The 72,089-nt window shown below is 38.0% G+C and overlaps 2 protein-coding genes and 1 pseudogene across 4 annotated transcripts; 1 reads left to right on the top strand and 2 right to left on the bottom strand.

Annotated features, from left to right (window-relative positions):
* Positions 1 to 11,557: 11,557 nt before the first annotated feature.
* Positions 11,558 to 13,694, bottom strand: LOC148877058 (3-ketoacyl-CoA synthase 4 pseudogene; annotated as a pseudogene). The gene has a single exon (XR_016110896.1). The product of XR_016110896.1 is annotated as a 3-ketoacyl-CoA synthase 4 pseudogene (transcript).
* A 17,806-nt stretch (positions 13,695 to 31,500) lies between these two features.
* On the top strand, positions 31,501 to 36,993 carry TTN5 (ADP-ribosylation factor family protein). Of its 2 annotated transcripts, none has more exons than XM_088981127.1 (5): positions 31,501 to 32,727; positions 32,880 to 32,990; positions 33,284 to 33,446; positions 34,935 to 35,015; positions 36,583 to 36,993. In XM_088981127.1, the coding sequence occupies exons 1-5, from the start codon at positions 32,663 to 32,665 to the stop codon at positions 36,718 to 36,720; spliced, it is 558 nt and encodes a 185-aa protein (XP_088837253.1). In that variant the 5' UTR covers positions 31,501 to 32,662; the 3' UTR covers positions 36,721 to 36,993. The 2 variants fall into 2 exon arrangements, with proteins under 2 accessions (XP_088837253.1, XP_088837263.1); XM_088981137.1 differs by having other exon boundaries at positions 32,277 to 32,727; positions 32,880 to 32,981.
* Positions 36,994 to 38,862: 1,869 nt separating this feature from the next.
* LOC148877056 (uncharacterized) lies at positions 38,863 to 71,089 on the bottom strand. The gene is made up of 9 exons (XM_088981117.1): positions 70,857 to 71,089; positions 69,632 to 69,703; positions 69,481 to 69,555; positions 56,929 to 57,012; positions 55,570 to 55,639; positions 55,399 to 55,490; positions 39,819 to 39,860; positions 39,630 to 39,710; positions 38,863 to 39,347 (listed from the first exon to the last, which is right to left on the bottom strand). Exons 1-9 carry the CDS (start codon positions 70,881 to 70,883, stop codon positions 39,276 to 39,278), a joined length of 615 nt encoding a protein of 204 aa, XP_088837243.1. The 5' UTR covers positions 70,884 to 71,089; the 3' UTR covers positions 38,863 to 39,275.
* Positions 71,090 to 72,089: the final 1,000 nt, after the last annotated feature.

Raw genomic sequence — 72,089 nt, 5'->3', positions numbered from 1 at the left:
ATACTCCGCCTGGAGGTCTTGAAGTTCCTAGGAGTCTTTAAAATCCCAAACCGCTTTCTCTCGCTCAGCCTCCACCATCTGATCAAAGTTTCGAGTTCGATTCAGAAGAGTGGACTCCAAGTCCCGCATCTACTGCTTGAGGAGCTCCCTCTTTGCTGCCATCCTCGACGATTCCTCCCTATAACGTGCAATCTCTTCAGTAAGCTGGGCGATTTGAGTCTCCTGGTCGTGGACAAGCAGCTCCTGAGACTCGCTTCCCTTGCGGGTGTGATGGAGCTCACCCCGGATCAAGTCGAGCTCACCTTGGAGCTTCTAGTTGGCAGTCCGCTGGTCGAGGACGTCGATGCGATGGATGCGCGTTTGGAGAGCCATGGCATGGATGGCGGAATTTACCTATCGACGAAAAAGAATATCAGAAGACAACGGGAAAGGGAAAAAACAAGAGAGAAAAAGGGAAAAAAGGTCACTTACCACCATGCAATGGGTAGAGGCAAACTCGGAGAGATCCCCAGGCTCCATGTTTCCCCACTAAGCGATCTCGTCATTAGTTCTGACTCCTCCGGCGAGCTACCAGATAATCATTTACCCCTTCCTAGTTTCCCACTGGGAACTGGGGGTAAGGATGGGGCTGAAGGGGGTTACAGGGGGCCTCCCCCGGCTGAGGGAGCTCGTTTCCCCTAGGGCTAATTCCACTAGCCCCCTCAGGAGGGGGCATCGAAGCCTCGGGCGGAGGAGAAGGTAGGACCGGCTCGGAAAACCTGAACTCAATGCTTCTCGAAGGAGGTGTCTGGTCGGGGTGCGTCCTCTTCGCATGGCGCCTCTGACTGCTCGAGAGAAGGCAACATGAATCGACACTAGACATGATGGCTGCCAAAAGACTACAAGATATTAGTCCGACAAGAAACAAAATACATGTGTACACAATATTATCACAAGGCACTACACGACCTAAAAGGCCAACCTACCCGGGCTTAAGCCTGCCTGCACGAGCTTCTCCTCGGTCAAGTAGTCTGAGCAAAGGAAGCCTACCGACACCCAGGACAACATCATTTTCCGAGTCTCAGGGTCCAGCTCGGCCTCGGGGTCCTGGATGGTGCCCCTCCAAGCAGTGGGAAAGGGCCATCCCTCGGGATTATGGACCACAAAGTAATCTCGCTTCCAGGCAGGAATCTTATTCAGCAAATCGTACAAGAGCTTATAGTCGCAACGGGGAGAGAGGTAATAAAAGTGTCTCTCTGGAGGAACCCCAGGAGCAGTGTTCTTTATACAAAGGATAGAGACAAAAATATCAAGGTCCAAAGGAAGGCAGTACTCGTAACATAGGGATATAGTCCCAACCATGTTTCGAATGGCATTTGGATGAAGCTGGTCAATGGTGACGTTGAAGTGATTTAACACCTTCACTATCAAGGGGTGCAGGGGGAGACGCAAGCCAACCTCGAGTTGTTCCTGAAAGATTACTATGCCATTGGAACCATACTCCCAAGGGAAGTTGCCAGTAGGGAGGCTATAAACCAGGCCCCCAGGGAGGCGAAAGTAGCGGATCAGAGGCCTGAGTCTCTCCACTGTCATTAAGGAAGGGTCAAAGGTATCAAGCTCCCTCCCCCTAGAAGTATATGCCATGTCGCTAGAGGCCTCCCAAGCCTCCGGGATCTGCTCCCAGGCTCCCCCCGAGCTCGAGGGAGCATCATCATCCTGGTTATCGCCCTTGTGATAGGTATGGTATGGGTACCCATACATGGCTGACAGCGATTGGGACTCACCAGAGTAGACGGAACAGAGCAGACTGAGGAACTCGGGTAGACTAGGCGAAGTGCGCAACCTCAGAATCCAAAGACAGCAAGATGGCATGGGAGAAAATAGGGCCCGAGGGGGCCCCCTATTTATAGTCTCCATCCTTTCAAATTAACGGCCTGGATCAAAGCAGATCCAACGGTCTGTGGGCGCCCTGACCGCATGCCTTCTGAAAACCGAAGGCGGTTGGCGGCACATCTTCCATAATTAAGGTAGTCGCAGCCGCACGACGTTCGGAGTTAAAGGCCACCTCAATACGTTTTCGGAATCCGAAAGGCAGGGAAGTCAAAAGATCTCTTGATTCCCGCAAATGCATTTAATGAGGATAGTCAATCAAGTTTGAATTTCAGTCAAATCAGTCCATTGCACTTCATAAACTCCCCGTGCTAAGGCGGTACTCTTAGCTCGAGGAGTGGGGGGCAATTGATGAAGGATGATTTGACCCAACCTATGAAACGGTGACACGTAGACACTGACTCAGCGTAAGCGACAGCTCAGCATTGTGGCCCAGTACAACCAAGTAACGAGCCCATAAAGCAGCTCGCTACATCGTAGCGTGCAAAAGGAGGAGCTTGCCACAACACGAGCTCTGGGTTCCCCGAGCTATCTCTAAATGGATATTCTGAGGCAACTTTAGTTTGCGAGCTAAGAAAACTTGCTTGACCGAGCTCCCAAGCAGACAAGTCATCCCGAGGACCAATTCTACTAAGGGTACTCCTGAAGTATTCCGAGCTTGCTGCAAAGTATCTCGCGAATGGGCTGCACGACCATTCCTCAGGAAGCTTCTATCCGGCAGGCCATACCAATCAAACTGCGCCATGTCCCTTAATGACGGCGTAGTCCTTGTCCTTTTGACAGTCTGCACCCATGTCTCTCAGCAGGCAGAGGCGTGCCTGTCACTTTGGAGACGTGTCACTTACCCGGGCAAGGAGTATGTCACAACGGCCATCTGTGCAGCCCTGGCCGGTAACGGCTGTGGCAGGGGCCCAGTGACGGTTATGCCCGATCTCAGGGCAGAAGAGAAGCTTCGGCTTGAGACCTCTAATCTCTTGAATATAGTAATAAAGCGTGACCTATACTCTTAGCCTTCATTCTCCCTTTGCTTCCTGTACACAATACTAACTTAAGCATCGGGGTATTCCCACCGGGTAAAATCCCCGGGAATCCTTCCTTTCATCTTCTCAGGTGTCGTCTGTTGCCAACAAGGAGACAGTCAACAGCCAGCTAGGAATGCCTGGATCGTGCCGCATCACAAACTATAAATATATTTTAATAAATATGTGAAATTATAAGCAAGAGGTATTTAAGTAATTGACCCTTTATGTAATTTGCACTTTGGTCACCCGATAGGAAATTGGGAATGCACCTTCTAGTTGCCAATTCCCATGTACATGCAAAATAATATAAGATACATGATTTTGCACCCTACATATTTGTATTTATATTCCTTCCAAACTGAGCCTTGGGAACATTTGGTTCAAGCTATACAACTGATTGTTTGCCAAAGACTACCACACTTTGGGTACCATGCAAAATTACAAACAGCTAAGCATACGTATTACTAGCTAGCTGAACACAATGGCTATGAAAAGGATGTGGAACCAAGGGCAATATTGCATGCTAGCTATAAATGCTAAGTGAGAGAGTGAGGACTCCGGATCTTCTGGTCATAAGAACTCTGTTCACGCCTATCCACAATATACTACCCCCGTGAATTGAGAACATCTCGCTCTGCATAATATTATACAGATCTAGGATGAGATGTTCTCTATGTGTGACTGCGATAAACGTAAACAAAGTTCTCGTGGATAGGAGATCCAGACTCGAGAGTGAGTAATTATTGACCATATGCGTTTAATAATTGGCATGAGGGATTATCATTGATTCCACAGCCCGTTGCACAGCCATCACATTTAGCGAATCCGATATCGTTATGAACTAGTTATTAACTAGCAAGAGGAAACAATGCTGCATGAATTGCGAAACAGTTAATCAAGCCTACTGGAAGTTTGCAACATAAACTTAGACCTTAATTCTTACAACTAATCACTGACCTTAATTCATTACAAACCATGCTCCATCTCAAGTTTTCTTTATCGCTTTTTTTTCCATGTCTTGTCTTGTGAAAAAATAAGAAAGAATCCTGCAAAGAAGTGTAAGTGCACCTTTAATTGCTTTTTTGGAAACTTGATGCCCCATCTGTGGCCATGCACCGTTATTATGACCACCACCTTCACCTTTAATCATCATTGTTTGGATCCATCAGCCCATAAGTGGAGCTTTTCTTGCTACAAATTTTCATTATTTTTGGTTTACTAGTAATGCTACCTTGGTTAAAAGTGACCAGATGGTGTCCATCTTTACTAGGTGTGCTCTACATGGGAAAGCAATAGGCCCCCAAATGCATTAGCAAAACATATTTGTTGTGCATGAAAGTGGAGGTAGAGGATATAAAGGTAAATGAACTTGGAAGGCTTATCGGCTGAGGCGTGTCTGTAACACTGTCCTTAAGTAGAATTTTACCTCCTATGGATAATGTCCGGTGCAGTACAGGAAACCTGGCGTTCTGCTCTAAGATTCAACAGCTTTCAAGGCACTCAGTAACCGTGCACTCGGAATACTGAATAATACCAATCTCTAAACTCAGAAAATGAGTGTAGTATGTAGAGAATGAATGAATGCTAAGAGTAAAATGTGCAGGGTATAAATAGATTTTCTAATGCAAGAGAAAAAAGTGATGATTGTTCTGAGATCCATTAAAGGTTGTAACAAAGAGATGCTAAGTTAAGACTGACGGTTTTGATTAGAAAGAAGAAAATTAACAGTCATTTGTTTGAATATGAAATTAAAATAAGTTTAAAATGAAAGTACAACCGTTCGAATTAAAAGAAAACCAGTCAAAAAAAGTAGGTGAATAACCCACACCCACACCCACGCCCCAACCCGGCTCGGCGTGCACATGAAATAGAAGCCTGAAGCCATGAGACTATATGTATAGTACCCCATTTGGGTCCACATAAGGAAAATGCCATCTTCTAGTAATAATCTTTACACTTGTAATTTTCCAATGTGGGATTCAAGCAAACTAGGGGATTGAAAAGTTAGGCCCAAAAATGGAGGGAAAATTTTATTTGGTAAAGATCAAAGCTTATGTGAGCATGTAACTTGCGTGGGTGTGTGCAAATAAAGACAAAAAAGTTAAAATGACGATACTAACCCTACTAAACTTTTAAATTACACTTAAAACATATTATAACAATCTACAAACAGAGCACAACAAGAGATTAAAGCCATTTTCTCCATCCATTAATTCGATTGAATCAGGGGTGGAACCAAGAATAAAGTTGGGGGGGCGGGGTCTTGCCCCCCAAACGTTTTATTAAAACCAGTATTACTTGTATATAATTAGTGGTTGGAGGCAGTGGGGGACACTAATAAAGTGGGTCTTTGCCCCCCTCCAAACAAAGATGTCCCATTAAAATGTTAAGGACTGTTCTCTAACTCTCTAATTCCCCTTCACTTAACTCCAAGATTAAAAGAAATAAAAACTGTTTACGTTTCTTTCATAAAATTGCCTTAATAAACTCAAACCCTTATCTCCTATTTCTCTCCAAACCCTACCTCTTTTGCTCTCTATCTTATTGTCTTGTTTTTTGACAAGAAGTTAGGTAATTGGAATTAAAGTAAGGTGGGGTTTGATAAATCTAAAATCTGAAGTCTAAAAAGCTAAAAAGATATTAATGGCGTCTGAAATCTGCATCTAAAATTCATTAATTTTATTATTTTACCCCTAGAACATACTATTTGGTAATTTTCATTTCAATTTTTACTATTTCATAAAATATAATTTATTAAATTCAAAATAATATTGAAAAATATGAACAAATTATAAAAATTAAAAATTATTAATATAGGAATAAAATTGAATATATATATATATAATTTTATAAATAAAAAATAAATTATTAAAAGTTAAAATAATAACGGAAATAGTAATAAAGTCCATGAAGCAATGAAAAAATATTTAATAATTATCAAATTATTAAATTAAACCTATTAAACTATTTAATAATTAAAAAGTCTAATAATTAATAATTAATACAAATAAAAATTATAAAAATAATTTATTAAAATAAGAATAAAATTGGAAATGCATATAAATTTATAAATTAAAAATAAATTATTAATAATTAAAATAATAATAAATTATTAAGAATAAAATCGAAACGCCGCTACTGAGAGTTGAAACGACGGTGGTGGAAAGACAAGCGGGGAGAGAGAGAGAGAGAGAGAGAGAGAGAGAGAGAGAGAGAGAGGGAGAGGAAAATCGAATGCCACTGCAACTCTTTGCATTTCAGATCTGAATTTTCAAACTCAACCCAAACATAGGTGACGTCTAAAAGCAACATTTTCAGACTTCAAAGGTCTGAAAAGTGTTATCAAATGCCACATAAGTCAATTAGATTAAGAATTAAGTAGTACTTGTAGGATTTCAGATTTTCCACAAAGCCCATTACCAAAAGATATGGCAATCCTTACATGTAGAGCACAAAACCTTATATTTTGTATTTTTTTGTATGTATTTATACTCTACATGTTTGTATTTGTATTTGTACTCCTTTCAAACTGAGACTTTGTAACAATATTTTTGTTGCTTATGTTGCAAATCTCTATAATATAGTTGACTTAAAATAACTTTTTCATTATCATAAAGATAAAAAATTATATAACTCGCCCTCCTAAAGAAAGTTCCTAACTCTGCCACTGGATTGAATGTTTAGTTTTACACAAATAACCAGCAGGTTTAAGGTCAATTTTAAGCTCTATTTGATTTGATAGAAAATAAGAGAGAAACAAAAAGTTGAGGAAAATTTTTAACAAATTTGTGAAATTCCTTTATAAACTTTCCTTCTAATTTATCGTCTTTGTTAGTTAAATAAATTCTTTAGCCTGGCCTAAGACATTGAGGGTCCGTTTGGTTCGAATGAATAGGAGTCTGGAATCGGAATCCGGAATGATTCACTCCCATTCTGGATGTTTGGTTAAATGGAATGGAACTCATTTCCATTCTAGGCGGAATGGGATTCCCCCCACATGGGGGGAATGCCCATTCCCGACCCCACTCCAAGGAATGCCATTCCCATTCCGGGTCGTGTTTCATGTTTGCTACCAAAATGTCACACACCCGCAATCATTGAACGTTAAAGACATTTGTAGTTGCAAAGAGCTGGTGGTATTGAAACCTGTACAGCCAACGGTTCCTCTCCCCATTTGGAGTTAATACTTATCACATGGTACTTTCTATGAGACAAGATAGACCCTACTTAATAGACACCTCTTAATAGAATTTTTTTATGCGTTTTTATGTATTTTTTTGCAAATGGTGTTTTCTGCAAAATTTCTACTTTTTTTTTTTTTTGCAATTTCTGCAAATTTTGAGTATTTTCATGCTTTTTTCTGATTTTTCTACAAAATTATTGTAATTTTTGTATTTCCTGTAAAATTTCTGTAATTTTTGTATATTTTGGTATTTTCATGCATTTTCTGTTTTTTTTTATTAGGGGAAAAATTGAAAATCATGACTGATTCCGATTCCAACCTCTTAATGAACCAAACAGCGAAATAAGCCATTCCAATTCCTATTCCAAGAGTTTTCAATTCCGATTCTGATTCCAATTTCAATTTCGATCGCGACCCAAACAGCCCTGAATAATTTTTATATGTGGACGAGCTAAAAGAGTCCGCCTATTCAGTGAGTCACCTTCCTACCTATATCTTCACCATATGGTAAAGGGCCATTTTATAAACTTGAAAGCAGATAATATACCGTCTTACAGATAAGATGTACATATTTGAAGATTATACAGCGCATTAAATTAGAATATATAATAACCAAGATAGGGAAATCTCTAGCGAATAAAATTATAGCATAAAAAAATAAAAGAAAAAAGAAAAACAGAGCCAACCTAAGCAACTTGGGCTTCGTCCAAACAATAGAGGGCTGATTCAAGAGTGAAATAGATGAAGTGACAACTTGATCGTTCCCCTAAAATTGATGCTTCATACTCTTGGTCTTAGGGAGTAGTAATTCATATATTTCATAAGGTTACTTGCAGACAAGAAAGTAGGACCTTGATCTCTTGGTCTCTCCTCCCCGAGGACCACAACCTGCCTCAATCTGACAATTAACCTTAGCTTGAGCAAATCTTTTAGGCCTGAAACTGGGCTCAAATCTAATCTTTAAACCCAGTCGATTATTGAAGTTTCATGGGTATCAATGATGTGGGAACATAGGACCAGCGTTCGAGGCTTAGACAGACCATTATTGGACAGGTCTGAGTAAATACGTTGGCAGAATAGGATGATCTTTAACCATCTGAGCTGAACAGTACAAGAGAGCCCTTTTGCACACCGTCCAATGAAACAACAGCAAAATGCCATGGTTCTATCTACTGTTTGTTCTGATTCGGTACCCTAGCTAATTTACCAGATGGGAATATGGGATCCATTCAATGGTTCTTCCTGGTCTTTAATATATGACGGCCCACATTGCAAGATATCAGGGGCCTGTAACAATGTAGGACCCTATCTCTCTAGTGTCCCAAACCCAAGATTTACCATTCTAGGCCTGTCAACAATATCAGCTTGGTTGACTGTGGTTTCGAGCCTCAGCTTGATATTCAAGCTTGTTAGCCAGGCTGCTAGGGCAGGGTGGGATAAGTAAGGTGCCGTTTGGTAAGTTTTTTTAAAAGATTTAATAGTTAAAAGACGGTCTGAATTTTTACATAATGATCTCGGCAGCCTAAAGAATTTTTGGTTGGAGGTGTGTCTTTCTATATGAAGATTGAAATAAGTTTGAATTAAGCTTTCTAAAATAAGTCTAAATCAAGTTTTTCATGTCTTTTTAGGACACGGTCTTTCAGCAGAAAGATCTTCCTCCAACCAAATAGAGAAAGACTAAAACATGAGCTGCCAGACTTCTAAAAAATCAACCGCTAACACAGAAAGACACGCTAAATGGGGCCATGCAGTAAATCCATCTTGCCATCTCCCCTTTGTGAAGCATTAATGATGAACACAGAAACAAGGAAGCTTAACACATGGAAAGAGAATTGGGTTAAGTGAACTGCAAAATTATTCTACCACTCATGTAGGGGTGTCAACTGGATTGGATTTGGTCCAATCAGATCCAATCTAATGTGAGTCCATTACAAATGGATCAGGTCCAATCCAATCCATTGAATGTTTTGGACCAGGCTAATTCAATGTCTGGACCGTCCAGTCTGTTAAAATTTGTTTTAATTTAGATTAGTTCTAACCCAAACCTGGTCCATTGACACATATATTCATATCTTCTATGAATGTACTAGATATTAGATCAACCCAACCCAATCCAATATAAATTCATTATGGATGGACCAGGTTCAATCCAATACAATAATAAATACGTTGAACCCTTAAGTTTGGACTGGTCCAATTCAATATGTCTTATTGGTCCACCCAATCTATCAAAATTGATTTTGATTTGGACAGGTCCAAATCAAAACCCAGTCCATTGACACCCCTACAGTACTCAAGAGAGCAAAAGAGTTGTCCAAACAAAACCATGATTCCGGAGTTGATTATCACCCCTGGCTAGGGCTGTTCACGGGTCGGGTTGGGTCGGTTTATTGGCGTATTTTCAACCGATCCGACCTGGTCGGTTTACCTAGAAATAAAATTGAAACCGACACAGTACTAAGTAAAACTGACTTGGTCAGTTTGAACCGGTTTGGGTCGGCTTGTGTCGGTTTTGTGAATGATTCTCTCGGTGTGAATGGTAAAGGATTCAAGTCTAAAAAAGCAAAGGTTTGATGCTTGGAAATTAAAAATGATTTAATGGATTACAACTGATATTTTATATATAATATGTATTTTTCTGAAGTAAAGACGAAATATATATATAATATCTGAAATATTATATATATATATATATATATATATATATATATATATATATATATATATATATATATATATATATATATATAATATCTAAATTGGTTCGAATTGATTCGGTTTCGATTTTTACACATGAAAATTGAACCAAAACGAATAATTAATTTATATTTTTTTGTAATTCGAAACCAACCGATACTAAAGAAAAACCAACCAACTCGAATTAGATCGGACCAAATTGATCGGTTTGATCGATTTAGATATTGTTATGAACAGCCCTACCTCCAGCCCATTATATTCCACAAAATGCATGGGATGTCCATATGACCTCAAACCTATCTACTCCAGTCTCCAGCAAAGCATATAACACCATGCAGAAAGCAAAGTGAATATGAATAGTACAGACCATATATGTATCTTTCTTGGAGCTAGATTGATGGGTGGGAAATACTTAAAAAGACAGGGACGTATTGGCCTGGCCTGACCATGTTAAATGCATGAGAGGCCTGGACCAGAAGTCAACAACCCTCAACCCATGTCCTGCACTTATTGGCCTGGCTTGACCATGTTTAGATAACCCATTTGCAGCCCTAATACAGAGCGACACGCGCTATGCCTACAGACCTGGAAGTGTCATTTCGATATGGTCAAGCAAGAGGGTTAGAGGAAGGTGTGGACCACCTCTTTGGAAAATGCATTTCATTAACCATATTTGGATGGTTATATTAATCAAACTGTCCCTGGACCATCTGATGGAGAAGTCTCAATTAAAGATTATTACAATCAAGGGCGGAGGAGAAATTTACATGGAGCACTGTATTATTAGTGGGGGATTTCTGGACCATAGAGGGGTGATATGGCTCCCCTGGGTTCCCCTGGTTCCGCCCTTGGACCATTTTCACAGCTCAGTTTGTTTGCAATGAAAATCTCAATTTAGGAGTATAAATACAAATATATATTGTATAAAAAACATAAAAAATTAATAATACAAAATGTAAGGTTTTGCGTTCTACATATTTATATTTATACTCTTTTCAAACTGAATTTTTGATTCAATACAAATATGTAGAGTGCAAATATATATGAAAAAATACAAAATACGCAAGGTTTTGCGTATTCTTACCAAATTGAGCCTTAATTGTTACCAAAAGACAATATTAATTAATGATATGTTTGCATTGACAATATAGGGTAGCTTTTAAAAAAGATCCTTGATGTTGCTTCAATTCGAATAAATGTGTCTAGTACGTAGTCTTTGGTGGATGGGTAAGCAATAGGAAGTTTCTCCATGGATATAATAACAAGAGGCGCGCGGCAGCAGAGCTGTTTAATTTTGAGCTTGTCCGTTTGGTCATTGGAGGATGGGTAACCAAACGGGCCCTTAGTTATTGGTAAAAATGGTAATCAAAGTTTTGGCTTTCATGCATACGTTAATAATTTTGTCTGTATCTAATTGAAACTTATTTATCAATTCGTTACATCTCAATATTAATTTACTGGGAAAAAAACACAAAAATGTTGGAAAATAAGTCTTTATTTATTTTTTTTACCTTGGTGGTCATCGTTCGGTTTTCCATAAATGCACATCATAAGCATTAATATGAACATACACCGTCGATCGAAGCCTGGTGCCTAGAAGGCTAATGAATCCTTAATTTGGCCGATACCAACACCGATTTGCGATTTCATAGTCAAGACTTGACCCCTTTACTTGCAAATTTATTTGTTCTAATTCAACCTATTTTGCTAGAGAGAGAGAGAGAGATGAACCTGCATATCTTCTATATAGAATGCCAATTTCCATAGATCATATCGAGTTAAATAATTGTTCAAATGGAACTCAACATTAATATTGATTATTACAACCAAAAAAATCATATATATGTAACACACTAGATCTGTTCGTAAAGGATTAATAAAATACACATCTTCTCTAAATTAAGTTCCTGATGAAGCAAGGACAAATAAATTGCAGTAGAGAAAGTTCTTTGAAAAAAAAAAAAAAGCAACAGTGACCACCATGCATGATCTGATGCATGTATGCAACACTATAATCTATAAACAATAAAGAGCAGTGAAAAAGAAAACCTGATAAATGATGATATAACATAGACTTAATTGACCCCAGATACATGAATGATTTAATCAAAGAGATGAAGACGTACGGTTGATGCCTCTGATATTTATTTTTCCGCTTCAGAATCAATGAAGAGCTAAGATACAATTTTGACGGGATACCTGTCGATGCAATGCAACCAGGGACTGTTGGGTGATGGCTTCGCATTCCGAAGCGCTTCCCACACTGCACTGTTACACTTAAAGCCACTTCCGAATGCGATCTGCCAGAGGCGGTGGCCTTTGCGCATCCTCCCTTTAGCCTCCGTGTAGGCCAGCTCGTACCAGATGGAGCTGGACGACGTGTTGCCGAACCGGTGCAGTGTCATCCTGGAAGCCTCGACGTGAGTCGGCTCCAGCTGCAGATTCCTCTCCAGCTCGTCGATCACGGCCCTTCCCCCGGCGTGTATGCAGAAGTGATTGAACGCCAACTTGAAGTCTGGGATGTAGGACTTCCTCTTGGGATCGATTAGCTTCTTGGCCAACAAATTGAAGAAGAAGAGAAGCTGTTCGCTGATTGGGAGGACGAGAGGTCCTAATGTGGTGATGTTGGTCTTAAGTGCCATTCCTGCGATGGACATGAGATCCTTCGACAACGAGACCCCGGTTTTACCTTGGTCGTCCTGCTCCTGGTATACACAACGGAACGCCTTGTCATCGACTCCGCAGTGGGTCCTCACGACATGGAGGAGCTTGTATTTGGCCCGGCGCCTGTCTGAGGACTTGTTCGACAGCAGAACCGCCGATCCACCCACGCGGAACAGGCAATTAGGTATCAGCATTGATTTCTTGTTCCCGAAGTACCAGTTCTGGGTGATGTTCTCAGTGCTGACGACGACGGCATAAGTGTTGCGGTGAACCTGGAGCATGTCCTTGGCCAAGTCGATGGCGATCACTCCCGCACTGCATCCCATTCCGCCCAAATTAAAGCTCCTAATGTTACCTCTTAGCTTGTACTTGTTGATAATCATGGCGGACAGCGAAGGGGTCGGATTGAACAAGCTACAATTCACGACTAGTATACCAATGTCCTTAGCCTTCACGGAGGTATTGGAGAAGAGATTTTCTAGAGCGCCAAACATGACCTGCTCGGCTTCCTCCCTAGCGTTAGCCATCGTCGGCCGTGGAGGAGTGTAGCGCATCGCGTCAGGGAGGTGCGTCTCCTCGCCGAGTCCGGAGCGCTCGAGGATCTTGCGTTGGAACTCGAGCGAAGACTCATCGAAGTCCCCAGTGAGCCTGGAGTGTTCCATGAAAATCTTGTAGTTAACCCTCAGGTGTGAGGGAGGGAGGTAGCAGGAAAAGTCCACCAGATACACGGGGCGTGGCCGCGTCATGAAATAGACGGTAGCACCCAATACAAGCAGTGCAGAGAAAATGGCGACACTCACCAAATTCTTCTCAAGCTGATGTGATAGCTCAAGGATATCCTCCGAGCTCAACTGCGACGCCTGGACCAGGGTCACAGCCATCACCGGAATAAGAGAGAAAGTGATCAGATATTTCAGCAAGTAATGATACCCCAGCTTCACATATTTAACGTTCACGCTTTGTAAGAAATCAGGCAATCTCCGACTCTGCCGGGCCTGAATGCGGCTTCCTTCACCGGCACCATCATTTTTGGCGGCTTGAGCTCCCACTCCTTCCATGGCAAATTGGTGACTGAGCCTAGTGGTTCTAATAAACTCTAAAGCCAGATAATAGATCTCTCTCTCTGTAAACTGCAAAGGACGAGGGATGGAAGGAATTGAAGGGTATTATATATAAAGATATTGGCGCCTTAATCGATTAGAACAAAAAATATAAAATAAAACGAGAGGTCAGAGGTCACAGAGAGAGAGAGTGAAGAAATAAAAGAAGATTGGTGGGAGGTAGATACAACAAGTCAACAACTAGACATAACAGGACTAAACTTATTTGACAAGACTAGTCAAGTAATGGATGAAAGATAGAAGAAAGTAATCTGTTATCTCAAATTCTCAGTTGTGAATAAGAGAAAAATTAAGATGGAAGAAATCTTATCTAACGTGGCGGTGACCGTCTCGGGGCGGTTCAATTAAAACACTAATTGAGCGGTGAAATCATTAAAATAAATACATTTTTATGTAGGTAGCAAACCAAGCTTCAAAACAGCTCACCCAAAGATTATTAAAAAACCAGTCTGAGACAGAGATTTTTACCGAGTGAATAAAAGAAAAGGTACACAACACACACATAGACTTGGAAGCTTCTTTGAGGGTTTCCGTGCGTATTCTGAGCTCCTCAGCTTATAATTCAGTCCAAACTTCCAACCATCGAATTAATTGCGGACAAATGAATAATTAATGCAAACACACAATAGATCATTAATTCGGTGATGATCTAGGTCAACACGATTGTTGTAAACTTGGGGGGCGGCAATTCCATTCATTCAAGAAATAATGTCATTTCAGTGTGATTCGGATTGGCAACAGTCAGATGTATCCAACCCTTATCTCTTGTATTACTAGTCTATCCATTTTATCTGTTTGGCGCATTGACTAAATTAGCCCATTGCATTTAGTTGTTGTTGCTGTAAATTCATAACTTCATTTGGCAATCACAAGAATGCAAGAAAATATCATAATTAGATATGGAGATTATATCTCCTAACTCCTATCAAATTAGTTCTCAGTAAGTTCATTCATTCATTTATACATGCATCAAGTTTTTGGGCTGTTTGGTAACTAAAACACTCTTAACTGCTCAGGATGAATGTAGCTAGGTTTTACGTTCCTATGATTGTGGGCATATTTTCATTTTTTTTCAACAATGGGGACGAGCAGTTTGATCTTCTTTTCCCACCATTTCATTTATCTGCTTAAGTTACAATTAACAATGCTTCAAAAAATCAGGTATTGCATGAAAATATCGAATAAGATTGTATAGAATCAATGGGTAGAGCCAGTTAGGGGCGGAGCGAGGATTCTTTTATGAGAGGGGGCTAAAATCTAAAGTAGATTGGGGAGGGGGCCGGGAGAGAATAAATATGAATGGGCCATTGGGAGACCAAATCATTTACCATTGGGGTGGGGAGGGAGAGTGTAATAGATGTGTGGGGATTTCTGAGCCAGAGGGGGGCCATCGCCATGGCTCCTCTGGGTCGCCCCTGTGTTACGGTCTGACACAAGCTTAGTCTTGTCTACGCTTGGCAGGCTTACGTTAAGGGACATCACCGTCATTTTTGCCTGTAAGATTTTTGGAAGAATTGATGTTATCTTCAGGAAGACCACCAAAAGCTTAATGTACACTTTGAGAAGGGGTGGTTGACCTCCTTGGGTGCCTAACCTTGGCACTCCTAGACTAACTTCCCTTGCGGGGTGGCCCTGGTTAATGGCTAGCATGGCTACCAGGGTTCCTCATAGGCACATGCTCATGGGGACAGTGTTAGACAGTGTATACCCTTAGCTCCAATAAAGTACATATTTCATTCATGTTATTATGGTATGTTTCTATGTAATATCCTTAAATTGGACACTTATGAAACTCGTGTTAGTTTAGAATGTTCATAGCCAATGGATCGATCTGGGGAGATCTATCCTGATAAGGCTGACACTGATGTGCCACCAAGTTGGTTGGGATAGCCTGTCTCAGCTGCCAAGGTGAGACCCGTGGTACATGCAGTGTAGGTTTACTTGAAACCCTGAACCGAACTAGAATTTCAGTATTGCCCTAGACCTTGGTGATTAGTGGGCAAAACTGGAACGTTACACCTGACCCCTAGACTCGATTATGATACTGCACTAGATGTTGGATTGGATTGTCTTTGATATGCCAATCAGTGAGATCCTTAGAGGGGGTCAAAACCTAGGTATGTTGGGACAGTTCGAGAACTCATCTGAGTGGGTGATCATAGTGACAGGATCAGCCCCTTTGTCAGACAAAGGTAATGATCAGAGATGCACTCTCTCTAATGGAAACTAAAGCTATCGGCAGCCGATTTCAATCGTTGAAATTTGTTTTTGCAAAATATATTTTTATAAAGATATACATATATATATTACAGTTTCAAAATGTTTGCAAAAGATTTTAATTCCCGGGATCCATATGAGTAGAGAGTGCAACACTGTTCCTTGCAGCCGAGGGAAATGTCCTCTCTTGTCGGACAATGTTTGATCATTATAGGCTGAGAGGTTAAGTGTAAGACCATTGAGGGTAATACTTGATGGGCTAATCTTGCATCTGCCCACAGTCCCTAGGTTTTTATAAGGTGGCTTGGCCCAGGGATCACTTAGTGTAAGTGTTGGGCCCATTAAGAGCCCATGGTGATGGGCTCAGGGATTCACTGCCCATAATAGTGAATTCGTCCAGGCCTTGTACAGAGGATAGGATGAACCCATGTGGTTGATGTGTAGATCAATGTTTGGGTCCCACACCATACAAGGAAACCCAACTGGGCAGCAATTTGGAAGGTTAGTGAGTACATAGACTTAATGAGCCTAAAGCCCAATTCGAACTGGTTTAATTTGATTAGTTAAAGAAGGGGGCGGATTTGAGATTTGGATCAGCAGATAGGATAGGGAGTTATCCCTATCCACTCAGAGAGTCCAGATCCAAATACAGATTTAGATTTGGAAACTCCTAATAAGACTAGGAGGGGCTAATCTAGTCTATAGATAAGATAAGGGCTTATCCTTATCTCTTAAAGAGAAGTCCTGATCCAAATACAGATTTGGATTAGGAAACTCCTAATGAGATTAGGAGCTCTCTTTAAGGCTATAAAATTAGGAAGAGGGTGAACATCCATTCATCTCATCACAACAGATCTCAGATCGCAGAAAGAGAGAAGATAACTACAGTAAGACTGTGCCATCTTTTGCTCTTGTGCCCTCCTCCTACTGTCGCCATTGCCAGTTCGATCTCCACTGTAGGAGCGATCAAGAAGAGTTCTTGATATCAGTTTTTTGAGAAAAATTGATCTGGAGTTGTGCTCACACACCCTCCATCGAATTTTTGCTAAAGGATTCGGTTCTTGTGAAGAACCTGCTGATTCTGCTCAACCCTACACTCTGTCATCTTCAGTGAGTGCAGTCTTTGGAGTTTTCCTTGGGCATGAATACCTTCGTTGGAAATTACTACTACTCTGTATCGGGTATATCCCTCTTCTACCTTTTGGTTTCAGATCTGGTTCGGTTTAGATTCAAGATTGATCATTGAAAATGCAGATTTTCTAAAACAGGGAATGTGATTCCCACATGGGAGAGATAAATTTTTGAAATTTCGCCCAACCTACTTGTAGGGTTTGGCCATCCATATGATGGATCTCTCATCCCTTCAGACAGCGCATGGACCAGCACTGCACTGCCGACACTCAAGGGAGGCTTAGCATGCGGGCCTGGCTCAAGCATGACCCTTCACCTCGCCAGCCCCTTGCCTAAGCTGAATGAGCTATCCTGTTGCCCCTAGCGCACGGGTGTGTTCCGACCCAAGCGGTTGCCTCCTAACATGGCACACAGGTGCTCATCATCATTGGCATAGAGGAGACCCATCACACTCATCCACCTCTTCGGCGCACAGTCGCCTCACATTATGGCCGTCCCCCTTTAGCACGTAAGTGGCGCATCCCATGGACCGGCCAGAGCCAGCTGAGTGCCCCAGCCATGTGACTTGAGGTCATGATCCAGTGCTACTGACCTTGGTGGAACCATCTCATCAAGCAACTCCTAGCCTCTAAGCACACAAAGGCTTGTCTTGACCTGCCTTGGCCTGGATGCCGCATGGATTTCTTCCGCTGTAGAACTACCCCCATGACACCTGGCCCTAGATAAAGCATGACGTGCCACGAGGTGTGCAGCACTGTTTGCCTCTCTTGGTGTGAATGTCACTAAACAAGACTCAAGTGAAGGAATTTTCTGCAAACAAAAACTCTGCTACATATTCTGCAAGCATGGACGACGTCTTCAGGCACTCCTTGTTTTGCTCTTCATATTATTATTAACTTACTAAAAATTGATAATGTTCATGTAATAAAAAATATATATATATATAGTTGATGTTTTTAGGCACCGAGGTGCCGAGCCGAGTTGACTAACGATTTTGGTCTTTGGACCAACTCAGTGCCGCCCAAGCAAATGAAGCAATGCCAATGGCAACGTGGGAATCGGGATCTACGGTGCATGGTCCTTGGTAAAAATTGTCCTCAACTGGTGAATGAACAAACTACTAGCAATATTGATAATAATAAAAAAAAGTGGATAAGTCTTGAAAGAATTTATTTAGTTTCAATGTCAAATATATTAATGTTAAGTCCGAGTTGGTGCTTTTATTATTATTCATTAAAAATTATTGTTCATATGTAACAAAAGAAATGATATTTTTACTGAGTGCAAGACCGAGTTGGCCTATGATTTTGACTGAGCTCCTTGACTTGTTTGTTACTTTGGAAACTCGGCAAAGTTTTGAGACCAACTCATCAGTTGCGATCAAAAACTGGTTCAGTTGATAACTTCTTTCAGCAGTATACAGTTGGGGAATGAACTATGAATCCCTATCGTGTAGGCGCCATATATATATATTCATAAACTACAACCATGCATCAAAACATCTTCCAGTAAAATTAAAACAATAGGAATGTTGATTAGTCTTGACGTGCGGCTGTAGTCCTGACTTCACGACCCCCTAAAAAAAACTCAGTAGTGTCAAAATAATGCATATCGCAATGTGGGATCTGCTACTGTAAATAATTTTCTCATCAACCAGTGAAGTAGTGAACAATTTAGCAATTAATAAAAGAACAAGCTGTGGGGTAAAAGAGAATACATAAATTCGAGAAAAAAGAGAATACTAAGATGACGCAACACAGTGGTAACACAAAATATTAAATTTCAATGTAGAGAAGACGACGTTGAATCCATTGCCAGTATGGCTCGTAGATTTTGGTTCAACTCCCTGGTTTCCTAACAAAAGAAACTACAATCTATTATTTTTATTTATTTATTTTTGATAAGCAAACGGTTCAATTTTATTTTTTAAAGTAGATAGAAACTCAACTCAACCCTCGGCCCTGTATATTTTGGACCACAGACTAAAAATGAATACTGCAGGGTTAATTGCAGATGCTTCTGGTGTACCCACCTAAACGTATTCATTATTTTTTAGGTATATTTGTGTTTTTCTTCTCCATCTTCTCTTCTAAGAGATGGTGGTTGCAGTTGTTTAACTGTTGCATTCGATCCGAAAGCAGCAAAGCTTGGCATAGGGCTATGAGATGCACACTGTTAGGATACTGGGGCCTACTACTAAATTAGTCTCACCTAAGAAATCATCCCATTAATTAACCCTGTCAATGGTTAGCTTAACAAGTGCATCTCTCTTTCTCTCTCTGCAATTCTTTCAAACACTAGATGACTTGCATAAGTTGTTAAGGCATTTCTTTCAGGAATGAACAATTCTCCTGAAAATTGGGGGATGGATATCTGGGGCCTGATTTTTACCACCAACTACTCTGATTTTCCACGTGGCTATCCTGAATTTGCCCATAATGACTATTAGTAGGTGGCACTCTTGTTAAATTTCCTTTATATATATATATATTAAACTAATTATAAAAATGAAAAAGAAGGGAGTTCATCTGGCACAAGCCGCGAGTCTAAAGCAATGGCCTGAAATTCTCGCCAGTTAGGGTCAAATTGATTTCTTTATTTTCAGAGTTTACAACTTTTTTTAGTAGGGCTACACCTGATCTTAAGATCTGAATGATGCCCTAAAATCTAAACCCAATCAAATCAGACTAATAAGTTGACTACAAGGCTTGGAATTGAAGTTTAGAGTTCACTCATTTTGGATCCTAAGATCTGGAACGAAATTTCAAAATATTTTGACCAATTTTTCATATTTTATTAATATTTTTGTATTTAATTACGTTAATTATTTTTATCAATGTTTTCAAATTCAGACCAGATTGTACAGTCGGACTGAAATAACTGGTCACTTGACCTGTTCTGTTTTACCCCAAGATTTCTTTTGGCCAAAAACCATTGATTTGATCAGTTAACTGTTGATCCAGGCAGTCAAACTATTCGACCCAGGAATGGTTTTTGGCCATTTTTGTGTTTTTTGAATTCTTTTTTTTTTTTTTTTTTTTGTTGGAACAGGTTGTCCATTTGGACCAAATGGTTGGACCGTTCAACCCGAGAACCACTAAACCAGACCCTATAACGGTTCCCTATCTCATCTGATTTTAAAAACCTTGACTTTTCTAGATGAAATATATCAAAAAAATCCTGAAATTTCACGAATGTTCCAAAATGTCTTCCAAAATAAATCCATCAGAGTTCTTTGAGATTTCATTTCAGTAACCATAATTGACACGGAACTTTTTTAAGTTTCATGGAAATTTACATTCATGTTTCACGTTTTTAAAACCAAATCGGACAACGAACCATTCAGGGTCCCGTCTCCGGGTCAAACAGTCTAACCATTTGAGCTGAACGAATGGCCCGTTCTGATAAAAGAAATAAAAAAATTTAAAAATTAAAAAAAATAAAAAATGGCCAAAAACTGTTGGATAGTTCAAATGGTTTGACCGCCCAGGTCAGCCATTTGCTAACCAAATCCCAATTTTTCCGGTCCGACCATCCAGTCTGATCCGGTTTTGAAAACCATGTGTTTCACTATGTAGATATGATGATCGATAAAAGAATTGTATAAAATTCTGAAATTAAATTCCAAAATGCACATAACCTACAGCATTGTTTCTTACGCATGAACTAAAGGCCTTGTTTGTTTGCAGTGCAATTCTATTTGCACTGGTGCTAAAGTCCAAATTTTGGTTTAATTTGGTTGTAGGTCTTACTGCAAAAAAGCATAGGTGTGGAAAATTGGAAATAAGTTGAGTCCAAATTTTGGTTTAATTTAGTTATAGGTCTTAGTGTCTTACTTTGTTTTGTTTATTTGCAGTGTAGATGAAGTAAAATAAAATCTTAATCAAAATAAAATGAAACCCCTAAAGCAAAAATGAATCTTATTTTGCAATTTTTTCATTTGCACTCCCATACATTTGTTAAAATAAATGAGATTGCAGTGCAAACGAACATATGTTTTCATAAAAAGATAATGCATCGTAAATGGATTTCCTACTTTTTAGAATGTAGGTTGAATAAATATTTCTGAGTAAGGGTTGAGTGGTTTCTCCTACAAAAATTTGTGTCATTCCAAATGTTTAAAATGGAGAGAATTTTGTGGGCCTTATTTGTAATTTTTAGCACAAAGTAAATTTAATAAACATTTATTCTGGCATTCACAGTACTATTTCTTATATCTGGTCAAGAATTAATAAAGGATTTCTTCAATGTTGTTTGTATCAAATGTGGATTCAACCCTATTCAATGCAATAATCATCATTAAAAAAGTTTCTAGCTAGAATACTTCGGATCAAAAGCATATGAATAATAGTACCAACTGATCGGTGGCTCAATTGGTACGTTAGCTGATTTGTTCCAGTGGAGATGTGGATTTAAGTCCCTAAACGAGAGTTATATATTAGTGTAGCTGTTGTGCTATACTCAAGAAGAAAAAAGAATTAATCATGATAAAACACTTCATTTTGATAATTGTATATAAGTATGTTAATTCTCGACATACTTTACTTGTTAATTAAACTGCAACAAAGTAGTAGCTCCCAGCTTACAAATTTTCTTTTAATTTTTTTTGTAAAATTGAAGAATAATACTGGATGTCCATTTTTCTTTTACCTTTTTTAATTATTTTTCTTGATAAGACAGTGCTGAGCTACTGGTTTCCGAAATATTTATAAAAATTCCTTAGTTTGATAATAACATAAACCACATGTGGTCTGTTTACAGAATCCCTTTTAAGTTGTGTTTGGTTTGGTTTGAAAGAAAAGGTATGGAAAGGTAGGGAAACCTGGAATGTGCAGTTTATATGCACAACATTAGAGCGGATGTACCTTTTCTTTACCTGTCTACAATTCTAGCTACGTGCCCATTCTTTGATTCCAAGTATGTGGTGATCATTTGGTCTCTATTTCTAAGGACCTGTTTGTTTGCTCTGAAGTTTGACATCTAAAAGTATAATAATTATGTTAAGAGGTATATTGGTATTGGTGAAATTTCTCTTATCCTAACTTTGAATGTAGAGAATATTGTTATGAATTCTGAATTCTGAAAATTATCAAATATCCGTTTTGACCCCATATATGAAAGTTTTTGTTTGTCTTTTTGGGGACATCATTGAAAAACAAAAAGTTGTATGATTGCTCTTTAAGAGATAAGAGGAAACAAACAACCAATTTTCTTTTAAAGTTAAAATATTCCTCTTAAGAAATAAGAGTTAAGAGGAAATGAACAAGCCCTAAGGCTTAGTTTGGAAGGAGTACAAATGCAAATATATAGTGTAAAACCTTATATTTTGTATTATTTTTTATGTATTTGCACTGTGCATATTTGTATTTGTACCCTTTCCAAACTGAGCCCAAGTGGCAGTGATTTTTTCTTTTAAGATTGCATTTGGCATTCCTTATTTTAAGAAATTATTTGATTCTAAACAAAAATTGTTAAAAAACGGGTAACCAATCAATTGGAGGAAGGGGGTTTATTGGTCAAATTAAAGCTCTTCCATTATACAAGTTGGAGGGGCAAAGCATTGTTTTCAAAACCGGACTGGAAAAACCAGGAACCGGTCACCTGATCGGTTCTGTTTTCCTCCAAAATCGTTTTTCCCCTAAAACCATTGATTTTGGTTAGCAAACCATTGAACCAGCCGGGTAACTGTTCGAACAGTTTTGACTGTTTTTCAATTTTTTAATTTTTTTTTAATTTTAATTTTTTTTTTGTTAAAATGGATCGATTATTTGGATCAAACGGTCGAACCATTCAAACTGGTAACCGGACCCCTGACCGGTTCGATCACCGATTCATTTTTAAAAACCATGGGCTAAAGTGTCAGAGAAAAACCCAAAAGGGCATACATTGATTGAAGCAGGTAGAAATGATTTAGGGGCCCATGGTTTAGCATATTGAATAAAAAGGAATGATGGAATAGGATTCAATATTTCAGATTTTTTCTTGTATTGCACGGATCCCTGCTAATATATATATATATATATAATTGGGACAAGACTTAGATGATGGTGATTAATTTAATAAAGATACCAAATTGAAGTGGAAATGGGGCAAATTGGTTAAAATACCATACAAATGGGGCAAGTTGGATTAAGTATGACAAGCAGACAAGGATAAGAGGATTCATATATGAATATCCGATACTCTCAATAATATCAATAAAAAGAACCATCTCCAACCCCTCCCAACAAAGAAGAGAAAGGAGTGTAGGAGCTTTAATTTGCGGGGAACCTCTTGACCTGACATACATTCATGCGTCACTTCTAAAAAAAAATAAATAAATAAAAAAGTTTATAAGCACAAGGGTAGAAGCATGCCTGTAAGTGGCCAAGGATAAGATGTAGTTGGGCATGTCGCCCATCCATCAAAAGAGAACCTTAAAAATTTTATCACATTGAAATTATTTCTATCGTGGGAAGGAGATGGGAATTCCTTTCATCGGCTTATTAGCTGGCCTCCCTTATTCATTTAAATCAATTAATTCGTGGTATTGGTAGCTGCTGTTGGAGCGGTGCTGCCGCTAAGGCCTTAGGTGAGCGAACTGTTCCATCACGACTCCCCCACGGCACTGCCCTGCCCCGCCCTTGAGATTGGAAGGAAACAACCACATTAACTAACAACACATTCAGATCATGATAAACTGACAAGTACATCCCCTCCTCACATTCATTTATGATTGGAGTTAACTAATCACCCCATCGCATTAACTTCACGTCCCATCACCACAAACCAAAGGCCACGTGTGGTAGTGCACATCGTAGACTATTTTCTAGAAGGGCTGTATTCTACAGAGTTCCGATCTGTTATTTATACTTTTTAGAGCGCGTCTCACACCAATCTCACAGTACGTTTTAGTTATATATTAATAATGTTTTTTCATGAATAAAAATTTATAAATAAAGAGATGTTCCAGATGCACATTGAAACATATTGTGACGTTCGTATGAAATGAGCTATGTGAAGAACAGATTCAAACTTGTATTCTACGCATCTTGTAAGGCAGACTTCTTGTGGGAGCAGTGACCCCCTCCCCTCACTCCTTGTAATAGCAGGTTGTGATAGGTGTTACATTTGATCCATAGGGGTGAAAAGGCATTGAGCTTTTCATGGGCTAATTGAGCTGGACTTATAAAAAGTTTGATTTAGATAATTTAAATTAAGCTTCAAGTCAAGTTCGAACCTTATACATAAGTTTGCTTGCTAATCAAGCTTAATAAATAAATAAATATATATATATATATATATATATATATATATATAAAATAAAATAAACAACTTTTATTATATGTTTTATAATATTTTATTTTTTATATGTATAATAATAATTATTTTTAATATGTTTAGTTTTTTTTTGTAGGAAGTTTGACTCATAGTTGAACTCAAGTTGATCTGAGCTCAAATTTTCAAACTTTTGAGACAAGTCGAATTCAAACTTAAATCTAACATTATTTTGATGAGCCAAGTAACCGTCCAAGCTAAGCTCGAATCCACCCCTATCCATGGTATTTTTTTTATTTTTTCAACTGAATGGGTCAACAGTAATTGAGTTGACAACCTAAACTGCACATCTTGACCCCAAGTGATGTGTGGGTTGAATGGTCCGACTCATCAATGCAGGGTTGAAAATATTAATTGATCAGATTAGAGATTACCTTCTAATCTTCACGAATTAATGTGATAATTCTACACTTACATAAATCTTCAAAGTGAAGACAAGACCCACCACTATGGTATGATTTGCAATTATTAACAAAAAAAAGCACATCCACAGTGTATTTTTGCCTTGGTTCAAGGTATCGACACATTCAATATGCAAAAAATGGTTCAAGGACTCAACAAGGTATTATTGGACATTTTAAAAGAGCATTAAACATAGATTAAAAAATAATTAGATTATAAGAATTGAGTCAGGACATCTCTAATAAGGGTATTACCCTTTTAAAGTTGCCAGATATCTTAACCATGTGCTTTTAGCATTCGGTGCCTGAAACATACAATACAATATGCCTGGTATTTTGAACGTTGACTTTTCTTTTTATCACCACCTCTCATCTTAAATTGACTTGTTTTTTTCTTACCTTCTAATAGCCGTATCGATATAAAAAGTTAGGATTCGTTGGAATAATTAAGATGCAGATAAATATGGTAGGGTAACCTACATAAATATCATAATAAATGCCATAAGCAACATCAATATTTATTGATTATACAGACAAGTGGCATTATAAAATTTCAATAAATAGAATCTTAGAAGAGGTTAAACTCTCACTCTTAAAAAATGATAACTCCACTCTTTTAAAATTTACACATGTAGCATCCTAATTCTTAAAAAGTGGCCACTTCAAATGTTATGAGAGTAACTGAATTTTATTCAAACACAATCATTTCAAAAATAACGATTAAATAAATAATTTAACTTAAAAAATATTTAAAATGAAGATTTTGGATCCTTGTAAAATTAAAAACAGTACAGTTAAAAATATTTGAATTAGTTAGTATTAAGTAGAGGTAGACAACCAAACCGTTATTTGAAGTGGGTTTAACATTTGAAGTAGTAAGTAGAAGTGGGTTGTAAAATTTACAACCATTTCAAAAGTAACAATGGTTATATAGTTTGTAGTAAGTAGAGGTAGAGTTAAAAATAGTAAAGTGGGTCCTTGTCCCCTTCAAAACTTGAACTTAGATGTATATATATATATATATATATATATAAATAAATACCCCCCCTACCCAAAGAAAAAAAATTGAAAAAAAGAAAATTCCTGACTCTGCCACTGGTTTGAACCATGAGACAAGGTTGAGGAGACCCCATTACTAAAGCATAGGCATCCCTTATATATATATATATATATATATATATTAAATCTTTAATTATAAATGCAATGAAAGTAAAAAAAATAGTGAAAAAGGATTCATGTAATCGAACTCATATGGAAGACTTAAATGACGATGATGATAAAAAATAGAAGAAAAAAAAAGCACACACAGGTCACACTGATTGGCTGATTGCAATGCAGCAAGAAAATAACATTACGTTTTACCTTTGCCTCTGAATCCACAAAACCTCTCACAAAAAAGCTCTCTGTCATGCTTTCAAAATCAAAATCAAGCCAATATGTAAGATGAATTTAATTTATACTAGGAGTGGTTGGCATTAAAACAAAGTTGATGACAGTCAATAGATGTAGCTACTTTAATGGTTTCCCTTTGAAAAGGAATTGCCACCAAAGTCGTTATATGTATGGGTTTCAAGGGATCGATCAGAAAAGCCAAAAAAAAAAAAAAAGAATTAAGTGCAGACAGATAATTTTAAGTAGCAAACTATTTTAGATTATCTGTAATTCTCGAGTTTCAGATACTTAATTGAGGAGTACAGATGAGATGATCCTCATTTTAAGCTCCATTTCTGAGTTCTAACCATCATATATATATTTTCCAGAGAGGACTCCTACCACTCATTCCATGCTCAAAAGTTAATCTGTTAATTAATTAGATCCGGATCCAACAATTCTTAGACCCTTCACAATGGAGAAATAGCTAGCATCCAATCACTTCCTCCAGAGGGTCTGAACATAAAAAAGAAAAGTCATCTGCAATTAATGTATTGAGATATACACAATACTTAATTAATTATAAATCGAAAACTAACTAAAGACCAACTTTGAATCTGTTAAATGATGAAAATAAAGAAAACCAGATACCACCAGTCAATGTTGCGTATCAATAGAAACTTAATAATGAGACTGTGATTGTCTTCAGCATTTTGGGCAAGAGCTCTCATCAATCACATTCAACAGTGACCCAACCCAACAAAGCAAAAGGCAAAGCACAGGTCATCCACATTATCATAAACTGGTTCATGCAGTGTCCAAAATTATGAACTGTCCCCAGATCTTTATGGTAAGATCCTCAAGAAAGACCCGCGGCTGAGTAGTTAGTTACCTAATTTCCTGGAAAAAAAAAACTTGCAAACCATTAATTGATTTAGAGAATTATTTAGCCAAGTTGTCGGTTTTGTCTCAATTTTAAAACTGTGAAGTGTAAACAGTATAACCTCAACCAAATTTTCCAAATAATTAAAAGATCAAATGAAGGCCGGAGAGATGTTTAGTCCAATGTTTTCAATCCGCTGTTGATCTGGCCCGTCAGTCATCAGTTGAATTGTTCGAACCATTATTTGGTCGGGACTTTGGATTCGGTTCGGTTAAGACCCATCAGATGGTCAAAAATTATTGACTTGGTCAAGAATTATTCAACCCGGCCGGTTCGACTTGATAACTGGGTCGCAGATTGTATGCTCAATGCATATAAACTTTCAGAGGTCATAATTTTGCACTCCCATGTCTTATTGGAGTGATTTTTTTTTTTTATTTTGAGTAATTTTTCGAGATCTATGCATCCTAAGGTACTGCCCCACTATTTTTGTGAAAAAACCCCTTTTTGGTCTCAAATTGCAATTTGTAATATTTTTTTATAAATAAAAATTAAAAACTGAATTATATATATGCGACGACATAACATGGTCTGAACTGTTCGACTCGACCAGTCGAACTGGTGACCCGCAATCCAGAGGCAAAAATGGTTCAACCTCCAGATCGGTTTTTTAAATATTGGTTTGATCTTTTAATCAGGGGATTATTGCAGAATGTGATCGATAAAAATGAGGAAAGCTAACATCACGAGATGTGCTAGAGAATATACTGTAATGGCATTACAGTTGGGACCAGATATGATTGATCAAACACATCCCGTGAATTTTCATGAATACCATCTGATTGATCACTTCTTTTATGCTAAATCATACACTAATTAATTAGAATTTAAAAAAATCATGAGATAGTTTTGATTGGTCAAATTTGTGAACATTAGAGCAACCATCCACTCTCAGCACAAGAATATAACCAATCAAACCACCTCGTAAATTTTGGTGGTTAGCGTGCGACTTAGCATAGAAGCCCAAGTACAGGAGATCCGGACTGCTAGGGAAAAATGTATATAGAAGTATGGCTTAAAATGTGTGGCTAAACTTGAAAAGGACCAGGATCGGTTAGAGTCCAGTCCGGTTTTCAAAAATACAGCTAGGAGGGGCAGTTAGCGAAGGGACCAAATGCATTGCTAATCAGAAATGGAGGTCCGACCAAATCATGGAAGCTTTTTCCACAAGGTCCAACCATATCGCTCCCCTTATGTACATGTGGGAACTAGCTTTATGGCAAACAGTAGGGGTGCAACTTGGGTGGGCCCAGTCTGAGCATGAATCAATTCATTCTGAACTTTTATACGAGTTGGGTTTGGATTTTTTGTCTTTGAGTTTGGCTTGAGTCCAAGAATTCAAACATCTTTATTTTTCAAGTTGGGCCTCGGCCTAGCCCTTAGGTAGCCTAAATTTGGCCTGAGCCCGATCCAACTATACACATTCACACATATGTATATGTAATTTTTTGCATATATATATTTGCAAACATACATACATACGTACGTATATATATTTGCATACATATTTATTTGTTGTACAAATGCATACATGCATGTATAATTTTAGAACGAGTTCATTGACCAACCCGAGCCTGACCCGTGTCCAAACCCAACTCAAATGCATCAAATTACAATGTGGATTGGGAAGATCAAGATTGATGTTGGGTTGGGCCTATTAAGCCCAAATTTTAGGGTTGGGCCTAAATTGACCATAAACCTAGCCCAACTTGCCCAACTTGCACCCCACAGTAAGAGTGTAAGCCAAGTGGGCTCAAGGTTCAAAGTATCGGAAATGCAAGGTGTATCGAAAATGTAATTTTAAGAGACGTTTCGATATACACTTTGGAAACACATTGATATGGATGAAAAATCAAGCTACACATGGATGCATAAAAAAATTCAAAAAAAAATCCTTAAAAATATGAACAATAATAAAGATGAGTTTTATGCGGTTATAACTAATTTATTTAAACATAGAAACCATTCTTTGATGATTTATCTAAAGTATCGGGATATAATTAATAACTGTTGAAAATAATAGAAGAACTAAAATATATGTATGTGTGTATACTAATATTTATTAGTTAATATTTTTTTAAGCCATTTATTAGTTAATATTTGTTATATATATTTAGATAATATTTATTATGTATACAAGTTAATATATACCTTAATTTTTAATAAATAAATATAATTTATACTCATCTTATTATTATATAAATTTTAATAAACAAATTTTAGTATTTGTTGGTAAACACCCACCAAGGCAAGAAAGATTACTTTAAGCATAAAAAAACATGTTGTTATGATCAGCAATTAAGGTTGGCACAGTGGTTAGTTAATTATTGTTGTAACCAATGACTAGATATTTTTTTTTTTTTTTGGTATTGGGTGCCATGCACCATTAATAACTTCCCCCTTGACCCCCTTTTCCCCAAAGTGCTAGTTGTGGGACTTGATTCTGCATTAACGCTGGAACAAAACCAGCTGACACACCACCGAGCCAGCCCTCAGTTAGTAAAATGACTAGGGTTCGAAATTTATTACATTTGGTTTGTGATTTTTAACAAGTTATTTGACTTAAATAATATTTAAATACGTAATGAATGCCTTAAGGTAACTCAAATGAGTATTTAATTAAATAATATTAACATTTAATGATGTCTTTGATATTAATGAGAGAGAAGAGATGAACTAAATTTAAATTTGAATTTAGAAAAGACAGTGAAATTAAATTCGGTTGATACATAATGCATATCGGCCTATTTCAGGATTGTATCAACTGATACATACCCGAAATGGTCTGATACAAGGCTGATACGAATGAAAAAATATGAAACTATTTAATTGTATATGTTTCATATATCAAAACTCTTCCAAAATGATACGTATTGGCCCATATCGGCCGATATATTTCAAAATTTAAAACTTTGGATGGGCTTAACCCTAAGAATTGGGTTTAAGGTTTGAAACCAGATCAAGCCCGAGGTCAAACCTGAACTATCCAATATAGGCATATCCGGCTATCCTGCACAGAAATTTGATGCAATTGGTGATTAGACTCAAACCTGGCCTGGGCTCGGGTTGGTAAACCAGTCCAAACTAAAAATTAACAAAAGTATGTATATATTTATGCATATATGTGCGTCTGTACACATACATGGTTTATTAAAAATTAGCATGTATAGATGCATATATGCAAGTAAATATGTGTCTATATATACATGTATGTAGTTGGATCGGGCTCAATTTAGGATAAGCTCGGGCTGGGTTTGTACTAACTAAGGGCTGGCCTAAGCCTAATTTGAAAAATAAACAAAGCCGAAAATTTTGGGCCCAAATCTAGTCGAAGAATTAAAAATTTAAGCCCAATCCATGTAAAATTGTGGGTTGAGTCAGTCTGATTTGAGTTGGGCCCGCCCTACTTGCATCCCTAATTAAAAGCGTACAAATCTGCTTGCTTGACCCAAATATATAGGTTTGTTTTTTCCTGCACCCAAACATATAATTTTGTAAGGACGGGCTTGTGTGCAACAAACAAGATCCAGCTTCAAGTCTAGGGATCTTAAAGGTCACAACGAAACAGGTCCAATCCAATAGATGGGCCACGCAGAAAGCCCAGACCAAACTGTAAGGACATTTATTAAATAAACCAGCCCCTTGTTTAACAATTTAGGAAGAAGAAACCATAATGACCCTCCCATTTTATTCATCAATGATGCTTATTGATGAGAGGTGATTTGGCCCGACCTAGTAAACAGTGGACATGTGGACACAACCTGTTAATCAGTCACATGACTCAGCATTCTCAGCCACCTCGGCAGGATGGGCCACCTCGGATAGCACCGAAGCTTGGGTATCTCGGGATGACTAAGCCTGACGAAGTAACACGTTGTAGATTCTAGATGCTTGCCAGCCGTTTCTGAGCCTTTCAGGATCACACCGTGCAACTGTAAGCCTCATCCTCATCCCACTCGAATCAGATGGACACGATAAACCTTATCAGCTAGCACGCTATTCACCTTCCAGAGCAGAACGAACTCCTACAACTCAGGCTGAAGATCTCGAGAGTGTTTCGTGAAACCCACGATAGACCCCTGAGACCCAGGTACGTGCAATTTAGTGTATTCTAGCTCTCTAGTTCTCAAGCTTTCATCTCGCCACTTACATCCAATAGTAACTTAAGCATCGGAGTGACCCTACCGGGCTAACCACCCCGGGTTCCTTGATCTCATCTGTCTTGCAGTTCGACTGACCTACTACACAACCGACGTCCAAACTGCCTTCCAACTAAGAGCACCAGATCGTACACCTTCACTTATTATAATGCAATTTAAGATGAAATTTACATTTTTTTCTTATCCATTAGATGAAAAGAACAACTACATAGACCTGTCCTTACAAAGAAGCCATTGAGCTAAACCGGAAATATCCTCCCGCATTAAGGATAACACTTCTATAAGAGGACTATCAAAAAAGTTACATCTCCCCAAGTCCTAACTGGTAAAGGCCTAAGTTTGCTAGCATATCTGCACATCTACTGGCCTTCCTATAACAGTGTTTCAAAACTACACCGTACCGTAAATCAGTAATTTGCTCAAAAGGAGAGCTTCAGCTTTCCATTTCGGGCATTTTCTAGTGATTAGAGATGAAATGGTAGCCTATGAATCAGGTTCAGTTATTAGGTTAGTGAGTCCCCTATCAAGCCCAAGACGTAAACTTTCATGGATGGCTCATTAGCTCTGCCCTATTATTAGAGGATATTCCAATGTGGGTTGTGAAGTCATCCTTCCAACTTCCTTGATGATCTTGAAAAAATACCAGCTGCAAAGCCAACCTAGATGTCCTTTTGCCGCTCCATCAGTATAAATTTTGATCCAAACTTGGGGAGGAGGGTCCCATTTGACATTTCTCCACCACCCGTAATCCACACTTCAGCAAAAATAAAGCGAAGTACCCATACACTCAATGCAGAATTCTGAATTCCAGCCCCCTCTACAATTAGCCCTTTCCCCCTATAAACCACATATTGTTCATGAATTTGACATCAATTCATGGTCAACATGCATTCCCCCTGTATTTTGAGCCTAGAAAATTCTGATATGGGCTGATTGGTACTTAGATTTCCCATTCTTGCTAGGACTCCAATATTTCTTATCCCTTACAGAAGAGTTAGAAAGAAATTGGAGCTGCTAAAATTTTCTTTATTATACCAGAAGGGAGGATAGATATTACCTCTGTAAGATTCCAATCAAAATGTTGGATACAATCAGCCACCTTGTTACAGGCCCCTCTGAATTCTTAAATACCAGAAGGGAGGATAGATATTACCTCTGTAAGATTCCAATCAAAATGTTGGATACAATCAGCCACCTTGTTACAGGTCCCTCTGAATTCTGAAATCATTAAGAGGTCTATTTATCACCCAGTTCTCACCCCAAAAATTTGTGTCTAACCCTTCTTTAGCCATTGGAGTCCTTTCACTAGGCTTTTCCATCCCCAAGAGTCAGTAGGCCCCACCCTTTTGCCACCCCTATCTTGGGCCACTAACATATCGAGCCACCCCTCAGTTGGTAGGGCCGTCTTCGTTTGAACACTCGAAAGAAAGGAAAAACAGACGAACCCAGATTTCCTACTCACATTTTCTACCCGCCGTGAACAGACCGAAGGGGAATTTGTATCGCCGTGAATACTGAATAGATCTGTAGCAAGGATTCGCTCTTGGTCTCTGACTCTGATCGAAAATGGGGCTCCTCAGTATCATCAGAAAGATCAAGAGGAAGGAGAAAGAGATGCGAATTCTTATGGTGTATGCTCCGAAACTCCTTTCCCCCAATAGTTATACTACTACTACTACTACTACTGTCACATGAAGCTGTTGATATTCTTACTTTCATCTACTTCTCCCATTTCAACTTTGTTCTTGAGTATCTTTCCTTTCTCCTTTTTAATTTTTGGAAGGGGCCTTGATAATTCCGGCAAGACCACAATTGTTCTGAGAATTAATGGGGAGGACACAAGCGTTATCAGCCCTACATTGGGCTTCAATATCAAAACTATCAAGTACGAAAAGTAAGGTTTCTTACTTTCTTTATTGAAAGCTAGGGAGCTGCATTTTTTTATGGGTTTACATTTTCATGTTTTTGTTTCTCATTTTGTTTTCCTAACTCTTGCTCCTGGGACCTAGTGGATCAGCCCGTTTGGTTCTGTTCTCTGAGGCAATTCGTCATACAGAGGATGGTTGTGTTGCATCAAATTGATTTTACAACCTGGCTCCTTGTTCTTATGATGTTCTGAAGTTCTAGAAGGCATTTCATTGCACTCAAAGTATTATTGATATTTTTATTTGAAATTCGTTTTGTCAGGTATACTCTTAATATATGGGATGTTGGTGGCCAAAGAACAATAAGGTCTTACTGGAGAAACTATTTTGAACAAACTGATGGTTTGGTATGGGTTGTTGATAGTTCAGATGTCAGACGTTTGGATGATTGCAAAATGGAGCTAGATAATCTTTTGAAGGAAGAGGTATTGCATATTCCGACTCCTGTTACCAGCATCTTGAAGTAATCAAGTTATTATTGCAATCGGGTTTCTTGTCCTTTGTGATTATGGTGTCCTTTGTTATAAAAAAATATTAACCTGTTACAATAATCAATCATCTTCTTCAAATCCAGTACTTAACTTATAGATCAAGATTGTTTAATGAGTAACCGGCTACTTGTGGAGGAAATACAGATCCAAGGTTGAATCTGAGTGCAAAATCAAGGTTTATTATTATTATTACTATAGTTCTGGCATTAGATGCCATGCAACTTGTAGCTCTAGATTACTTTTAGAGCAAAGATAGAATGGCTGTTCAAGGCAGAACCAGGCAGTGATTTAAAAGGCGTGCCTAGGCGCACATGCGAGATGCATTTTAGGGTTTGTGCCTTGCCTAGGTCCTAGGCGCAGCCCTTTCAAAAGGTGCATGCCTGGTGTGCCTAGGTGTGCGTCTCACATGCCTTGCGCCTCAGCCCAGGTGTGCGCCTTTTGAAAATTTGACACTTTTTTGCATTTTTTGAACATAGCGGCTGGGCTGGGGGATCCTTCTCCGGACCCCCATGCCATGCCCCTCGAGGAAAGCCCAAACAAGTCCATGTTAGGTGTTAAATTCTTAGTTCTCACAAGTCCTTGTTAAATTCTTAGTTCCTTGAGTCACAAGTCCCAATGTCATGACTCTCGAAGGAAACCCAAACAAGTCCTTGTTCATTCATTCATCCTAATAAAATATTTTCTTAAAAAACAATTAAAATTATAAATTCATTATCTTTGGTGTGTGAACTAAGAATTTAACACCTAACGTGGACTTGTTTGGGCTTTCCTTGAGGGGCGTGTCACAAAGGCGGCTTGTAGAATCAGGAATTTAATATGCTTTACATTACATTAGCTACTTGAAGTAATGCTATTGAGTGAGAAAAGAGATTAGAGGTTTTACATGCTTGAAAATGTTTTATATGTTTGATTTTATTCTTAAATTCTCGTTTGAATATACTTTACATCTTATGTTAATGTATATTTTTTGATTTTTTTTGAATTTTTTGAATTTTCTGACTTTTTTTTTGTATTTTTGTGCCTTGCGTTTCAGGCACAAATTGACCCCTGCTCCTTTTTTGTGCCTTGCACTTTTAAAACACTGGAACCAAGTCAACCGGTTTTTATGCCTTCAGCATCACATTGAAAATATAATTTACCATAACTGCATGTACAAAACTGGTACCCTAGCAAAATTGCTTTCCTTGGGAATTCTTCACGCCATTAAATCCTCTAGAATGATTCATTTCCCATATAAATCGGTAATTCTGATGCAAATATTCAGGATTATAAGTAATAACTCAAGTTTTCAAGACTGATCAACTATTGGAATGGTATTTGTTCAGTTTTTTATTTCCATTTTATCTACAGCTTTTGGGATAAGGCTTGGATGATGATAAGGATGATTTATTTACAGCTTTTACTTATCTGTGCTCTTGACAGAGATTATCTGGAGCATCCTTATTGATACTAGCAAATAAGCAGGACATACAAGGTGCTCTTACACCAAATGAAATAGCTAAAGTAAGTTTACATGCTGATGCATTACCATACCTAAATATCTGAATATCATCTTAATTTAAATGCATATTGCTTTGCAGTAGGTGTATATATATATATCTTTGGCCTTATGATACCCAGATACCTGTACAAGGGTGTCATATCATGTCAGATACTTCAATTTTAGTATCCCTTATCCAGCTTTGACTTTTTAATTGATTCATAACCATAACCTATAGAAAATATTATTACCCAAATGAGCTCATTCGTAACTATACTTTTCAGTATGGTGACAGTTCTGTTACCAGCTGGTTTTCTTTTGTCTTGAGTATGGAGCTGCAAAGTATAATTTATGTACACGTGTATATGCTCTTTACTGGTTGCCTTTAAGAAGAAAAGAGAAAGAAAAAAACATATTTTCCCCTCGCAATGTTTTATGTTAAGATCCATTTTTCTACTTCCTAGAGTCTTTTATCCATCTTCATCAACCAATAATGGATACGTAGTAAATCCTACGGTGAGAATGTTGAGACAAATGAATGGAAAGACTAGGAAAGTGAATGCATTCATAGGGACCTAGGGTTAGCTCCAGAAAGTGAGACTATGAGAGAATGTGAATTGAGATGGCTTAAGCATATGCATCAATGACTAGTGGCTGCACCTGTGCTGTGAAGAATGACTTGGGGCAAGTTGAAGAGGCAAGGCAAAATCTAAGAAAGGACCAAAGATTTAAGGAATTATACTAGAAAAGGTCCAAGATTTCTTATTGGCACATTTTTCACCAAAAAAAAACATTGGCACATTTTCTATGTTTGCATTGTTAGCCATAGAGGCCTTTCGCAGATGGTGCTTCGTATCCATTCAGACACTAAACCTTTATTTGTTGCAGAAATGGATCTAAGAGCACTGGATGACATTATTGGGATTCTCTTTAGAAATCATTTTGTATTTATTTACTTTTTATGTGTGGGAGGTGGGTTATCTCATTTCTCTGCTTCTTTCTATTAAAATTTACTGGGTTATTCATCTCAAATCTTGGAAAACAGCCTCTGTATGTGCAAGGGTAAGGCTGTGTACATCTGTCCCTTCCCAGACCCCACATTGACGGGAGCTTTGTGCACTGGGCTGCCCTTTTTATTCATCTCAAACCAATTTCACAGTAATGGAGTTCAAGTATATAGAATTTCTCTTTGCATGCCTTGTGCAATAATTTGATCATCAACTACAGAGTTGGGGTTGTGAGGGTAGATACTGATGCAGATTAAACAATGGTAAAACTATTTACTAGAATTTTATTGATATTTGAAATGGAGTGACTTGTTGGATAAAGTGACTGAGGCTTATATCCGCCAAATTTTAATAGAAATTGGGATGGGGACGGGAAGGAGTATAAAACAAGATGATCATGCAGTCATGCTACTGGAACAGCAAAAGAAAATGAGAAGGCCAAATTGAGCACCACCACTTCATTTTCTTTGTTATTATTTTTGTTAAATTATTTTTCTTTTATTTTTTTAATTCTCAGTGCAACATACTCTATGCAGGTGGAATTCTTAAGTGGCTAAGTTGGGCTTTCATTGCTCCTTTGCAGGTGCTCAACTTGGGCGCAATGGACAAAACTCGGCACTGGAAAATAATGGGATGTAGTGCATACACTGGAGATGGACTATTTGAGGGATTCAATTGGTTGGTTCAAGACATTGCCTCTCGAATCTATGTCCTTGACTAATTATTGTTGCAGAGTTGGGGTGGGGGGAGGGGGCATGGGGTTTTGGGGGATGAACTAACCCTCCCGTTCTGTTCTTTGGCCCCTTCTACCTTTGCCGAGCTAGAGAAAAAAGGACTGGTTATTGCTGAAACGATTTGCATAAATAACTGGTTTTCATGTTTTGTGTAAAATTATATTTAATTTGCAAGATAACTCTCGCTTAGTCATACAAAGAAATTTAAACCCTTATGGGAATGGCAAATTTAATGAAAAGATACACTTCCTATTCCTTAAGATGAATTCTACGTCTAAAATACTCGAACCGATTACTGCTGCGCTTAACAATGGAAAATTGGATTCCGCCTTTGCTTCTTTTTTTCTATTTCTCTCCATCATTCCCACCACCTTCTCTTAGGAGTGAGCATACTCCATTTGGTTTGGTTCAAAGGTTGAACCTAGAATCCCTACCCTATAGGGGCTGGTTTTATGTTTTTAGAACCAGAACCTACTTTATCAAGATCAATTCCAGGTTCTCTTCCGGTCTTGGTGGTTTTAGGGTCCAATTGTGGAACCTATTCTTTCTTTACCCTTTTCCCTCTAAAAAATAAAATTTGATTTTTAACAATAATGGTATATAGTTTAAAACTTATATTACGTTTATTAATTAAATTGAGTAATTTAATTTGTAGATTATCATAAATTATAAAACCCCTTTTTAGTATGGGGTCAATGACAAAGACTCCCTGTACTTTAATTTGTGACAAAGACCCCCCTAAACTTAGACGTTAGACAAAGACCCCCTCTGTTAATATTCTGAGATTGTCATTCAACTATTTAAAGTTTTCTAAATTCCTAAATTATCCTTTTCTAATTTATTTTACCCTCTTTTAATTTATGAAACCTTTTTATACTTTGTTTATTTTCTTCTCCATTAAAGTTAACTGAAATAGCTATAGTAAAGACAAGATGAATGTCTAGAGTTTTCAAAATCCATGCTCAATAGGTGAATGCCCCTTTTAATTAATTCACCGAAGATTTTTTCCTTTTCCAATGGCAAGTGTCCCTTTGTAATTAACCTATCGGAGATTTCTTCCTTTTCCAATGATGATCACTGATGAGATGATAGAAGTTTTTCCCGACAGAAGCAATGAGGGTATTTTTGGGTAAATTAGGTTATAAGAGAAAATGGGCAAGGGCTAGTTTGGTAGTTCGTGTCATTTGACTTAACGGTTGAATGGGTGTTTGTCACATTATAAAAGTTCAAGGGGATCTTTGTCACAAATTATAATATAGGGGGGCATCTGTCACTGATGATTGATCCCATAGTACAAGGGGAGGTCTTTGTAATTTACCCTATATTAATATAATATAGGGTAAATTTGAACGTGAGACCATGGTCTTCGTAACTATGAGTGTTTGGTTTCAAACCTTTACATCCTCAAGAGTATTTTGAGATTTATTTCAATGCAAATTTGATTCCAAGGCCAACCAAAGAAAGTTCCTCAGGTTGATTTGGGTAATCCCTAGACCCTAGAAGTTAGAACTGGCCTGGGTAGGAATCAGTCCAAGAATTTGGATCCAATCCCCAACTGGTAACAGATTGGATATGGTTAGTTCAAGGCCAATTTGAAGTTGGTTCCATTTGGTTCTAGGTAGAACCTTCTCGTTTACTCACCCTTACCCACCATGAGTATGACCAAACACACTGTAGGAGATTTGGTAAAATCATGAAAGACCTTATAGTGGTGACTGGTGAGCATGGTGTATATATTCTCCTGAATCCTGATGTCGAAAACCTATAGCATGTCAGGATGCAACATGGAATGAAAATGAATTTCATTGTGGTTTTCTACTGTACCTAAGCATGAGATACCATCCAAAGCAATGAACTAGTCTGGGTTTATCCAAATGTTCTGAAAAACCAGATGATTTTCTTCTATATGTATGATTTTATTTAAAATTCAAGATTGCAGGCAATAATTTTAAGCTTTGTTCGAGCACACCAAGGAGATGATACACCCACATAGAAGAAAGCTGATTAGACAGACCAAGAATCAATTAACATCTTATAAATTACCAGGGCACATGCATAAGCATATGATATGCAGGTGTGCAAGGTAAAGATACAAGGTCATTATATAATCACATTTAATTCTTATAACCTACATCAAAACCAAGGCAAGTATCCACTTTATAATAATATAGATAGGTGATGAGTTAAATGGTCTCCCTGAACAAGAAGAGAAAAGGAAAAAGGAGAAATATTAGTGCATCTACCCTTTTACCCTGAGGAGTGTAACATTGCTAAAAGTCGAACAAAAGATTAACATCTTCTATAATAATCTAGAGCCTGCCAAGATTCCATTCTGAATGAATACATTGGAAATTTAAGTAACAATCAATCCCCTCACAGATGTTAAAAAACCAAAAGGAAGCATATTGCTCTCTTCAATGCTTGTAATCTTCAGTTTGGGGGCTTGATCCCAGCTTATATAGTGAGCAAAAGAAGAAAAGAACCATGTATTGCGCAACTCAGCCAAAGTAGAGATTCCTTGGTGCAATAACTGTTACTTCTGCTAGAAGACCTCCTTTATAAGTTTCTCCGTGAGAGACTTGGGGAGACCCATCACGCTGTCTGTGGTCCCTACCTGCACATTGTCATCAAATGACTTGAAAAATGGAGGAAATATACAATGATACCAAATAACAACACTATGAAAGTCATTCACCAATACATCAATCCATAAGGCTAGCTAGCCCTGTAGATGAGCACTGATCAATGCTCAGAAAATAGTCCACAAAAATCAGAATTCAGAATCATGACATCAGGAATTTCTTGAGCCAGAATGTATCTTTATTAATAAGCATGCTTTAATCAGTGCATATACTGTCCACAAGACAGGGATGCAAACAGAGAAAAGAAAACCAACCACTGCTTCAATAAAAGGCTGTGTCAATGGATGTTCAACCATCAGGCCTCCAGCAACATTGAGAACAAGCCCCTCCTCAATCTGAACTCAGAAGACCAACCAACCATCATAAAAACGAAAAATGGAAGGAAAAAAGAAGAGATAAGAACAACAAATAGCAGGATAAGATAAGCCATCTACAAATTTTACCAGGTTTTCAATGATCTCATTTGGTATGTCACGGAAATACACCTGCATAGCATGACCACATAATATTATTCCTTCAAAATGCATGCAAGTTGCAAGACTCACTCAAAAAATTTAGGAATGCGCAAATTCAACCTTGTCCAAACAGTCACAACAGTTTTATCAGGAAAAAGATTGTAAATTGCAAAGTTGCAAGGTATCCACAGAATATTATTCCTTCAAAATGCATGTAAGACTCGAAAAATTTAGGAATGCACAAATTCAACCTTGTCCAAACAGTCACAACGGTTTTATCAGGAAAAAGATTGTAACTTGCAAAGTTGCAAGGTATCAAACTTCTGAATGAAACTTTATTATTTATTTATTTTTTTTTAAAAGAAGGTAAAGCATGATTATATTAATAACTGGTCTTTTGTACAACGAGAATCTGTACAAAAAAGAACCTCAAAAGAAGTCCACTATCAAAAAAGTATGATCAGAAGTAACATCTTTGAAATCAGAATGTATTGACAACCAGCTCCTAATGGCATCTATGGCTAAATTAATGGCCTCGGCTTCAGAAGAGGATTTCTTCTCAAACAGCCTTCTATTTCTTTCTGACCACACAGCCCATAGCACTGCTGGAGGGACAGAAGGCCAGCAAAGTCTCCCGTTTTTGCAAAGTTCAGAAATCTGCCATTCTTCCAAAAGAGCTTTAACTGATGCTGGCATGCACCAGTTCAGATTCAGGGATTTCAAAAAGTGGCTCCATACTGTAGTACTAAACTTACAATATAGGAAGAGATGTCCAACTGACTCCACCTCCTCATTATATAGACAGCACCTTATATCTGGAATGCTCATTCCTTTTTTTTATCAACATTTCCTAAGACAAACATCTCTACAAAGCTGCAACCCAAACAAAGAACTTAATTTTTGTAGGAGCTAGATTCCCCCAAATGGCCCAACTAGGAAAAGGAGATTCAGTCCTCCTCACTAGCTTATAATAGAAGGATTTAACTGTGAAAACTCCAGTTTTGGTCCCTTTCCAGATTTTTGTGTCTTGGGGATGGAGATTTAGTTGCTGGTTTTGTATCAGAGAGAGAAGGTCAGCAACCTGCTGAATTTCCCAGTCATTGAAACTCCTTCTAAATGAGGGAGTCCAACACATGCTATTCTCCTGAAGTCTGAATGCATCTGCCACTAAGGCTTCTTCGTCTAAGGCCACATTGTATAAGTCAGGAAATATCTCCTTTAGGGGCCTCTGTCACCAATCCAGTGGTCTGACCACAATTTCACTTTTCTTCCATCTCCCACTTTAAAACTGATGCAGTCGGAGAATTTTCTAGCTGCCTTACAAATTCCTTTCCATACTCCACAACCATAGGTTTGAGGGGGTGGTCCAGCATCCCACCCATTGTTCCTTAGGCCATGCTAAACATAAAGAACATTCAAGATAGAAGAGATAAGCAGAGAGCTCCAGACGAACATATGGCGGGAGAATTCATTTCATTACCTTTCTGAGAGAGAGGTCACTATATTTATAGATACAAGTACAGCTGGATGTAACTAGCTTATGGAGGGAATCTTGTAACTAACTCTTAACAGACTTCTATCTTAACTAATTCTGTTAACATGCCCCGGTAATTTGGACCTCCCTCGTTCTCCCTCGTTCAGCACATTTCTGCAAATCTCGAACTCCTAGTCTGTTCTTCATCAACTCAAACCGAAGGCTAGAAACTGGTTTAATCAAGCCATCAGCTACTTGCTCAGCAGAAGTAACATGCACAACCTCCAACTCTTTCCTAATAACCTTCTCTCTAACGAAATGAATATCGAGCTCCATATGCTTTGTCCGAGGATGCAAGATGGGATTCGCAGACAACAAGACAGAACTGAGGTTATCACATAACAACAATGGCACTTTCCTTAGAGTCACATTCAGCTCCCTAAGGAGTGATTGTATCCAAGCAACTTCAGCTACTGCGTGTGCCATCCCACGATACTCAGCTTCTGTACTCGAGCAGCTGACAGTGTGCTGCTTCTTAAAAGACCAAGACACCAAGTTCTCACCAAGATAAACACAAAAGCCAGTAGTACTTCGTCTATTATCAATATCCGATGCCCAACCTGCATCAGAAAATGCATACAAGCACAAATTCTATTTAGCCTTCAAGTGCAGCCCATGACTAACTGTCCCAGCCAAGTACCTCAAAATACACTTGACTAACTTCCAATGAGGCTCCAGAGGCTGCTGCATAAATTGGCAACATTTATTGACTGCATATGAAATCTCAGGTCTGGTTACGGTAGCATATTGGAGAGCTCCAAAAATCGACCTATAGGCTGTGGCATCAGTTACTGATTCATCCTCCACTTTAGACAGCCTAAGACTGGTTGGCATAGGTGTATCCACTCCTTTAGCTTGAGACATATGAGCTCTCTGCATTAAGTCTTTAACATACTTACTCTGTGAAAGATGCAGGGAACCATCTTGAAGCTTATTCACTTCAATACTAAGGAAATAATTCAGCTCACTAAGATCTTTAACAGAGAATTCCTTATTCAAAGCTTGGATTAAACTGATCGCAACTGATTGAGAGCTCCCTGTAATAAGCATGTCATCAACATACACTAGAACAAAGGTGGTATGCTAGGAGGTGACTCGCAAAAACAATGAATGATCACACTTGCTAGACACAAACCCAAACTTTGACAGAGTTGCTGTTAACTTCTCAAACCAAGCTCGGGGAGCTTGTTTGAGACCATAAAGGGCTTTCCTCAACCTGCAAACCAGCCTCCTATCTTCAACTTCAAAACCTTGAGGTTGATCCATATACACCTCTTCCTCTAGAACACCATTTAGAAAAGCATTATTCACATCAATTTGATGAATTTTCCATTTCCAACAGAGAGCAAGAGTCAATATAATTTGGATAGTTGTTTGTTTAACTACAGGGCTAAAAGTCTCATTGAAATCACAACCCTCCTGTTGAAGAAATCCCTTAGCCACAGGCCTTGCTTTCAATCTCTGAACTGAACCATCTGAATTATGTTTAACTTTGAACACCCATTTGTAGCCAAATGATTTTCTATCAGCAGGAAGATGTACCAAGTCCCAAGTATGATTCTTCAAAAGAGCAGAATATTCTTCTGCCATAGCTTGTTTCCAATCAGGGGACTGCAAAGCCTCTGTGACAGTGGAAAGCTCTTTATAAGCAGCCAAGGCTTTAGGCTTGAACACACCATTCTATGATCTGGTAATCATAGGATGAAGTGACAGGAAGCTAGTCTAAACAGGTGTTGCGGGTAATTCTGTAGAGCCAGATAAAACAGAACCAACAACTCTCACTGCAGGAGCAGAAGTGGGTTCAGCTGCAGGACAACAATCTGAACTGCCAAGCAAAGTATTAGTAGCAAGATCAGTAGGAATAGCACTCTCATCATTAGTAGATGATTCAGGTGGCAAAGATCTAGGGACACCCTGTAATTCAGCTAGGGGAGGAGATGCTGAAGAAAAAGGAGGTGAAGGAGAAGAGGTTGCAGCAGAACTGGAAGATGAAGAAAGGAGAGTAGAATCTCTAGAAATGTAAATTCTGGCAGAAGGTGCCAAACACTTGTAGCCTTTGTGTTGGAGACTATAGCCAAGGAAAATGCATTGAGTGGACTTGAAATCAAGCTTGTGTTTATTATAAGGAGCAGTGAGAGGATAACAAGTACAACCAAAAGTTCTAAGAGCTGAATAATCAGGTGGAGAATGAAACAAGAGAGAATATGGTGAAGAACCATTCAGAACTAGAGTAGGTAAGCGATTAATAAGGAAGGTGGCAGTTCTAAAGGCTTCATCCCAGAATTTGAGAGGAAGAGTAGATTGAGCCAGCAGAGTTAAACCAACTTCTGATATATGTTTATGTCTGTGTTTGGCCAAACCATTCTGCTGGTGGGCATGAGGACAACTCAAGCGATGGAGGATACCATTATCAGAGAGGAACTGAGAAAAGGCTCTAAACTCCCCTCCCCAGTCACTCTGAATGGCTTTAATCTTATGATCAAATTGCAACTCAGCCATAGTCTTGAATTGAAGGAAAGCAGAAAAATCATCAAACTTATTCTTAAGGAGATATATCCAAGAATAGCGAGAGAAGGCATTAGTGAAATGTATATAATAGGTATATCCATTATATGATTTAAGAGGTGCTGACCCCATAAATCAGTGTGGATTAACTGCAGAGGTTGTGTGTATACAGAAGAAGAAGCATGATAAGGAAGCTGATGAGATTTACCATACACACAAGCCTTGCAAACAACCAGATCCTTTTTATTAACAGCAGGAACATTACAAGCATTCAGTACATTATTCAGAATAGGTAAGGAAGGGTGGCCTAGTCTATTGTGCCACAAATGAAATACAGAAACAGAAGAGGATGTTGTTGTAGAAGAAGATGTTGAAGCAGTGTGAGTAGTATGAACAGACAAAGGTGTAGCAGAAGGAGATGAAGGCTGTTGAGACACAACAGAAGCAAAACTGAATGCTGAAGAAGAAACAGATCTGGTCACATGTAGATCTTCAAAAGAGTAGAGACCTACTCTAAGCTTGCCTTGCAAAAGAATTTTCTTGGAAACTTGATCCTTCACCACACAAAAATCAGGATGGAATTCAAAGAAAACATTATTATCTCTAGCAAATTGAGAGACACTAAGAAGATTCTTAGTGATAAGAGGAACATGAAGCAGATTTTTCAAAACCAAAGGCGAAGGAGAAGAAGAAGAGTGAATTAAAGAGTGTCCAACATTAGAAATTTGCAAACCTGATCCATCACCAATGTGAAGAGCATCAGTTCCTGTGTAGGGAGTCTTGCTAGCAAGATTGGCTGCATCATAGGTAATGTGATTCGATGCACCTGAACCGGGATACCATGAGTGGTCAGAGACTGATTCAGGAGTAGCAAAATAAGCCTACAGGTTTGGAGAGGAGACTTGTTGTTGCTGTTGCTGCTACTGCTTCTATGCATTAAGAAAATCTGCAACTGATAGCTGATAATTCTAGTCATACCTATGGTAACAATTGGATGCAAGATGACCAAATTTACCACATACTTGACAAGTAACAGATGGTCTGTTGAAACAACCTCTGCCTGATCTTCCTCCTCGCCTACCAGAGTTCATACCTCCTTTGGCACCTCGAATATTCATACCTCCTCTTCCTGCAAATGGAGGTCTGCTGCTAGGATTATTTGAATTATTCTTGACTTGCAATTGTGCAACATTAGCTGTGAGAGTCTCCACTGATTTGTGTTTCTCAATTCTAGATTCTTGTGCAAGAAGAAGTGATTCAATATCACTTACAATGTATGGATCCAGCCTAGATGTAACTGATGTTATGAAAGGATCAAAATCCTTTGAGAGTCCATCGAATATAACTTCAATATGATCACTCGAAGAGATCGGATTCCCAATCGCAGCCAGCATCAACAATACCTTTAATTTTCAACAAGTATTCATTAACAGACAACGAACCTTTCTTTGTGTTCTGTAATTGGTCGTCAACTGCTTGATTTTAGCATGATTCTGAGACGCAAAAAATATTTGAATTCGCTCCCAAGCTTCCCAAGATGTCTCACAGCCAACAACTCTGGTCAACATGTTCTCGGACATTGACGAAAGCATCCAAGACAATAGCAATTGATCTTGTTGATCCCATTCTATAAACTCTTCACTGACTCTACCTTGATCTTCATCTTCCTGCGTCTTAAACTTCTCTGGAACTGAAGAACTATCCAAGAAGTGTTGTAATTGGTATCCTCTGATCGCAGATATAATTTGTTGCTTCCATAGAAGAAAATTGTTCTCTGTTAATCGAACAGAAATCGCATGAGTAAAAGTCTTCACCTCAACCTTTTGATAGCTCGGTGTTGAAGCAAGCGTGGTGCTCAACGACGCCATATCTCCACTAACAGAAGGAGAGTGGCTCTGATACCATGCTAAACATAAAGAACATTCAAGATAGAAGAAATGAGCAAAGAGCTCCAGACGAACATATGGCGGGAGAATTCATTTCATTACCTTTCTGAGAGAGAGGCCACTATATTTATAGATACAAGTACAGCTGGATGTAACTAGCTTATGGAGGGAATCTTGTAACTAACTCTTAACAGACTTCTATCTTAACTAATTCTGTTAACAGGCCATACTTCTCCTCTATCACTTTTCTCCACAGATTATTTGGTTCAGTTGAGAATCTCCACAGACAACTTCCCAATAAAGCTATGTTGAACAACTTCAAATGTCTTAAGTGTTAACCCTAAACCACCTTGTGATTGAGGTTTGCAGATTTGATCCCAGCTCACTAAATGATACTTGTGAGTTTCTTTCCAGCCTTTCCAAAGAAAGTTTCTCATATTTTTCTCCATTTCCTTTGCCACCTCCGATGGGATAGGAAAAAGGGTCATAAGGTAAGTTGGAAGACTAGCTAACATACTTTAGATTAGTGTGACCTTTCCACCTTTAGAGAGGTACCTTGACTTCCAAGTTGACAATTTTTTATCCATCCTTTTTAGAACTGTTCCCCAAATAGCTTTGGAAGTACATATAGTTCCAAGGGGCAGACCCAAGTAACTTGAGGGCAGACTTCCCACTTTGCATCCCAATAGATCAGCCAAATCATGAATATTAGGGACTTCCCCCACAGCTATTATTTCACTTTTTGTCAAATTCACCTTCAGGCCTGAAATAATCTAAAACCACGACAGTAGATATTTCAGGTTTATAATTTGATCCTCTGAAGCATTGCAGAAAAGGAGTGTATCATCTGCATATTGTAACATGGGGATTTTGGTCCCATTGGGCCTTCAAAACTGTCTAGAAACTCCAAATCTGAAGCCCTTCCCACCAGTTTACTTAAACCTTCCATCACAATTAGAAAAAGCAGGGGTGATAATAGGTCTCCCTGTCTCAGCCCTCTTGGGCTTGTAAGTTTCCTTTTACTGACCCATTTATTATAAATGAAAACCTTGAGGTTGAGATACAGACTTTAATCCAGCTCCTCCATTTTGAACCAAAATGCATCCTATCCAGCATATAGTCTAAGAATGCCCAATTAACATAATCGTAGGCTCTAATTCAATTTTACAAATCATCCCTTTCCTCCCACTTCTTAACCTGGAGTTAATTAATTCATTTGCAATAAGAACTCCATGAATTTGTTTATTATGAACAAAAGCACCTTGGTGAGGTGAAATCGGAGATTCCATCACAGCTCTTAGCCTTGTTGCCAGTACTTTGGCTAGGATTTTGTATACACTATGGCCTGAAATCCTTCATCTCTTTAGCTCCACTTTTCTTAGGGATCAGAGATAGGAAAGTGGCACTCAGACTTCTCTCTAAAGCAGCGGATTCACAAAACTCCTCCAAAACTTTCAACAGTACTGTTTTAATTAGTTCTCAGAATTTCTTGTAGAAAAGGACAGTAAATCCATCTGGTCCAGGGGCCTTTTCCCCTTCCAAACTGTCAATAGCCTCCTTAGCTTCTCTTTCCGAGAAAGGTTTTTCTAGATCATTGGCCTGCTGATCCGTGAGGGTGTCAAACTGAATACCATTCAGCTTTGGTATTGACCTTTCTCGGAAGAATTCACATGCTTCAGCAATTTCTTTTTCTTGAGATACAGTCTTATCTCCCACCTCTCCCACCTCTAGCTGGTTTATGGAATTTAGCCTTCTTCTAGCATTAGCTAACTTGTGAAAGAAAGCTGAATTGCTATCTCCTGCTTTTAGCCACATAGCCCTTGACCTTTGTCTCCATTTAATTTCATTTTGGTAAGCCAAGGATTGATAATCCTTCTTTGCCCCTGCCCTTCTCCTTCTCTTCTCCTCATCCAACGGTCCAGTTTTCCCCCTCTGCATCCAAATCAGCAATTAATTTCAAGCAAAAGTCCTTTTTCTCCTCATCTTTCCTTGATCTTTCTTTCTGCCATTCTTTTAGTTTAGCTTTCAGCCACTGGAGTTTTTTAAAAAACACATGGTTGGCTGTACCTTCGAAGGAACTTTCAGCCCACCATTGCTGGACAATGGAAACCAGCTCCTCTGATTCCAGCCAACAGTGTTCAAGTCTAAAGGGGGGTAAAATTTTCTCAAAACACCTGTGTCTAATAGAAGTGGAATGTGGTCAGAAACAAATCTTGGAAGGGCTTCCTGCTTTGAGTTGGGGAAGGCATCTCCCCAACCAGTAGAGATCAAGAATCTGTATAGTCTTACCAATGAAGGCCTATCTTGATTATTGGTCCAGGTATACCTAGCTCCAGAGAGGGGCAAATTGATTAGCTCCCAATTTTGAATAAAATCCTTGAATAGACTCATGCCTTTGTTTCTCCTTTTACAGCCTTTCTTGTCTTCTGTGTCTACTATGGCATTGAAATCCCCCCCATTAACCCAACTTCTGAATGAAACTGGAACGAACTTGGAAATATCATCATCATCATCCATGCCTTATCCCAACTATATGGGGTCAGCCACATGAATCCTGTTTCGCCAATCCATTCTATTTAAAGCCATATACATAGTACACTGTTAAATTATTATTGTTTAAATCATTTCTTACTACTTTCCATGTCCCTTTTGGTTTACACTGAGCTCTTCCAGCCCTTTCAATGTGTAACAAATCACTTCTTCTAACTGGTGCAGTTGGTGGCCTTCTATGCACTAATGCACGTGCCCAAACCATCTTAGTCTACTCTCTCTCTCTCTCTCTCTCTCTCTCTCTCTCTCACTCATTTTATCAACTATTGGAGCTATTCCTAGGTTCCTTCGAATAACTTCATTCCTAATCATATCTTTTAGGGCTGTTCATAAGAAGACCCAAACCGACCAACCCGGTCCGACCCAACCCAAGTCGGCCGGGTTTTCTTCAGCACCGGTCGGTGTCAGGTTACAAAAAATCATAAACCGATGGTTCGGCTCGGTTTCGGTTTTCACACATGAAAACCGAAACCGAACCGACTTAATTCCTAGTTAGTAGTTACAACCTACTTAGTTCCTACTTCACTAAGTTATCTCTATCCTAGTTACAACCTAACTTAGTTTCTAGTCTTCTAGTTAGGAATGACATTAATGGCAACTATTGCAAGACAAGGAATCCCTATTCCTACTCCCTACACCTTTCCTCCTTTAGATGATAGCTTCTTGCATTTTTTGGAAAAGTTTAAAGAAATGAGCCTAGTTTCTAAGGTCTTTTACACCAAATATGCAATTATAATTAGGTGTCCTTTTTTACTTAGATTAGAAGCCTTCTTGAAATTTCCAAATTTCAGTCTTCTTTCTCTAATACAATTTGACTTTCTCTTTTCTTGGTAACTTCTAACTTGGTCCACCCTTAGCCCCTCAACTCAAGCACAATCTCTAATACAATTTGACTCTCAAGAATCAAAATTTTGAAATTTCAACTTCTCAACTTCAAGACATCACTCGAACTTGGCTCTCCCAACTCCCATCTTCTCATTCTCTCAACTCAAGCTCAAGTCTCAAGTCTCAACTTCTCAAGACTCAAGCAACAAGCATCACATTCAGTCATTCAAAGGTTAGTATTTTTTAATTTAATTTTTTTTTTAATTTAATGCATGTTACAAATTGATATATTTTATTTGTGTTTTGTTTAAGTTTAAGTTTTGAAAAAAAATTCCGGTTATTTATGATATATTTGCACAAAAAAAAACCTTCAGTTTTGTATGAAAAACCTAATCTATTTAAATATATATTTCGGTTTTAATTTAAATATATTTCATATTTAAAACTGTTAAATAAAGATATTTCGGTTTTGCATAAAAACCGAAATATCTGAAAAAATCTATATCTAAAAAACATATATTCTGAAATATATCAATATATATTTTTGTTTAAATATATACATATATTTCTAAAATATATATTTCAGTTTTAAATATATTTCCAGAAAATATATTTTGAAATATTATATATAATATGTGTATTTCCGAAATATATATATTTCAGTTTATATAATATGTATATTTCCATATATATATAAAGCTGAATTATAGTAATATATCCGAAATATATATATTAAAACTGAAATATAGTAATATATATCTGAAATATATAATAAAGCTGAGATATATGTATTTCCATAAATATATATCTGATATATTTCGGAATATATTTTTCATATATATATTTGAAATGTAGTAATAGATATTTAGATATTTATAGTAATTTCATAATTTGCACAAAAACTATATTTCCACAAATATATATCTGAAATATATATTAAAACTGAAATGTATATATATAATATATTTCAAAATCTGAAATATATCAGATATATAATATCAGAATATATATTTCCAAAAATATATATTCTGAAATATATTTTTATTATTTTATATATTTCAGTTTTATTGATGTTAGATAAAAAAAATAACATATATAGTTTTTTTATTTTAACCAATTAGTTGCTTTGTTCTTAACTTGTTACATTAGGGATGTTCATCTTGAGAAACTCAATAATCATTATAAATTTATAATGGTATTTTGTTTTCAGATGGATCCTAAAAGAAATGAAAATGTGCATGGAGTTGATGAAGTTGAAGATCCAGTAGCAATGGGCTCAGAGCAACAAGATTCTGAGGTTGCAAATCCGGTAAAAAATCCCCTTGCTCCTTGTAAAATTACTAGGACACAGCCCACTAAACAAAGCAAAAGGCAAGGTTCTAGATTAAAATCAGAAATTTGGATCATTTCACTAAAATGGAGGATAAGGATGAACATAGAGCTGCATGTAACTATTGTGGCAAAGACTATGCATGTGACACAAAAAATCATAGCACTGGTAACATGTAGAGTCATTTGCAGCAACAGTGCATGAAATATCTCTATATGGTTGATAAAAGGCAAAAGACATTGTCTTTTGCGCCTAAAAATGAAGGAGAATATGGTCTCACTACTAGTAAGCTAAAATCAGTGAACTTTAGTGTTGAGGAAGCTAGAAAGGAGCTTGCTAAAATGGTTATAATTGATGAATTGCCTTTACGATTGTGGAGGGGGAAGGATTTAAAAACTACTCTCGAGCTTTGCAACCTAAGTTTACAGTCCCATCCCGTATCACGGTTTCTAGAAATTGCATGAATTTTTTTCTTGAGGAGAAGATGAAACTGCAAAAAGTGATGAAAAATCAAATATATGTCTTACCACTAATACTTGGTCATCAATCCAAAATTTAAATTATATGTGCTTGACAACACATTGGATTGATAGTGAATGGAATTTGAACAAAAAAATTTTAAACTTTTGTCAAGTTCCTAATCACAAGGGAGAAACAATTGGTAAGACTATGAGGATTGCTTGTTAGAATGGGGCATTGATGGATTTTTACAATTACTGTTGATAATGCAAGTTCTAATGATGGTGCAATTAGATATTTAAAAAGAAGAACTAGGGATTGGAAATGCACCATCTTAGAACATGAATTCATGCATTTAAGATGTTCTGCTCATATTGTGAATTTGATAGTGAAAGAATGATTGGAAGACTTACACGAGTCTATTCTCAAAATCCGAAATGCAATAAGATATGTGAGATCATCTCCATCTAAGTTTCAAACTTTCAAAAGGTGTGTTGAGAAGGAAATAATAGAAAATAAGAATCTTGTATGCCTTGATGTTGAGGCTAGGTAGAATTCTACCTATTTGATGTTGGAAGTTGCTGAAAATTTTGAAAGAGCTTTTGATCGGCTAAGTGAGGATGACCCAAGATATCTCTTATACTTTGGAGGCGATGATGAGGATGAAAATGAGGAGAGTGGAGGTGGGAATAGGAGAGGAAAAGAGAGAGGGAATAAGCATATTGGGCCTCCTAATTATGATGATTGGGACAACACCAGATGTTTGGTGAAATTCCTAAAGTTTTTCTATAATGTAACATTGCGGTTTTCGGGATCTCTTTATGTCACATCAAATGCATTTTTTTTCATGAACTCATGGCATTGCAAACTAGGTTGGTTCGTTTGTCTAGAAGTGGAGACAGTCTCTTGAGTTCTATGGCAGAGAGCATGAAACGAAAGTTTGATAAATATTAGGATAACCTTGAAAATCCAAATTTCTTGTTATATATTGCCATTGTTTTGGATCCTTGTTACAAATTAAAATATGTGAAATTTTGTTTTGGTCAAATATATGATAGTTTGAGGGCTAGAGAGATAACCGAGAGAGTAGAGGCAACTCTTAATCGTTTATATTACCATTATCATGATCATGAATGCAATTCAAATTTTAATACTGGACATGAAGCATCAAGTTCAAGTAAAGCTTCTAATGAGATGGATTTTGATGATAATGAAGAGGATACGTGGAGATTCTTAGCATCTCAATTTGCAAAACACTTAGAAAGTGAAAAAAGTGTAGAAAGTAAATCTAAGGTTGCAAGGTATTTGTTAGAGAGTTGTGAAAAGCCAAGTGATTCATTTAACATTTTGATTTGGTGAAAAATGAATTCTCAAAAGTATCCTATACTTTCTCAAATAGCAAGAGATGTCTTGGACATGCCAATTTCTACAGTTGCTTCTGAATCAGCATTCAGCACAAATAGGCGTTTACTTGATCCATTTAGGAGTTCACTATCTCCAAAAATGGTGGAGGCTCTTATATGTGGCCAAGAATGGTTACGGTCCAAACCAATCCCAATTGATGTTCGAGAAGCTATGGATGAAGTGGAAAAATATGAAGAAATTGCATTAGGTAATATTTGTTATCTTGTGAATAAACTTTCAGGATATTATTTATAACTTATATAACTTTTTTGGGTTACATACTGATATTTATTTCTTTGTTTTAGAATTCTCAAGAACAACGGAACAAGTGTAATTAAGTGATGATGATTGATGTTTTGGTAAGACTTAATAATCTTTACAAGTGTAATTATTTTTTTCTACAATTTAAAATTTCATTTTCCAAGTAATGTGACAATCTAAAACAAACTTTTCTTGTTCGTTTCTTGACAATTGAGTCATTAGCATGGCAGCATTTCTTCTTCAAGCATGAAGTTCCAAAGTCCATTAGGCCACCTAGTTTTTGAATGACTGCAAGAAATTTTGGATTAGTGATTAATGAACAACTTTTGTCATTAATTTTTCATATAAATTTTATCATAGGATGGCTAAAATGATGTTCAATTTATGACTGTTTTTAAACCTTACTTGACACTTGTTTTTACATGAAGAATTTGTTCTTTACCTGAATTGAATTCAGATTTGTCTTGAGTAATGTGTTTGGATAGAAATGAAAGCTGGATTCCAAATCCATTGATTGAGGATTCGGTAGTTCTTGTTTTCTGACAAACTTAACCGTTGATTGTGGTTGATTAATGATCATCTATAGCCTATCCTATATACCTCTCATCTCTATTCTCTATAGTGTAAGTGGACACCTATATATCTCTCATCTCAATAGTGTAAGTGGACACCGGTTGGCAAAATGACCAGTGCAATGCTCTGGAATCTGATGCTCAAATTTGGCTACTCACCAGTTACCCTCCACAAAACTCTGTGGAAATTGGAATTGAAACAAGGCACTACACTACACCACTCGTACAATGGATTTTGATCGAGTTTCATCCAAACTTTAGACTTTGAATTTTGTGGCATCTTTACTTGAATTTCAACCAATGCAAGGGTTGAAAGAAAGATAGAGTTTCAACCAATCCAAAGGCTCCATTTCTTTTCATTAGTTAAAGGAAATCAAATATTTTTCTTAAAGTTTTGGGTTTGACAATAAAAAGGGTTGAAAGAAAGATAGAGTTTTATATGGAGCCCTTCACTACCGAATTCATCAGTAGGTATGTTGTAAACATTAAAGTTGACCCATCAGCGAATAAAAAAAGAGTACATGAACAAATGTTTGCCGTAAATTTCACCATTACTTATCTACAATAGTAGGGAGCATCTTCTTAGCTTTTGTTGGAGCCAGTCGGGTTTGATAGTTTGATCCATCCATTACATAGTTTCTTGCAGATTGAAATCTTACTCCAACAAATAGTACTCTGCTCCCTCCACAAAATCTGGATCCATGGATGGGCCACAAAACATTCCACCCCATTGGGGGAAGTATATCAAAGTAATTGGAAGAGTACAAACAAGCATCATGAGACCCATTAAGGAAATGTCGATTTCCTTTGGGAACGTAGAGCTAGAAAAGAACAACAACCGAGTCACCACTACGTAGAGCCGAAACTGACCCAAACCGACCAGATCGGTTTTGTTCAACACAGGGTCAGTTTCAGTTTCATTTTCAGGTAACCCAACCAGGTCAGGTCGGTTGGAAAAACATCAGTAAACCGACCCAAGCCGACCCGTGAACAGCCCTAATATCTTTTCTAGTTTTTCCACTCACCCATCTTAGCATTCACATTTCTACCATATTCAATTGCTGGACATGTTGTTTCTTGACTGCCTAACACTTTGCTCCATACAACATAGCTGGCCTTACAACTGTTTTATAGAAATTTCCTTTTAATCTAAGTGATATTTGCCTATCACATAAAAGCCCAGATACACCCCTCCATTTTGCCCATCCTACTCTAATTCTTTGGTTGACATCCTCCTCAATCTCTCCCTTGTTATGAATTACTGAACCAAGGTAACAGAAATGGTCATATTGAGTTATCTCTTGGTCTCCAATCCTAAGTGTATCTTGATTTCACTCCTATTATTACTAAATTTACATGTCACATACTCTTTTTTAGTCCTACTTATTTTAAAACCTCTTGTTTCTAAGGCATTTGTCCATAAACTTAATTTTGCATTTACGCTTTCATTAGTTGCATCAATTAAAATAATGTCATCTGCAAACAACATGCACCATGGAACTTCCCCCATGAATATGTTTAGTAGCAAAGTAGCAAAAAGCAACTATCTTAATTTCTAAACAAACCTTGGATAATCATGAGACCAGAATTTCTTTCCTCTTTGGCAATATTATCCTTGTGAGGTTCACAAGATGCATATATTAAAAATGTCAGTAACCACCAATTCCTTGATGGTTGGATCCCATCAAGGTCTCCTATGCCAAATACTAACCTGATTAAATGGGCGTATAATGACCTTTTGTGAAGGGAATAGTATTCTTCTAAACATGTAATAAAATTGGCAAAATGATCAAACAGCCACAATCATCAGATGTAGTTAAACCTTATACTTGGACTTCTTGTAGATGGGATGCTTTTAGGCTGGAGTTTTGGAATACAATATTGTAAACAATCAATGCCAGCTAGTAATGATCTTTCTAATTTGGTTTCTAGTTATAAATGTTTAATGTTAGGGTGTTTCCTCAAACTCCTTTAATTTTATATAAAATTTTCCTTTTATTTTATCTTCAGAAAATCTTATCCAGAAACATCAAGCATGTATATTTTGTAGTTCCAAAGGTTATAGTTAGATAAATTTAACCCTCTACAATTGGTTGTCAGAAAATAGGAAAAATGTTCTCAGTTGAACAAAATCAATCCAACATTACCTCAATGCAGTTGAAATACAACTTTTTAGACAACCATATGTGCTAGGAGTGATATAGAAAAGATACTGCAATAAAGATGGATGAGAAAGCATTACCTCTGCTTTATCCCATGCTCCTCTTCTGGTTCCAGTCTTAAGGTTAGTAACAAGGACAGATCCCACTGTTACAGCATTCCCACCAGAATAGCCTGCAATTCATGTAAGACAACCATATCTAGATAAGCTGTGTTACAAGAACATATGGATCAAGGAAATTACTAAGCATACCTCTGATGAATTGGCGTGCTTCTTCCTTGTTGGATGGCTTTTCTCTGATTTTACCTTCAATAACTACCACCTCCAAATCATTTAAGTATACAAGTAAGATATAGTTTCAATGTGTCATTTCCAATAAAATAGAGAAGTAAAAGATATCATCCTCTAAATTATTTATAAGCAACATATTTCATTAATATTAGACCATCTATGATTCATCAACATCATCCAAGCCTTACCCAAACTATATGGGGTCAGCTAATTAGGCCATCTATGATTAAGGATACTGAAAGAAAGAAGGCAATCTCAAGCAGACCTAGCATAGAACAACAGAAGGATCAAGTTTGGACCTGGATATACCTGTATCTGAACTTGATCCTATTAATATTTGGATTTGAATGAAATTTTATCTGTTAGATTCAGAATGGACTCAGATAGAATTCAGATAATATAAAAATCATTTCTATGAAAATTGAACCTATCCATTGGATAAAACAACTAGACCAAGTTTTCTAATAAATAGATGCTGGTTTTCTATGAGTATATAAATATATGTCATAATATTGTTGGATTTGGATCTATTAGAATGGATTGGGGTGGATAGTTCTGATTGGCTTAAGTGTATCAGATTTCAGATTTGAACTCAGACATATAGATTCTTTTTACAGCCCTAACATGCAGATTGCAGACATGAGACATCCATCATCCATAAAATTACATGGTAGGTGAAACACTTAAGATAAAATCATTGTTTCTCCATTGCACACAATCTACTATCCATGAGTACTTGAGGAGATTATTTTAGGGGATAAAGCCATCTCAAATCAATCAAGTGATATATATATATATATATATATATATATATATATATATATATATAACTGCAATGGCCTGAATCTACACCAAGATGTATAGTACAGGCAGGCAAGGCAGCTTTTCTCCATCTCTTATTTCAATGTAAATATGCTTCAAGACACAATGTCAAGAATTCAAGATACTTTATTGTATAATTAGTAGTTATAACTGCAACACACTATTGTCCTTGTCTTCCACAACCAACAATGAAGCAAAATATATGGGGACTTTAATAGCATGTTGGAGATAAAACCCAACTATCACTAATGCCAAAAACCAATATAAGCACATATAGTTGAAAGCAACAATATTACATCATATGAACCATGGAATGCTTAGGATCAGACCCCATTTTTTTCTGTTGCCAAAAACCAAATGAGAACAAGGTTATGAGCACCATATTACATCCAACAAAATTCCATGAAGTGAATCATTTTTATCATGTCAGTGATTATGTGCAACATGGCATTAGACAATTTGTCAGATTGAGGAAATAAGGAAGGAATTGAGTTATACTTGATCTGCGGTAATTAGAAGTGTTGGGACAGTGTCTTTTTCTTTGCAATCAGTGTTTTGGAGCGTTGAAATGATAGCATCTGCCTGAGAAGAAATTTCCATTCACATTCAAGTGAGATAAGTGATCTGAAAACTTTCCTCCACTATTCCTAATTCCCAAACTAGCAGAACGGACATAGAAATCATAATCTTCTTTTTCAGAGAAACAAACAGAAAATACATACCGGAAGAAGTGTAATGGATCAAATCATTAAGCATGTTAGAAAATGGGAGTTTAATGCCAGCCAAAATTCACTAATATCTAATTACTATTTCACCGTTATTTCTAAATAGGCATGTAATCCATGTTTTGGGATGATAAAAAAACTAAGGTTGAATATAAGGTGAACCTGACAGTGCAAACAGAGGGGAAACATATTGAGTGCACCTTTAGTAAAAATATGAGTAGAAATGAGGACATAGTAAACTTAAGTAATTAGGCTTTCTTTTCATAAACTCACAGTATTTCTGAAAACATTAGCATTTCAAATTTTTACATTGAAATAGAGAACTCTGTAGTCGAATAGGACTACAATCAGTCCTAGGTTTAATGTCCAATTAACAAAGAAAGATTGAGAAAAGAGAAGAAGATAAGAGAAGAGAAGAGGAGAAGAAGAATTCGAAGAATTCGAAGAAGAGATTTAGAAAAGGGAGAGACAATTAACTGCCGTCCCACTCTTACATATTATATTAGTTCTCAAATAAAAGTAAAAGGGCTGAATTACCCTTACTGCTTACATGGCAAAAAATAAAAGAAACTAATAATTATAAACTGAAATAACTACCAACTAACAACTGAAATAACTAACTGCTAACTACAGTCATACGAGTACAGTACAATGGAGACCACATCAGTGTTCTCTACACTCCCCCTCAAGTTGGGAATAGATGTCTGTCATTCTCAACTTGCATAGATCTGCTTCTAACTTCTTTGAAATAGTCTTGGTAAGAAGGTTTGCAAGTTGCATGTTGGAGGTGATATATGAAAGGCATACTTCTTGAGATGCAACATTTTCTCTAATAAAATGTCGGTTTACTTCAATATGCTTAGTTCTATACCGGATTATAGATTATATTAATAGCAGCCTGATTATCACAGTACAACATTAGGGGTTTCTCAAAGGCAATACCCAACTCAAAAAGTGATTTCAACCATAGTATTTCAGCCACACCATTTGTCGTGGACCTATATTCAGCTTGAGCACTAGAACGAGAAACAATATTTTGTTTGTTTCTTTACTCCTCCAAGAGACAAGATTACCTCCTACAAAAGCACAATATCCAGAGGTAGACATTATATCATCAACACACCCAACCCAATCAGCATCTGTGTAAACTAAAGGGATGAGAGATCCATCATATGGATGGCCGAACCCTGTAGGAAGGTAGGGAGAAATTTAAAAAATTTCTCTCCCATCTGGGAATCGCATTCCCTATTTTAGAAAACTGCATTTTCAATGATCAATCTTGAACCAAAACCGGACCAAATCTGAAACCAAAGGGAGGATAGGGATATACCTAATACGAAGTAGCAGTAACTCCCAATGAAGGTGTTCACACCCAAGGAGAAAACCAAAACCCGCTTCCACTAAAGATGACACAGTGTGTAGTGAAGCAGGATCAGCAGGACAGCTCTTCAACAAGAACCAAATTCTTCAGTAAAATGAGCATGACTCCAGATTGCTTCTTCTACCAAGAAGCAATATCAAGAACAATTCTTGATCACTCCCACAAGTAGAGATCGAACTGGGTAAGGGCGGCAAGAATAGGGGAGAACTCTACATATTGTTGTTTTTTTGTATAACTCTTGAATGGATAAAACTTATTTTATCCTTCAGCTAATCCTAATCAGATTATAAATCCTATCTTGCCTCTTTTAATTAATTAACTTAAGCCCAGTTCGAATTGGTCTTTAGGCCCATTAAGTTTATGTGCTCACTTAACCTCTTAACCTGTTGCCCAATTGGCTCTCTTTGTATGGCATGGGACCCAAACATTGATCTACACATCAGCCACATGGGTTAAGCCCAGCCTTTGTTACAAGGCCTGGCTGAATTCACTGTAGGAGATAGTGAACCCCTGAGTCCATCACTATGGACTCTTAATGGGACCAACATTTACACTAAATGGTCCTTAGGTCCAGCAACCTTATGAAAACCCAAGGACTGTGGGAAAATGCAAGATTAGCCCATCAGGCATTACCCTCAATGGTCTTACACTTAACCTCTCAGCCCATAATGATCAAACACTGTCCGACAAGAGAACCTCTCCCTTGGCTACAAGGAACAGTGTTGCACTCTCTACTCATATGGATCCCGGGAATTAAAACCTTGTGCAAACATTTTGAAATCATAATATATATATATATATATATATAAATATATTTTGCAAAAACAAATTTCAACGGTTGAAATCAACTGCCGGTAGTTTAGGTTTCCATCAGAGAGAGTGCATCCCCGATCATTCACTTTGACCGACAAAGGGGCTGATCTTGTCAATATGATCACCCACTCAGGTGAATTCTCAGACTGTCCCAACATACTCAGGTTTTGACCCCCTCTAAGGATCTCACTGATTAGCATATCAAAGATAGCCTGATCCGACACCTAGTGCAGTACCATAATCGAGTCTAGGGATCGGGTGCAACATTCCAATTTTTCCCATCTATCTCCAAGGTTCAGAGCAATACTGGAATTTTGGTCTGGTTCAAAGTTTCAAGAAAACCCACACTGCATGTACCTTAGGTCTCACCCTAACAGTCGAGACAAGACACCCCAACCAACTTGGTGGCACATCAATGTCAGCCTTGGCAGGATAAATCTCCCCAGATATATCCAACAGTTGTGAAGATTCTAAACTAACACGAGTCTCATAAGTGTCCAGTTTAAGGGTATTACACAGAAACACACCAAAACACATGAATCAATTATGTACATTTATTCATTTACAATAAATGTCATCAAGTACATCAATCTGATTAGAGCTAAGGGCATACACTGTCTAACATAAACTTCTATCTTCATGTGATTATTATCCTTAAATAGTACACCTCTGCCTGGACACCTCTTCAAATATGCCAATATCCTCTCAACTGCAAGTAGGTTAGTAGTTCTAGGAGAGTGCATATACTGACTAACAACACTGACTGCATAGCTGATGTCCAGTCATGTGAGACAAAGATAAAGGAGTTTTCAAACTAACCGTTTGAACATAGCTTTATCTTCAAGAGGCTCTCCACCTTCCACACTGATCCTGTGATTCTGTTCAATAAGTGTGTCAATAAGCTTAACACCCAACTTTCCTGTTTCCTCCAACAAATCAAGAGCATACTTCCTCTTAGAAACAAAAGTCCCATGCTTTGACCAAGCTACCTCAATACCCAAGAAGTATCGTAGCTCTTCCAGATCTTTTACCTCAAACCCTTGATGAAGAAGTTGCTTAAGAGACTCAATCTCACTGTTATCACTCCCTGTCACTACAATATCATCCACATATACAGCAAGCAAGGTTAGGGAAGAATCCACTTTCTTAATAAACCAAGTGTGGTCTGATTGAGCCTGCACATAACCAAACTTTTCAAGAGCTTGTTTGAATCTATCAAACCAAGCTCCGAGGGACTGTTTTAGTCTGTACTAGGCTTTATTCAGACGGCAAACCTTCTTTCCTATCTTTGTATTATAAAATCCAGAAGGCAACTACATGTAAACTTCTTCTTGCAAGTCTCCATTAAGAAAGGCATTTTTAGCATCCATCTGAAACAAAAGCCAGGAGTAATTGGCTGCAAGAGATAATAAAACTCTGATAGTGGTCATCTTTGCTATTGGTGCAAAAATCTCCAAATAGTCTATACCATATGTCTAAGTAAATCCCTTTGCAACTAATCAGGCCTTGTACCTTTCAATGGAACCATCAGCATTATGCTTCACAGTAAACACCCATCTACATCCAACCGGTTTCTTCCCTTTAGGTTGATCAACTAGCTCTCATGTATTGTTTTTCAAAAGGGCATCCATTTCTACCTTCATTGCATCTTTCCACTCAGGAATTGACAAGGCTTCCTCCACTGTTCTGGGAATGGGAATATCAGCAATGGATGCAAGAAAGGACTTGTAAGAAGGAGACAAATGACCATAAAACAAGAATTGTGAAATACAGTGGGCCGCGGATGAGGCGCAATGGCGTTTGCCTTTACGGACTGCAATGGGGAGGTCAAGATCATCCAAAGGAGGTGAGAGCTCAACAAAAGGTGGTGATGGCTCAACAGTGGAAGGTATCTCATCTGTAATAGAAGACGAAGGAACTGTGGTACCTGAACTACTGATGACCGAAATCAACCTGCCTCCACCATTTGTGATAGACTCTCAAATCCTGACACCTCTGACAATCTTCCCCATTACATCCCTCTTCACTCAATGGGACAGGTAAAGGAACTTCTGATGTGGTAACCCCAACCTCACTACTCTCCCCCTGAGAAGAAACCTTAGGAAAATAAGGTACATCCTCAAAGAAAGTGACATCATAGAGACAAATCTCTTCCCAAACGTAGGTTCATAGCAACAATATCCCTTTTGAGTTTGTGCATAACCAAGGAAAATACATTTTGAGGCTTTAGGATCAAATTTGGAACAGTGAGGGTTGTTGTGAAACTTATTTTGGTATGCTGTTAGTATGCTGTTAGCTAGTTCCTTTTTTTCTTTTTTGTTATTTGTTCATTATTATGAATTGCCACCAAGGGCATTCTTGTAATTACTGGTCTTATTATGTTAAGAGTATAAATAAGAAGTTGGTAGCCGACCAGCCCTTTTTGTCTTTGGTTCTCAATCGAACCTCTTCTCTTCTCTCTCTCTTCTCTCTCTCTCTCTCTTTTCTTCTCTTCTCAATCGAACACATGGTATCAGAGCAATAATTTTGGGGCTCAAAATTTTTTTTTCTCATCTTAATCTCAGTCCTCTTTTTTTCCTCTCTTTCTCTTGATCTCTTGGACGTGGAAGACCAAGAACTCTAATCGGATTGATCAAAGTTCTTGCGGCTGCTATTCTTTGGGTTCCTCCTTGGTTGTAACACCAAGGAAACCTTAATAGAAGAGGGGTGATGCTAGAATGACCCTCCTTTCTTAGTTCACTGTTGTGGAAAGCATTTTCTAGATTTTTCGATGCTGTGAAAAAAATGGGTTCTTTTTCTTGATCTCTTGCACCTTCGTACAAGTGCTGGACAGGGGTATGTGCCCCCTTTTTTCTCTGTGGTCTATGCTGTGAAGAGTTGTGAATGCTGTGGTTTTGAGGTTTACATCTCCATGCTGGACAGGGGTATGTGTTTCCTTTTTTTATCATGTGCTGTTGTCGAATTGTTGGTGGGCCTTGTTAATGACTCCTTGTGGCTGAACTATTTCTGCTAATGGACTGTTTTCAGTAGCCTGTTAGTAGACTAGTGGTTGAACTGATTACTTGGCTATTCTAAGGGCCGACCTATTGCCGAACTGTTTCAGCAGTATTTTTTTCTCTTTCCGGAAGTGGAAATTCTTGGGAATTTAGCATTCTGTTTGCGTGGGATCTGGTCTAGTATATTTGTGACCCTTTTTTATTCTCAACGGCAAAGTATGATTCAGCATCTTCTGGAGTTACACCAACTCGTAGTACAGCTGATATGGGGGGTGAAAACATGATGTTTCCCATGCCAATTACACCTTTAAATGGCCTGAACTACCTGGAGTGGGCTAAAAGTATAAAACTTTATGTAACAACAAGGGGAAAAGCTGGTTACATAAATGGCAGAGTGAAAGAACCCAAATGTGAGCTAAGCAAATACTTTGTCAGATATGTTAGCTAAGCAAGGGGTAAATAGGGAAGAATTATTTTGGGCTCAGTTGTGATTCTTGTTTTTCTTTCCTAGTTTACTTGTAAGTTTCAAGGAGAGGCTACAGCTCGCGCCTCTCGCTGGGATGATGTATGAACTCACTCTAAATTTGTTTCTAAATCAATAAATTTATTATTATTCATCAAAAAAAAAAAAGAACCCAAATGTGAGGCAGTTGAACATGATAGGTGGGACCAAGAAAACAGTATGGTGATGTCTTGGCTCTTTGTAGCCATGGAACCTGAGGTGAAGAAGAATTTTATGTGGGCAGACACCGCTAGTGAGATTTGGGAACAGGCCAAAACCACTTATTCTGAACAAGGGCATTATGCCAAAATTTACCAGTTGCAAGCTGAATCCTCAACCTGTAAACATGGAAATTGTAGTTTGTTTGCCTATTATTTGGCCATTACTTCCGTATGGAAGGGGGGATCTCATTTTTTCTTTATTTTTAATAAAAATCTTTTATATTAAGAAGAATAAAGATGCATAACATTAGTTCAAAGGGGGCAAGGGGCAAGGGGCAAACCACTTTCTTTCTCCTTATCTTTTCTTCCCTTTTCTTCCCTTCCCTTTCCTTTCCTTTACTCTTTTTTTTTCTTCTCTTTCTTTTTCTTTCTCTTCCCTTTCTTTTCCTTTCCTTTCCTTTCCTTTCCTTTTTTTTCTTTTTTCTTTTTTCTTTTTTCTTTTTTCTTTGTATTTTTATGTCAAATGTGCATGAGGCACATGAGGCGTACGCCTCTAGCACGTCTCATGAAAAAAGCGCAAGAGGCATATGCCTCAGAGGTGTCAGCGCCTCTGGCATACGCCCCAGGGCATTTTGGGAGCGCCTCGCCTCGCCTCCAGGCATACGCCTCCCACACCTTTTAAAACACTGGATGTTACACATGAATGTTTCAAAAAGGTTTTGGATGGATGCTATACTTGCAGCCACTTATGTCATCAACCACATGCCCTCCAGAGTTCTGAATTGCATGGCCCCTCATCAGTTGTTGTTCCCTCAGTCCCCTCTATTTTCCATTCCCATGAGAGTCTTTGGTTGCCATGCTTTTGTCCATGATTTGTCTCCGTCTCAGGGAAAGTTAGACCCTGGGTCCACTCCTTGTATCTTTCTAGGGTATCCCTCCTCTCAAAAGGGGTATTGGTGCTTTGATTCTGTTAGTCATAAATTCTTTTGTCTCTATGGATGTGTCCTTTGAAACCATTCTTCCCTGCTTCTCCTTAGGGGGAGAGTAGTGTGGAAGAGAAGCAGGTTCAAGTCCGTCAAGTCTCTCTTTCTTCTATTCTGGACCTGGCCCCATTTCGTGTCTTCCAACGTACACGCCGTAGAGATCAACAATGTGACAGATATGTGGAACTACCAAACACTGAGCATCTGACACCGTCAAACTCCCAAGAGGTAAGTCCAAACCCTATTATACCTATTGACACCCTTGCTCCTACTGTGGATGACCTTGACATTCCTATTGCTCAAAGAAAGGGAGTCAGGTCATGCACTACCAAACACTCCACCTAGTATGTCTCCTATGATCACATTTCCCCCTCATACTAAGCATTCCTATCTGCAGTTGATTGCATCCCTGTACCAAAAATGTTGCAGAAGCCTTAAAATACCCTGAATGGACAGATGCTATGAAGGAGGAGATTAATGCCCTCATAAAAATCAAACTTGGGATTTAGTGGATCTTCCAAGGGGGAAAGACCCAGTGGGATGTAAGTGGGTGTTTACAATTAAGCACAAGGCGGACGGGACAGTTGAAAGGTATAAAGCAAGATTAGTAGCCAACGGAGTTGACTATAATGAGGCATTGGCTCCAGTAGCTAAGATGAACTTGATTCGAGTTTTTCTATCATTAGTTGTTAATCTTGATTGGGAATTGCATCAACTTGACATTAAGAATGCCTTTTTAAACGGTGACCTAAAGGAGGAGGTGTACATGGTTCAACCCCCGGGATTATGTGCCAAGGGAAGTGAGAATAAGGTGTGTAAGCTAAGAAAGTCTCTCTATGGTTTGAAACAATCTCCCAAGGCTTGGTTTAGTAAGTTTCATATGGCAGTTCAGCAAGTACGGTTCAAGCAATGTCAATCCGATCACACATTCTTTGTGAAGAGATGTCAGGAATGGGTTGTTGTTTTGATAGTGTATGTGGATGATATCATCATCACAGGAAATTGGAGTTCAGAAATACAACAGTTGAAACAATTCCTTGCATCTAAATTTGAAGCGAAAGATCTAGGTCCTCTAAAGTATTTTCTTGGAATTGAAGTTGCCCACTCTAAAAGGGGTATCTTCATTTCTCAAAGGAAGTACACTATTGATCTGTTACAAGACACAAGCAAGTTAGGTGCAAAACCAACAGATACTCCTACGGATGTTGATCATAAATTGGGTAACTGTGACGGTGAACCTCTAAAAGATGTAAAACAATAGTTCCAAAGGTTAGTGGGAAAGTTAATTTATTTGTCCATGACTTGTCCAAACATTGCAGATTCAGTTGGTGTCCTAAGCCAATTCATGCACTCTCCTAGGAAACTTCATTTGGAGGCGGCAGAGAGAGTTCTTAGATACTTAAAAAAAGTATCCAGGAACAGGTCTACTATTCAGTAAGCATAATCATCTAAAAGTGTAAGTCTTTACAGATGCTGATTGGGCAAGTGTTGTGGATGTCAGAAAGTCCACACGTGGGTATTGCACATTTGTGGGAGGAAACCTAGTGACTTGGAAAAGCAAGAAACAAAGTGTGGTAGCAAGGTCAAGTGCTGAAGCAGAGTATAGAGCTATGGCACATGGGGTGGCTGAAGTTCTTTGGCTAAAAAAATCTTCTAGGGGAGCTTGGAGTTGCTGTTCATAATCATGTCTCTTTACTATGACAACAAGGCAGCCATTAACATCGCTAACAATCCTGTCCTACATGAGAGGACCAAGTACATTGAAGTGGACAAACACTTCATAAGGGAAAAATTAAAAAAAAAAAAAAAAAAAGGAAATCTGCATCCCTTATGTCAACTCCAAGAAGCAACTTGTTGACGTCCTCACAAAAGGACTTCCATACTCGCGGCACAATGAGTTGTATGACAAGTTGGGCATGATAAACATATATAGCTCAACTTGAGGGGGAGTGTATGAAACTTATTTTGGTATGCTGTTAGTATGCTATCAGCCTAGTCAACCTAGGTGCTGTCAACTAGTTCCTTTTTTTTCTTTTTTGTTATTTGTTCATTATTATGAATTGCCACCAAAGGCATTCTTGTAATTACTGGTCTTATTATGTTAAGAGAATATAAATAAGAAACCGATAGCCATCCAGCCCTTTTTGTCTTTAGTTCTCAATCAAACCTCTCTTCTCTTTTCTCTCTCTCTCTCTCTTTTCTTCTCTTCTCAATCGAACACAAGGGCCAAGAGTCTGAACAAAGCAAGTACAACCAAAGGTTTTAAGAGGAACGGAAAACAACTCTTTATCAGGATATAAAAGAGTGAATGGAGATTTTATGTCAAGAACCTGTGAAGGAATTTGGTTTATGAGATATACAGCTGTGAGAATGGCATCTCCCCAGAAACGTATAGGCACATTAGAGTTAAATATGATGCTTCTAGCCACTTCCAATATGTGTCTATTCTTTCTCTCAGCAACCCCATTCTGCTGAGGTGTATGAGGACAAGTACTCTGGCGGATAATCCCATGGTCAAGGAAATATGAAGCTAGTGGTGTTGTGAAGTACTCTTTCGCATTAACGGATCTGAAAATTTTGATTTTTGCCCCAAACTGGGTTAGAATCATCTGATGAAAGATCATGGTCAAGGTATGAATCACATCTCGAGAACATATTAAGTAAACCCAAGAAAAGCGGGTATAGTCATCAACAAACAACAAGAAAAATTTGTACCCCCCCATAACAGTGATGTGATAAGGTCCCCAAACATCGGTATCCACAATGTCAAAAGGAATACTACTTTTATTACTCAATGAATAGGTTGTTCTACAATGTTGTTTGACCCATCTACCTTTGTGTTACCAAAGAAGAGGGGAAGAGTAATGTGGAAGTACACTAGAGCAACAGTGGTATGGACCTTGTGGAAAGAGAGAAATGTCATAATCTTCCAAGAGAAAGAAAGGAGCAAACAACAAATTGTGGAGTGTGTAATGACTAGGGTAATACACTGGCTACAAATGGTGGAACTATTCAAAATTTTCACATTTGATGATATTTGGAGGAATTGGTCTTTAGTGGCTTCTAGCTCAATGCAGAAGGTTATGGCAAGGTTGCCTTGGGCTCCTCCCATTGAAGGATTTTGAAAATAAACTTCGATGGGAGTAGTCAAGGGAACCTAGGCCCAGCTGGAATAGGAGGGGTCATTAGAGACAAGGAAGGAAACTTAAGAGCACTCTTCTCAGGACCAGTGGGGAATGGAGACTCCTTAAAGGCAGAATTGTACGCAGCCCTACAAGGTGTATAGATTGCAAGAGAGTTAGGATTGGAAAATTTGGTGATAGAAGGGGACTCCAAGGTGGCGGTGGGTTGGCTATAAAACCCAGATTTAGTGATCTGGGTTTACAGAAATGAATTGAAGAAATTCAAATGGTTAACTCAGCAGATGGAGGTAACTATACAGTGGGTGGGGAGGGAGGCAAATGCTTTTGCTAATTCTCTAGCTAAACAAGGGGTAACTAGGGAACAATTGTACTGGGCCCAATTGTAACTTTATAATGCTTCTATCAATGAGTGAGGCTACACCTCGTGCATCATATTGGGATGCTTGTAACGAACTATTTATCATTCGCTTCTAATGAAATCAATTGAATTTTATCTATCAAAAAAAAAAAAAAGAATAGGTTGTTATACAATGCTTTGCAAGCTCACAACTTTCACATTTCAAATTGGACATCTATATAGACTCAAACAAACTAGGAAACAAGCTTTTCAAAGACCTAAAAGATAAATGACCCAATCGGTTATGCCAAAGCATAACTTGACTAACAGACTGAGAAACAAAAGAGACCCCCTAACTTCACTATCTTCCCAGTGAGAGCTCCCTCCAAGTAGATAGATCTCATTCGTCCCACGGCCAGTCCCAATCACCTTCCTTGTCTCCAAATCTTGAAAAACACATCGATCAGGAAAAGAAGTTACTGAACAATTCAGGTTTTTGGTAATGCTACTAACTGAAAGCAAATTAGTACTAAGTTTAAGAACATGCAAAATTGAAGAAAAGGAAATGGCATTAGACAACTTGATGTCTCCCTTGCCAGAAATGGGAACAAGAGAGCCATCAGTAGTAGACACTTTGTCTCTGCCAAAGGATAAGTGATAGGTAGTAAACAGTGAGGGCAAGCTAGTAATATGATTAGATGCACCTAAGTCTATTACCCAACAATGTTTAGCGTTACCTAGGGCTGAAGCATGATAAGCTGAGGCCCGTGTACCTGAATGAGCAAAAGTTGAGGTGAGAGGGGTTGATGTTATTACTGACGGCTGAGATGATGGTGTTGAATTACCAACTTCATTTTCCAACTAAGTCAGAGAAGCCCAGACAGCAGCTAGAGTGTCTAGTGATGCGGCTCTTGTGCCCGATGAGGTTGCACAACCAGTAGTAACAGTCACATTAGCATTCCCCTTTTTGTTCTAAGTTTTGCTAGAACTAGATGGGGATGTAACTTCCAACAGGTTTCTTTAGTATGCTTAGGTTTCTTGCAATGTTCACCTACTAGGTCCCTCTTGTCTTCCTTCTTGATATCTCTCTCCTTATCATCCCCAAACTTAGGTTTAGTTGCTGCCAAGGCTGATTCAAAGGGCTGATGCTACAACATAACCTTCCTTCTACTCTCTTCACTGTGCACCAAGGAGTAGGCTTGTGATAAGGTCACATTTTCTCTTGTTCGAAGTTGTTATCTCACAATGTCATACTCAAAATTCAAACCAGCTAGGAACTCAAACACCCTATTAGTTTCAACTTGCTTTCTGTAAGTCTGTGCATCCTTCTGACTTTCAGACTCAATTGTTTCTAAATGACCAATTTCATGAAATAAGGATTTCAATGTTGAAAAATAAACCGAGATTTGTTTCTCTCTTTGCTTAAGGTTGTTTACCTCACATTTTGACTCATAAGCCCTAGCAACATTAAGGGGTTGGGAGTAGGTCTCTTTCATGATATCTCAAATTTCCTTAGTTGTTTTTGCCCATAAATAGTTTTGGCTGATATGTGGCTGCGTGGAATTGCATAGACATGTCATAACCAAATAGTTCTCCTGAACCCATTTGGCATATATTTGGTCCTCCTTGGCTAGTCGACCATATTAGACTATCATAAGAATTCCTAGTTTGGCTCTGATACCATGTAGTCGAATAGGACTACAATCAGTCCTAGGTTTAATGTCCAATTAACAAAGAAAGATTGAGAAAAGAGAAGAAGAATTCAAAGAAGAGACTTAAAAAAGGGAGAGACAATTAACTGCCGCCCCACTCTTGCAATTTATATTAATTCTCAAATAAAAGTAAAAGGGCTGAATTACCCTTACTGCTTACATGGCAAAAAATAAAAGAAACTAATAATTATAAACCGAAATAACTACCAACTAACAACTGAAATAACTAACTGCTAACTACAGTCATACAAGTGCAGTACAGTGGGGGCCACATCAGTGTTCTCTACAAATTCATACCTTTGCCTCAGCTAAAGCCATTACTAAATCCTCTGGATGTTCCTTTCGAATTGCCTTCTCATCTATATCTGCAGTCTAGATCATAAGCCATATTAAATTTCTGGTTTCCATAGACAATGAGAGAAAGAACAAGTGTATGTCGAGAACCTACCATTATAGTGAACTTATACCCCATTTCAGTTAAAATATTTTGGCGAGTCATTGACTTGGACCCCAGGATTATCTGTTCCATGTGAAATCATATCAAAGTGTTGAGAAATATACATATTCCAAACAATGAATTTTCAATTTTTTTAAAAGTTCTACAAGAACTGAAGCAATCGAATATTACATATATGAGTTTGTACATGGATATTCACATAGGGGTTCTCTTTCCATGAAGAAGGTGGACACAGTCTGTGATATGGATGAAATGAGCAGAACTACGTGGGCAATAATTAATATTATCCCGTTGCTACTTGCTACAGCCTGGAGATTACTCCTATTTTGTATATCTGATAAAGCGCCTACGTTTTACAAGGTAGAAAACTAAATTAGCTGCAGTTATGTAAAAAAGGCCATTTCCAATGTTGGTCACTGCTACCTGGGGGTATTGGGAGCGGTAGACTGGGTACGGTCCTAACCTTCCCCATTTGTCACAAAAAGTAGCCACCCTCAGACTCAAACCCGTTATCTCACTCTTGTCAACCTGAGATTTTATCATTACACCAAGTAATGGTAACGGTCCCTTCCAGTTGACTGCCCATTTCCACTAGCACAATGCCGAAGCCCTTCAAAATGAAGGATTCTCGTCAATTGCCAGGAACATTTCAACTGAGGTGACAGCAACCTAGCATTCGTTGGTTCAGGACCTGTGACCACATTTAACTCTACCAATTTGTTTCTTCATGAACAGTGTACAATTCTTTGTTTTCCCAGTAATGCATTTTTTTCCATGTCATTTGACTCTCTCTGTATCGCCCGCTGCATACTTCATGGAATAAATGAAACCCAAAGTGGAGACTATATGTTCAACTCAACTGAGCCCTTTAATCATTATCTCTACTTCAACCCATGTCCTTTTTTGTGTAGTATGCCCCTAGCTCTTCTTGACCCTTCGAATTGTAACAGATGAATTCTTCTCACTGATGTCGTAGACTATTATAAAGACATAAGTTTTTGGAGGTGAAACACTAGTTGGTTACAAGAGAGTGATTTTCATCCAAAGACCGTATACAACATGGGCATCATCTGAGTAAGTTAAAACTAAAGTTTTGCACAGTATATCTATAGGAACAGAAAAAGGAAATTCATGGAAGTCGATAAGAAACGTAGAGATACGAATAGCAGAAAGATAGTAGAAGGGCAGAGTATTTTCCAAGTATCGAGGACGCTACCTTGAAGGAAGCAGTATCTGTAGCCATCTATCTCTATCTCGCTGTTTCCTCCTCTTGTTATCTCTTATGCCCGGAGCTAAACGGAAGCACTACTACTTGATATGCGCACCAACCCTCTGAAGTTCAAGCTTTTCTTTCAGTTTAGGGGAAAGACGGAAGAGATCTGTACGGCACAGCGGGCGCGAGACAGGGTCTATACTGCGTAGACCAATCACCGAAATAGCTGGGAGTGTGGAGAGATGAAAACCCCAAGAGGATTGATGACCAAGATTCGAACCAGGGTTTTCCGGTTCAACCTGATGACAAGAAACCTGGAAGAATCGACCAACCCTACCCGATGGGTATCCACCCCTACCCTCCCTAGAGGTGTAAACCGGGCCGGGCCACCCAGCGCGACACGATGGCACGCGGGCCATGCCAGGCCCGGCACAATGGTCTGTGTCGTGCTGGGCCAAGGGTTTTAGGTCCGTGGGTCATGTTGCCAATGGCCCGAGGTACGACCCATATATATTATTTATGTATATAATATATTTATATATATAATATATAGTATAATATATTAATAAAATAAACAATTGTTTTCAATTTTATTATTCTAATTTATTTAATTATTGCATATATATAAGCAATTGTATACATCAAAATTCATATAAAATTAAAATTTTAAGTTTTTCAATTTTTTTAAATAAATAGGCAAAAATAGCTTTTGCCTAGTCCATGGCCCGGCTTGACCCACAGGCTCGCATGGGCTTGGGTCGTGGGTCGTGCCATGCCGACCCCCAAACTTTTCACTGGGGAGGGCAACATGGCCTATGACAGCCCGTGGCGCCCTGCATAGCCCACTTTGCACCTCTAACCTCTCCAATGGGGCAGGTTTTTTTGCTTAAATGATGGGTTTTGGGGCAGGTACAGGTTTTGGGATTCTATAATTCTATACAAGTATAGGTAAGATACGGTATTAGGCTAAACCTAACTCTCCCTAATCCGCATAAACATATAAACTTTATGTAATAGGTGTTGGATTAAATAATATTTTTAAGTTTTATGTGAAAGATAATTGATAGTTTATGTAACTTTTACATTTCTTAATCGAATAATTAGAAATCTTTATATTTATTTGTGTTATTTTATTTAGGGAAAAGTACCAATAGGACCATTGTAGAAACTTGAACCCGAGGCCAATCCATACAAAATTTATAATAACACTCAAATTCAACTTTTGAAATTATAGGA

This window comes from Nelumbo lutea, chromosome 1 (assembly GCF_056320005.1).
Source record: "Nelumbo lutea isolate HS-2025 chromosome 1, American lotus-T2T, whole genome shotgun sequence".
NCBI lineage: Eukaryota > Viridiplantae > Streptophyta > Magnoliopsida > Proteales > Nelumbonaceae > Nelumbo > Nelumbo lutea.
The sequence above is the reverse complement of the archived record's forward strand: the minus strand, read 5'-3'. Positions and strand labels throughout refer to the sequence as shown.

Excerpts from the sequence above, each read along its gene's own strand:
- TTN5 (XM_088981127.1), top strand. The coding sequence starts at position 32,663 with ATGGGGCTCCTCAGTATCATCAGAAAGATCAAGAGGAAGGAGAAAGAG. Across the intron at positions 32,728-32,879 it reads GAGATGCGAATTCTTATGGT|GGGCCTTGATAATTCCGGCA; the intron begins GTATGCTCCGAA and ends AATTTTTGGAAG. Across the intron at positions 35,016-36,582 it reads CACCAAATGAAATAGCTAAA|GTGCTCAACTTGGGCGCAAT; the intron begins GTAAGTTTACAT and ends GCTCCTTTGCAG.
- LOC148877056 (XM_088981117.1), bottom strand. The coding sequence starts at position 70,883 with ATGGCTACAGATACTGCTTCCTTCAAG. Across the intron at positions 55,640-56,928 it reads TTCTAATTACCGCAGATCAA|GTGGTAGTTATTGAAGGTAA; the intron begins GTATAACTCAAT and ends AATGATTTGGAG. Across the intron at positions 39,711-39,818 it reads ATGAGATCATTGAAAACCTG|ATTGAGGAGGGGCTTGTTCT; the intron begins GTAAAATTTGTA and ends TTCTGAGTTCAG.